This window comes from Vombatus ursinus, unplaced genomic scaffold (genome assembly GCF_900497805.2).
Source record: "Vombatus ursinus unplaced genomic scaffold, bare-nosed wombat genome assembly UNPS02014803.1, whole genome shotgun sequence".
In the NCBI taxonomy this organism is placed as follows: domain Eukaryota; kingdom Metazoa; phylum Chordata; class Mammalia; order Diprotodontia; family Vombatidae; genus Vombatus; species Vombatus ursinus.
In genome coordinates this window covers 8,944,740-9,009,645 of record NW_020954581.1, presented here as the reverse complement: position 1 = coordinate 9,009,645, position 64,906 = coordinate 8,944,740, and the positions used below count along the sequence as shown (strand labels likewise).

At 36.7% G+C, this 64,906-nt stretch overlaps 1 long non-coding RNA gene across 2 annotated transcripts; it reads left to right on the top strand.

Annotated features, from left to right (window-relative positions):
* Nucleotides 1-6,439: 6,439 nt before the first annotated feature.
* On the top strand, nt 6,440-40,114 carry LOC114051562. 2 transcript variants are annotated; one of them, XR_003570174.1, is made up of 4 exons: nt 6,440-6,770; nt 9,516-9,703; nt 26,945-27,017; nt 40,028-40,114. It is a non-coding gene; the product is annotated as an uncharacterized LOC114051562 (long non-coding RNA). The 2 variants fall into 2 exon arrangements; XR_003570175.1 differs by lacking the exon at nt 26,945-27,017.
* Nucleotides 40,115-64,906: the final 24,792 nt, after the last annotated feature.

Sequence of the window (64,906 nt, the reverse complement as noted above, 5' to 3'; positions counted from 1 at the left end):
AGATAGATAGATAGATAGATAGATAGATAGATAGATAGATAGATAGAAGGCACAGGGAGAGTTGAAGATGAAGGGGTCATATCTGGAGAATAAAATTAAGGGGTGAGAGAGGATTATACTAGGAGAAGGAGAAAGGGAGAGGTAGAATGGGGTAAATTGTCTCACAAAAAAAAAACAGAAAAGAAAAGGCTCTTACAGTGGAGGGGAAATGAGGGAAGGTGAGAGGGAATGAGTGAATCTTATTCTCATAGGATTTGACTTAAAGAGGAAATAACATACACTCAATTGGGTATGGAAATCTGTCTTACCCTACAGGAAAATAGGAGGGGAGGTGACAAGAGAGTAGGGGGATGATAGAGAGGAGGGCAGATTGGGAAAGGGAGTAATCAGAAGCAAATACTTCTGAGGAGGGACAGGGTCAAAAGAAAGAATAGAATAAATGGGGGGGCAGGATAGGATTAAGGGAAAATAGTTTTTCACAGCATGTCTACTATGGAAGTGTTTTGCATAACTGCACATGTATAACCTATATTGAGTTGCTTGCCTTTTCAATGAGGGTGGGTGGGGAGGGTGGAAGGGAGAAAATTTGGAACCCAGTTTTAAAAACACATGTTTAAAAAAATGTTTTCACATGCAACTGGGAAATAAGAAATACAGGAAATGGGGTAGGAAAGTGAATAAGAGAATGGGGGGGAGAGATAGAAGGGAAGGCAGACTAGGAGAAGGGGTATTCAGAATGCATGCCATCTTGGGGTGGGGAGAGGGGCAAGATGGGGTGAAAATTTGGAACTCAAAATCTTGTGGAAGTAAATGTTGAAAACTAAAAACAAATAAATTTATTAATAAAAATAAATAAATAAATAAACAAATCATTACTCAAAAAAAAAGTTTGGTTTATTTCACTCGGAAATCCATCTGGTCCTCAGGATTTTTTCTTAGGGAGATAATTTGTGGCATGTTCAATTTCTTTTTCTAAGATAGCATTGTTTAGTTATCCTTTTTTCCCTCTTCAGTTAATCTGAGTAATTTATATTTTTGTACATATTCATTGATTTCACTAGAATTGTTAGTTTTACTGGCATGTAAGTGGGCAAAATACCTCCTAATAATTGATTTTATTTCATCTTCATTGGTGGTACATTCACCCTCTTTGTTTTTGATAGTGGTAATTTGGCTTTCTTCTTTAAAAAAAATCAATTTAAGCAATTGTTTATCTATTTTATTGTTTTTCTTCAAAAAAACAGCTCCTGATTTTATTTATTAGTTCATTGATTTCTTTATACTTTCAATTTTATTAATCCCTCCTTTGATTTTCAAGATTTGCATGTTGTATTTATGTATTTTTGATTTGTTGTCTTTTATAATTTCTATTTTAAGTTTGCATGTCCAGTTCATTGATTTGATATTTCTCTCTTTTATTGATATGTACATTTAGAAATATAAATTTTCCCTTAAGTACTACTTTGCTGCATCTCACACATTTTAGTATGTTGTCTCATTGTTGTCATTCACTTTAATGAAATTATTGATTGTTTCTATGACTTGTTCTTTGACTCACTCATTCTTTAATATTAGATTATTTAGTTTCCAATTAATTTTTAATATCTGCTTTCAAGGCCATTTACTGAATATAATTTTTATTGCACTACAGTCTAAGAAGGGTATATTTAACAATTCTGCTTTTCTGCTTTTTGTGAGGTTTTTATGCTCCACTGCATGGTTTGGTTTTTTTTTTTTTGTGAAGGTGCCACATATGGATGAGAAAAAGGTACACTCCTTTCTATTCCCAGTTTTCTCCAGAAATCTAGCATATCTAACATTTTTTTCCCTAAACTACCATTTATCTTCTTAACTGCCTTTTTTATTTATTTTATGGTTAACTTTGTGTGGGGAAAGTTGAGGTTCCTCACTAGCATATTTTTACTGTATATTTCTTCCTGTAAATCATTTAATTTTCCCATTAAGAATTTGGGTGTTATGTTATTTGGTGCATATATTTAGTATTGATATTACTTCACTGTCTATGGTGCCTTTTATCAAGATGTAGTTTCCCTTCTCATCTCTTTTAATTAAGTCTATTTTTCCTTTTGCTTTGTCTGAGATCATGATTTTGACCCCTGCCTTTTTTGTTTTTGCTGAAGCAAGATAGATTCTGCTCCAGTCCCTTATTTTAATTTTGTGTGTATCTTTCTCCTTCAAGTGTATTTCTTGTAAACACTGTATTTTTGGATTCTGGTCTCTAATCCATTCTAATATCTATTTTGTTTTATGGGTGAATTCACTCCATCTACATTCACAGTTATGATTACTACTGTGAATTTCCCTCAAACTTACTTTCTTCTGTTTATTTGTTTGTCTCTCTTTTCTACTATGTCCCTCCTCAAAAGTTTGCTTTGCTTCTGACCACTGACTCCCTTAATCTGCTGTCTCTTTTAGCACCAGCCCCTTCTTTTACTCCTTCCCCTTTTATTTCCTTGTTGGATAAGACAGTTTTCTATGCCCAATTGAATGTGTATAAATACATTCCTCCTCTTGTTCAAATTCTAATAACAATGAGGTTCAAGTGTTGCCCACTTCCTGCTCATTTTCCTCTCTACCATAAAAGCTCTTCCTTATGCACCTCTTTTATGTGAGATAATGTTCCCTATTTTTCCTCTCCTTTCTCCCATTGCATACCTCCTTCTCACCCATTCTTTTTTAGATCATCCCAACATAATTAAATATCTCCCATGTGCTCTATGTAGAGTCCTTCCAATTGCCCTAATAATGATAAAGTTCTTAGGAGTTACATGTATTTTATTCCCATGTATGAGTTTAAACAGTTTACCTTGCTGAGTCCCTTATGCTTCCTCTCACGTTTATATTTTTATGCTTTTCTTGATCTTATATTTGATTGTCAAATTTTCTTTTTGGCTATGCTCTTTTCATCAGGAATGCTCAAAAGTCTCCCATTTTATTAAGTGTTCATTTTCTTCCCTCAAGGTTTATACTCACTTTTTCTTGGTAGGTTATTCTTGGATCTAATCCTAGCTCCTTTGCTTTCCAGAATATCATATTAACAGCCCATTGCTTCTTTACCATGGAAGCTGCTAAATCTGTATGATCATGACTATGGATTCACAATATTTGAAAGATTTCTTTCTGTTTCCTTGAAGCATTTCTCCTTGGCCTGGGACCTCTGGAATTTGGCTAAAATATTCCCAGGAGTTTTCATTTTGGAATGTCTTTCAGGTGGTGACCACTGGATTTTTTTTCAATTTCTATTTTACCCTCCAGTTCTAGGATATCGGGGTAGTTTTCCTTGATAATTTCTTGAAATCTGATTTCTCAGCTCTTTTTTTATCATGACTTTCAGGTAGTTCAATAATTCTTAAATTACCTCTTCTCAATCTATTTTCCAGGTTAGTTGTTTTTTTCCAATGAGATATTTCACATTTTCTTCTTTTTAATTATTTTTACTTTGCTTTATTATTTCTTGATATCTCATGGAATTATTAGCTTTCATTCACTCAGTTTTAATTTTTAAGGAATTATTTTCATTAAACTTTCTATCTCTTTTTTCCATTTGGCCAATTCTATTTTAAGGTGTTATTTTATTCCATATTTTTGAACCTATTTCACCCAGCTTCAAAATGTGTTTTCATAATTTTCTTGCATTGCTCTCATTTCTTTCCCTAGTTTTCCTCCACCACTCTTATTTGATTTAAATTTTTTTTTTTTACCTCTTCCTGGAATTCTCATTTAGTTTATAGCTTATAGGTGTTTTGAAGTAGTTTTCTTCTGAGTTTGTCTTCATCTTTTCTGTCACCATAGTAGATTTTAATGGTTGTGTTCTTTTTCTTTTTTGCTCATTTCCTGGTCTGTTTCTTGACTTTGAACATTATTTTAAAGTTGGAAAGTTGGGATCTATTCCTGGGGCAAGGGTTGGGGAGCACTGTCTCAAGTTTTATCTCACTAATGATTTCAGAGCTAGCTCTGGGGGTTGGGGGTGGTGTTGGTCTGTAAGGTGTTTTTTTTTTGGTTTGTTTGTTTGTTTGTTTTTTTTTTTGTTCCAAGGTAGTGTAATCCAGGGAGTGGTATGGTTATTGCTTTCCTGGTCTTCACTCTGGTCCTTACCCATTTCTTAAAACCAGAAGCTATACTGCTCTTCAGAGCCTCACGTCTCTTGGGACTAAAAGCAATAGTGATTCTCAATGCCCCTGATCCTTTGGGACTTCAAACTTCCTTCTCCATCTTGAAATGATGACCTGGAAGTAGGTATAGATAATAGAGTTTCCAAACTGACCTGTTCTTTGTCTAGTGCTACTGCAAGGGTCCCTTGTAATCTTTTTTTGACCAGCTGCCCGATTTCATTACTGTCTCTGACTTTAGAGCTCCCAGCGGAGCTGCTGCTGATACTATTGTCATTACTAAGTCCCCCAATTGATGTTGCTGCCACATGGGCTCTTGGCCAGCCCCTACCCCAGTGTCACAGACCTCTCCTTTTAACCTTGTAAGTTGTCTTGGACTGAAAAATAATTTCTCACCCCAACCTTTTATTGGTGCTGATGCTTCAAAATAAATTTGAGGTATTATTTAAAGTTGTCTGAAGGGGAAGCTTGGCTGTTGCCTGCACTCCATCATATTGGCTCTGCCCCTGGAATTCCCCAATTTCTCTGATAGTGTGGTCTATAAGCTGGGAAAGGGAGGGAAGAGAAAGAAAGAAAGAGAGAGAGACAGAGAGAGACACAGACACGTACACAGACATGTACACAGAGACAGATAGACAGACACATAGACAGTGACAACAGAGGCAGAGAGAGAGAAAGAGAGAGGGAGGGAGAGAGAGAGACAGAGACAGAGACAGAAAGACACCAAGAAAGTGACAGAGAGAGCCAGAAATTCTTCCCCCAAGGGATTGCCCCTCAGGGATTTGGGTGAAAATCTTCAATAAGTAAGCAAATCCATAGTTTGATCAGGTTAACTATTAAACTTAATAGTATTTTTGTATAGAGCCTAGGAGATGTGACTTAATTTTCCCAATGAAAATCTTTTCAATTGATCAAAAATATGTTTCCTTTGAGGAATCCTCTTCCTTTCTTCCAAAGATCAAAAGTCCTCTGATCTTTTCAATTTAATTAAGGGTTTTTCTTCATAGTATTATGATTTTTATAAGAAAATTCCTTAATAGTTCACTTTGTTGGTCAATTGATTGATGCAATTAAAGTGCCTTAGCCTTCTGTGGTTATGTTAATTTGGATTGAAGTTTCATATAATTTCTGGCTACTTTTCTGTAAACCTGTTCTCCCTCTAGTATAATCTATGCTCCTTGAGAAGAGGGTCAGTTTTTTGCTTTGTTTTGTTTTTAGTTGCTATCGTTTGTTTTTTGTCTTAATATTGCCGTCACCTGACACAAAGCCTAGAATATGATAGGAATAGAAACTGGACTGATACCTTCTCTGCAAATTACAGTCTTTGAGATTTGACTAAGTCACTATGAAGCTGGGAGTTCCCTAGGATTATGCAGGCAGGATGAAGCAGCTGGTTAGCACAATACTGGACTTGAAATCCGGAAGCACTGATTTCAAAGCCCATCTTAGACACTTACTAGCCATATGTCCCTAGGCAAGTCACTTAACCTCTCTTAGTCTTAGTTTCTTTATCTGCAAATGGGGATAATAACAGCATCTGCTTCCCAGAGTTGTGAGGATCAAATGAGACATAAATATAGGGCCTTGCAAACCTCAAAGTTCTATGTGAATACTAGTTATTATTATGTATCAGAAGCAGGATTTGAATTCAAGTTTTCCTGGATTCAAGGTTGGCTATCTATCTACTTCATCAACTTCCCTGACCTGGATCATTATTAAATAAATGTTTGCTCAATGAATAAAAGAATGGATTACTTTTGTGAAATGTACAAATAAACTGTCAGCAGAGTGCCTCTTCTGAACATATACACATTAAGAGACCTCAGTGATTCAGTCCCAATTATGATTCCCTTAAGTATGCATGTTTTTCTCTTGGATGTAAATTTTTCTATTTCATAATCCTAATAGATGCTAAGTATGCCAAATAGGAATTTTCTTTTATATGGACATATTTATCTAATGAATTGGCATTGCATTTGCTGGCAAACAAAATAATGGTGAAGTTACTGGCTCTCCTCTCCTCCCATCTCTCACCCACCCAAGAGCTAAAGGCTGATCTAGATACTTTGGTGTGAGTTAAGATGCCAGAAAAGCTGAGGGAAATGCCTTGTCTCATAAATCATTTGAGGAATAATGGCAAGGAAACCAACAGAAGGGGGATAAGGACAGGAAATGCGCTAGAAATCATCACAGTGTTCCATAGATTAATCCAAACAGGCTTCCTTAATAAAGTCTTCAGATGGAGATAAGATCAACAGCATTATTTACTATCAATTTCAAAATGATTTAGGACCAGAGAGGAGGAAAAGCAAATGCTCAGGATTCACACCCTGCTGGGAGGCAGGTTATCATGTAAATAAATTGAATGGAGTCAAATGGAGCCACAGTACAATTTACTTCCAAGAGACCTAATGATTCCTGAATGTCTTTATTTCGTTACATGGTATTTAAGGCAGTCATACGGTTACTTGTCCATGTGTTCTGGGCCAATAACTATTCATGGCAGCAGAGTAGGAAGCAGAGCTTCTTTGATAGACTTTAATGAAAGATGAGAAATGGAATTCCATTTTAATGGAAGATGAAGCATGATACAGTGGATGGTTTAATCCCACCTCTGACACTTACCTTCAATAACCTCAGGTAAGTCACTTAACTTTCATAAGCCTCAGTTTCTTCATCTATAAAATGAGGGAGTTGGCAGGGTGAAGACTAAAGTGAAACAGTCCTTCTCATGAACAAATTTACATGATGATGGGGGAGAGAACCTGTATGTATGTAGGTATTAGTGAGACATTTAGAAATAATATACAAGGCTATTTTGGAAGAAAAGGCACTAGCAGGTGAAGGAACTAGGAATGACCTCCTGAAAGAAATGAGGTAAATCTTGAAAAAAAAAGGGTTCTAGGAGGTTGAAGTAAGGAAAGAAAGAATTTAGGGCATGAGGAAAGCTAGGGTAAAGGCATGGGGTTAGGAGATGGAGTTTTGTTTTTGATGAGTAGCAAGTTGGTCAGAATAACTGGACCATAGAGGGCATAGAATAAAGTGACATGTAAGTAGATTAAGGGGTAAGAAGGGTCTAGCTTTAAATACCAGAGGAGTTTATATTTGATCCTGGAGGCAAAAGGGAGATCTTGTAGTTTATTGGGTGGGGGGGGATATATTTAGAGCCTCACTTTCGGGGAAAAATCAACCTCATCACTTTGGCAGGTGTGTGGATGCTGGATTGGAGGGGGAAACATAAGGTAAGGGGATAAATTAGGAGGCTGTTGCAATAGTCCAGATAAGAGACAATGTAGGCCTGATCTGGGGACATGGCTGTATGAGGGAAGAGAAGAAGACATTTCTGAGAGGTGTTGTAAAGGTAAAATTAAGATTTGGCATTTTGTTAGATATGTGGGCTGAGATAAAGGGAAAAATTGCAGATCATCAGCAGTCAGTCCTATAAGACATCCATGTTCACCATGAAGGTGGTTGAAGGAGGTGCTGTGGAGAGCTTAGAGCTTGGTCAGACATCAAAGACACCAAGTTCATCCACTGCATCCCCAGTCAATCATCTTGACTTTTGACTTGCACTGGATTTTGATGACTCAGGAAGAGAGAGTAAGGCTGACGACTTTGTATAACTCTGTCGCCCTTAAATCTAATTCACACATAAGTCAAGACATCATTTGTGATGTCATTGGTCCTCTTCGAAAACAAAGATGAACAACAACATGTTCAAACATAGCTTCCAGATCCCCATTATATCATTATGGGAAACAGCAAACTTGACATGATTTGAAAACCACAGAAAGGAAAAAAAAATAATTAATGGCCCTTTCAAATATTAAACATAATGAATTGTCTGATAGATAACAGAAAAGATATGCTAAAATTGTACATCTAATTACATGGTTTTCTGGGTGAGCTGCCTCAGTTGAGAACATTGTGTAAATGAGCTGGCATGGATTTACCTGGCACTAGGTGAATAACAAGAATTGATTTCAAAATTGGCATTTAAACTGTTAGCTGTTCCTTACCACAATTTGCTGCCAATAATACTTTAAATTGAGCCCATTGTACAAATTAGCATGAGCCTGTGGACCCAGCAAAATTAAGTGGATCAAAAGGAAATGAGGTTTCAGGCAAGAATTTTTAATATTCTCCCACTGGGAACACTGTGTCTTCTTTTGGGTATAGGTATGCCCTTCATCGGCTGCGAGGTGACATTGGAATCAGAAGTAACTGAGTTCTTATCTTGTCTCAGACACTTATTACCTTTGTGACCCTGGTCAAATCACTCAACCTGTATTTGCCTCAGTTTCCTCATTTATAAAATGGGGCTAAAAATAGAACCGACCTCCTAGGGTCGTTGTGAAGATCAGAAGAGATAATAATTATAAAGCACTTAGCACAGTGTTTAGCACAGAGTAAGTGCATTATGAGTGTTAGCTATTATTATTTATGAACATGGGCAAGTCACTTCACTTCTCTTAGCCTTTCTTCCCTCACAGGGTTTTTGGATTCAGTCGAAGGGCCACACTTGAGGACCTAGAGGGCCACATGTAGCCCTGAGGCTGCAGGTTCCCCACCCCTGACCTAGAATATAATAAATGCAGTGACATTCCATTCACTTTCATGGTAATAATAATAATAATAATAATAATAATGATAATAATAATAATGATAATGATAATAATGATAAGGAATAACACATAAATATATATATATATACATATATATATATCATTCTAAGGTTTTCAAAGTCTTTTACATAAATTATCTTCATTTAATACACACCAGGCTTCTTAGGACTCATGAACATTCTTCTCGGTAGTATGAGAATGAGTGTAAAATATTTGGAGATGGGGGGACTTGACAACATTTTAGTGGATATTTCCCCATTTTTGACATTCAACTATGGGTCCAGATAAAGAATGGTGATTTTCCATCCTCTATTCAAATCTCTAAAGGGGATAAAGAACATAAAAGAAACCCAAAAGATAAATGCCAGAGGAAGGTTATTATTCTCATAAAAAAAGCTTTTTGAGAGAGGTGTGTGTGCAGCCTAATCCTAAACAGTGAGCACGGAACCACAAAAGTAAATTAGAAAGGAAAAGCTGCTTCATCCAAGCCCTTCTCATTCTATTCAGGGCCTACTCTGGAAAGGGTCATTTGATAATTTTCACAAAAATTGGGGTTTATAAGATTTTATGATCGTAGCTTTAGAGATAGAAGAAGTGTTAAACACTTTTCTAAATTCACATGGATAATAACTGTAACAATAACAACAATAATCACTATAATGATAACAATAATAATAATAACAAACTACCCTTTTTGCTATATTCTTCATAATAATCTACAAAGGACAAAAGGTAAATAATTATTATTTCCATTTTTTAGAGGTGGAAACTCAGAAAGATTATGCCCTTGTCCCAGGCCTTCCAACTCAAAATGAGGTCTACTCGCACCATAAAGCAATAGAGCAACACTGAAGAAGCAGTTCTAGAAGCCACGGAAGGGGACACTTCTTTGGATGCATTACTGAATGACCATTTGTTAGATATGCTTTATCAGAGGTTCCAATTCAGGTATGATTTGGAATGGATTGAGGTCCTTTTCAATTCTGGGATTCTGGGATTCTATGATTTTGTAATGGAAATTCTAGAGCCTCTATATGTTTCTCTGTAATTAAGAGAAAGCACAGTGTGGTGTATGGTGGTGGATAATAGTCAAGAAAACCTGCTGTATTCTAATCTGGGCTCTACCCCTCTGTGACCTCTGGGGAACCATTTAATCTATATGAGCCTTAGTTTTTGCATTTATAAAATAGGGTTAATACTGCTTGTAATTATTACTTGTAATTATTACTTCATAGGGTTGTTGGGAGGAATCAAATTCAATTCAATTCACTTCAGCTAGCATTTATCATGTACCTGCTATATGCCAAGCTCTATGCTGGGTGTTTGGAGATACAAAGACAAAAAACAAACAAATTGTCCCTGACCTCCAGTAGTTTGATTTTTCTTTTCTGGATAATGGAGGTAAATGAAAATGACTTTTGTTGTCGATATTTTTAGAAGATTTTTCTGGGGCAAAGGTCAGGTAGATTTCAGGAATCTGAATGGTTCTTCTATGTATAGCTGGATTTGAAAATACCTTTCCTTAACACCTTCTAAGTAATGACAAGTTAACTTCAGAAATATAGGCTAATCCAGAGGTGTGCAGTTAAAGTTTTCAACAACTGGCTCTCTGAAAATAAATGTACAGCAAGACACTTTCAAGTTTCATCTTCAGTACTAACATTTACTCCATCACTTTAAGTCTAGACAGTCAATAAAACAGTAAATCAAACCCTAATGTATATAGCATTTACCAATTCCCGAGGTGTGGATGCTCACACTGCACATTTAACAATGGGCTGGATTTGAGCTGACTCTAGCACAAGATCCCTTCTTCTTTAGGAAACTCTGAAATGATTGTGTGAAATCACTACTTTGTGTGATTTCAAAGTGAATTCAGGGACATACATCCCAGGGATGAAATATGGAATATGAAAAAGCATTTCCTTACCCCAGCATTAGGCTCCAATGGAGTCTCTCTTACAGGCTCTTGAACTTAGAATATCCTAGTTGTTTTCATGTTGTAACTGCTAGAATGTATTCTTCTTGAGGGCAGGAACTGTTTTTGCCTTTCTTTATATCCTCAGAGCTTTGCCAGTGCCTGGAACACAGTAAGAGCTTATAAAAAGACTTGACTGAATGATTGCCTTTGGTTTCAATCTTTCCTCTTCACCTATGTGACTTCCAGCATGTCTCTTCACCTGTCTGACATACCCTAGCTGTGTGCCCATGGATGAGTCTTTTAATATCTCAGTTTACCAGGCAACTCTATATTTAGAACATTTCTCCTTGACGATAAGGACTATTTCTATTTCATCTTCATATTTCCAACTCCCAAAGTAATGTTAACATGTTATAGGTGTTCAATAAAGACTTGTTGAATTGGATTAGATTGAATTGAATCAAGACTATAAAATGGAGGCCATAGATGAGTTATGTGAGTAGAAGAAGTTTCTATATTCATTGTTTCCTACGCAGATCAGTACTAGACAGAATAAAAAGACTTAGCTGTTACTCCTAGTTTTGTTAGTTACTATCTGTACAATTCAGGAGTCCCTTAATTTTGTAAATCTAATACCTTCATCTACCAAATGACAATAATAATACCAAAGCCTTTTGTCTCATAGGGTTATTGTGAAGCTCAGATGAGATAGATGTTTGAGTCTGTAATATATAATAGAAAGAATATTGGCTCTGATTTCAAAAGAATTTGGTTCCAATCCTTTTTCTGAGAGGTTAGTACCTATGTGATCTTGGGCACAAGTCACTTAACCTCTCTTGGCCTCAATTTTCCCAGCTTTCAAATTAGGGTGTTGGACAAGCTGAAGTCTGAGAACTAGACCCAGGATCCTCAGATCACACCTTTCTGCCCTTGGAAAACTATTTTTTTCCTGTAAAGACACAGAAGGCCTCTGATAACATTAATTGCAGGAAGCTCACAACACACAGAGGTGGGACTGTTTTGTAAGCAAGAGCTGTTATTTTAATGGGGGAAAACTAAAGCTAAGAAAGCCCAAGCAGCTGCCTGGAAGGATGCTGTCTGGTGAGTCAGAGGCTGAAGCATAAACAAGTCTTTTAAACTTTGTAGTCTTGTGATCCCAGAGTGAATGACAACTATTATCTCAGTTACTGTTATGTTCAGGCTTCACTTCCTGTCACAAAGTCAACAAACAGGACTGCTTGACTCTGAACTAGCCTCAGGACCATGCAAATCTCCAGTGTCTTTTATGAAGAGCAAAATGAGACCTTGCTTAATCTTCATTTTTCAAAAGTTTATGTTTTTAAATGAATCTTAAGAACTAGTAATGAGCATGAAAGCATTAAATCCCAGCTCCGTTGGCTTGGAGGACAGAAAAAGACTTCTGGCCTGAAAACACTGCCTGAAACTTCCTCTGATGGCAGCCACTTGCAGGGCAAGGCTGGAGGGCAGTGGCATTTCCTTAGGTGGATTCCTTGCCTGTCCCAAATGCTGAGTGGTAACAAAAGCATTTAAGAAAGAGGAAGAGAATTGCTGACATTTTGCCCAGATGTTGATTAACAGCTAGAGACAGGACAAATAAAAATGTTTAATCTCAACTTTAAAGAAGGAAAGTAAATAGAAAGTAATGTGACCTTTGGGAGAGAAAAGGAAAAAAAAAAGAATTTTGACCTTTGTATACAGGAACACTCACCTTTATTGAAAACTAACACTTCTTCAAGGTATTCTCTTATGACTTTCATTGTAAGCAGATTTTTTAGGGTGGTTTTTCAAGATAACTTTCTTTTGACATATCTTTATAGAAAATGTTAAGATGTGATTTTTTTAAATAAAATCCAAATTAGAAATTATAAGTAGCAGCGAAGTGACTATTATTATTACTTTTAAAATAGTGATATTTGAAACACTTTGGGTTTAATAATAGCTATCATTTATACTCTATAGTGTTGTAAGGTTTGCAAAACACTTTGCATATATTATCTCATTTGATTCTCTTAAGAACCCTATGAGGCAGGTTCTATTATTATCCTCATTTTACAGGTGAGGAAAGAGGCAGAAAGAGGTTAAGTGTATTGCCTAGGGTCAAGGAATCCCTGGCTGCATTGAACTCCTCTCCCCAGTGTAGATGCCTATAGACTGGGAAATGGTGAAACTAATTTTGGTTCATGAATATAAAGAATATCACTGTGTTATAAGGGATGAAGAACATGATGAGTATAAGCAAGTATGGCAAGACATGAGCTGATGCAAAGCAAACAGAGGCAGAAAAAAATTGTGCAATTATTATAAAATATAAACAGAGTTACAACCATAAAATAATCGAAACTGAATACTGCAAGATTGTAAAGAAGAGCTTCATCCCAAAGAAGATATTAGGAGAATCCTCCCCCTCCCCCTCTAATTCCTTTGTAATATCCATAAGTTTGGAGGTCTGGAACATTGCATGTGATGTGAGATTTTTTTTTTCTTGCAGTGTGTTGATTAATTTGCTACCTTTTTTTTTTTTTAAGTTTACCTCTTTTACTTTTGCTCTTTGAAAATTATTTATTTTAATGTATGGCTTTCTGGCAAGGGGGAAGTAGAAGAATATAGGGGAAAATGTCAGTGATATAAAAACAAAATAACACTAACATCTATTTTAAAAATAGCAATGTGACTATAGGCAGGTCACAACCTGAATAAGCCTCAGTTTCTAATTGTCAAAATAAGAATAATACTGGCTTTAGGGTCTACATCAAAGAGTTATTTTGGGAGTTTTAATAAATAAAAAATGAATGTAAAGGCAAATAATTTTGAAAAAAAATTAAGAAAAGAAACACAGATTACCTACTCCACCCACCATTCTTCAGTGCCTACAATTAATGACTTCCCCAATCCTGCTTAATGTCCTCCTATAACCTGCAGTAAATAAAAATAGAAAATTTAATCATTATTCATTGCTCTACCTTTTTTCACTCAAAAAATGATCCTTCAGAATGTGCACTAAAAAGCTAATGTCTATTTCCCACCTGGAGAGTCAATAGATTTTTTTTTAGCATAAAAAAAAGAAAACTGTCTGTGCATTATTATTGTCCCCAAATCCACATCCTTCAACCCTATCTTTTCCCACCTATTTTTTTTTCCATGAAGCAGATTTTCAAAGCAATGCTAATGGGTTGCAAATTTGAAATGTTATACACTTCACTTCACTTTGTTTCCCCTTAGAGTAAACAGCTCTCTCTTTCTCTCTCTGTCCATCTCTCTCTCTCTGTCCATCTCTCTCTCTCTCTCTCTCTCTCTCACACACACACACACACACACACACACACACACACAATGCCTAGATGTATTTTTTAACATACACCAGTGACCCTAGGTTCTCTGACCTTTAGGATTTCAGTATCAGAGCCTATGGTAGGTTAATTCTGATATACCTAAGTCATCTGTGATGGCATAACCAAGGCATTTTATGACCATACTTAAGAAACACATGAACAGCAAAGTATGATGACACATGCCTGTAACCTCTGCTACTAAGGAGGAAAAGACTGGTGAATCACTTGAGTTAGGAAGTTCTGAACTACAGTAAGTCTGAAACTGGGCTAAATCGGGCACCATTATTGTGAAATATCAAGCCTTCAGAGGTGAAGGGGGTGGGAAGGCATGTGTGTGTGTAGGGGGGAACCAAGCTGTCTAAGGAGGGGTAAACTGGCCCAGGTTAGAAACAGAGAAGGTTGACGCTTCTATGCCAATCACCAATTGGACCATAAGTAGCCCTTCCACTTTCTGCCTGGGCCAGGTAAGGGAGATCCAGTCTCAAAAACTAAAACAAAACAAAACAAAAATGCAACACCTAAACAAAAAACAAAGAAACACATAAACAAGGCATCTAGTTATGAATGAATCAAAGCAGATACCAGCAAAATGATGACTTTGTCACAAAGCCTGACTGAAGAGAAAACAAAATTATTTTGCGATAAAACCAACAATCATTTATAAAGGCTCAAATAATTGCATGGCACAGTGCTTGGGGCCGGCGATCAAAAGATGAAAAAAGAGAACAGTGACTTACCTGCAGGGATTTCCCTCTCATTCAGTCCTTTATCTCTTCTTGCCTCAGCAATTGCAGTAGCCTCTTCCAGCATCCTACTTCTCTCTTGTCCAGTCCATCTTCCATACAGTTGCCAAACTGAAATTCCCAAAGCTCACATCTCACCGAGTCACTCACCTTTTCAAGAAGCTCCATTGATGTCCTTTTACTTCTGGGATAAAATTCCAAAAGTCCTGTTTGGTTTTTAAAGACTTTCCCAGTGGGGTCCAGACTCTACTTCTATGCTTATTGTATACCCTGCTCCTTTGGTCGCCAGTTTGGCCTATTTGCTATTTCCAACACGGTATTAGGTCTCCCAACTCTGTGCCGTAGCATAAACTGTCTACTCTACCAGGAATGTTTTACCTCCTCAGCTCTACCTCATTGAAACTGGCTTTCTTCAATGTTTAGCTCGGGAGTCAGTTCCTACAAGAAGCTGATCCTTATCCCCCAAGTTGCTAGTAACTTTCCCTGAGAAATTACTATGTATCTACTCTGTGAACGTTTTATGTTTAATTCTGTTGCATGTTATTTTCCCTCTGGGGAACAGAAGCTCCTTGAGGGCAGGGACAGTTTAAATTTTGTCTCTAAATCCCCAGTGTCTGGTGACTGTCATATAACTGGCTCTTAATAATGCTTGTTGAATGAATGAGTGAATGAATGACAGGTTTGGACCCCTACTAATTCAAGTCAATGAATTCATCACCAACAGAAAGAGCTCTGAATTTGGAGTCAGAGAGTCAAGACTCTCACCCCAATTTTGATGCTGATGACTTGGGTGACCTTGGGAATGCTCTGGCTTATGTTCCTCCTCTACAAAAGGAGAGGATTGAATTTCACTAAATGGTTTCTAAAGTCCCTCTTAATTCCAGATCTTGGGAACTATTCTAATAATAGGTAATATTTAGATAGAGCTTTAGGATTTGCAAGACACTTTATACATATTATCATTAGTAAACTCCTTAAGAATGGGGGTTCTTTCATTCTTTATATTTGCAGCCCCAGCACCTGGCACATAACTAATTATTTCATTTGATCCTCACTACAATCCTGTGAAAAAGGTACTATTAATATCTCTGTTTTACAGATAAGAATTGAGGAAAGTTGAGAGACTTACCTTCTCTCAGGATGCCCAACATCACATGGCTAGTGGGAATATGAAGTAAGATTTGAACTTTGGATTTCCTGGTTACAAGTCCATAACTCTATCTCTCTACCCTAGTGAGTTCTCTCTGAGATTTCTTTCATTCTTATTTGCTTATTCTTGTTGTCTGGATTTGAATGTGAATTCTCTGAGGGCAGGGAATATGTTTTTTGTCTTTGTGTCTCCAGTTCTTAACACAGCACTTGGCATATAGTAGGTGCTTTAAAAATTCTTGACTATCTACTGTACCAACCAGTTGCCTCAGCTATATCTACTTCTTTGACAAATGAAAATAGCTACAGTTTCCATTGGGAGAAATAATCAAAGGCTTAGAGACCTATAATCTCATAAATTTGAGCAGGAAGATCTTCTGCCCTGATCAGTCAGCCAGCAAGCATTTATTAAGCACCTACTATGGGTCAGATACTGAGTGCTAAGCATTCTAATATACAGAGACATGAATGCAAAATCATTTGAGCAGGGAAGGCATGCTAACTAGGCAAGTCTACAAGGAAGAAATAACACATGAGCTAGACTTTGAAGAAGGCAAAGGCAGATTCTGAGAAGGGAATGTAAGGAGAGTGAAAGAGACGGAAAGAGACAGAGACAGAGAGATGGAATATAAATCCCATCTGGGGTTGCACATACAAACAAGCTAAGTGCTACTTGTCTTCAAAGACCGCAGCAGAAGGCAACACATTAAGTGAGTTTAGAAAAAGGAGGAAGAAGTATGATAGCAGTGACTTGCTTTGGAAATGTACAAGAAGTGACATGGAGGCCTGGTTCAATTCAACATAGAGCCTAATTGCTCATCCATGAGGACCCCTAGGTTCCTGAAGGAGAGGCCAAGTTTCTGCTCAGAGAGAGGTGAAAATGAAGAAGCTATCTGGACTGCAGATGTAACAGTATGAAAGTGGCCTTGATTTTTAAAACTCAATCAACAGGGGCAGCTACATGGTGCAGTGGATAGAACACTGGCCCTGGATTCAGGAATACCTGGGTTCAAATCTGACCTCAGACACTTGACACTTACTAGCTGTGTGACTCTGGCCAAGTCACTTGACCCCATTGCCTTGCCAAAAAAAAAAAAAAATCAATCAACAAAGATTTGTTAAGTACCTACTACGTACCAGGTACTGCAGTAGATGTTGGAGATACAATGACAAAAAGGAAATGGTCCTAGCTTTCAAAGAGCTTTTATTTATTTTTTTAATACAATTTTATTTTCAGGTTCAAATTCTCTTCTTCCCATCTCCCTCCCCCCATCAGTTGAGAAAGGAAGAAAAACATAGCAAATATGTGTTGTCAAATGAAACAAATTCCCACATTGGAATGGGCAGGATTTGTAGGCCTACAATCCATTCCAATGAGGGAATCATCCCTCCAAGGAGTGTCACCTTTACCATTAGCCTGGCCCCTTTTTCTAGCACAGGAATTTGTGTTAGCTCACTCAATATATTCCTGGGTCCCCAAGAATATACCTGAAGGTGGCTTTTTGTACTCCTGAAGGTTAAAAAGTTTAGAATTATTCATCTGCCCATGAGGGTGAGTTATATATCATTCTCATTTCCTTTTTTTCTCTCTTAGTTTCCCTATTTCTCTCCAGCCTCTGCCTAAATCCTGCTCTTCTCTTGGACTTGTCTCTCAGCAGGGAGGGCTTTACATGTGAGGCTGCGCTTCTTGCTGGGCTAACATTGTTCTCCCCCTGCCCCCAAACCGGCCAACTCTTCTGTTCTAATTTGTGCATTTTAGCTGCCATACCAACAAATGGACCATCTGTGCTATTGGATTAAAGAAGAAGAGAGAAACATGGGTCTTGAGGATAAACTTTGTTTTGAAAGCCTGAGGGGGAGAGAAGAAAGTCTAAGGAAATATAAAATCAATATATGACTTACACTTGAGAGGATTTGATGGGGGAAGGTAGGAGAGAAAAAGGTGAATGTGGGCAATTTTATTTTTGTTTCTTTAGGAGAAATATTGATCCTCCAGTTCTTAAACTTCCACTTGATTTTGATTTTTTTATCACAACCCAAAGCGTTCTACTTAATCTTTAGAATTTAAATCCCACAAACAATTGTTAAATGGCTGTTTAGAATATAGTGTTGGGCTTGATGCAGGGAAGTTGAGATTCAGATGTTGATTCCAATATTTACTAGCTGTGTTACCATAAGCAGCCTTTCTGTGCCTGTTTCCTTATCTGTGAAATGAAAGTAACAATTTCTATATAGAGAGGATAGTATAGTGGATAGCATGTAAGTAGAATAAGGAACATTAAGGTTCAAATCCCATCTCTGACGCATACCACATATATGATCCTGTGCAATTCAGTTTTTCTTTTTTACAATTATATTTTTTTAATTGATAAGCATTCATTTTGTTCCTCCCCTCCCTCCTTCCTCTTCATTCCCCACTGGAAAAACAAAAATTAAAACTTTTATAATAAATATACAGAGTTAAGCAAAATAAATTCCCACATTGTCCATGTCCTTAAAGTGGGATTCATTCTTCATGTTTGCTCCATCATTTCTCTTTTATGAGGTAGCTAGATGAGGCCTTCATCATCAGTCCTCTGGAATCCTAATTGAAATCATTCAGAATGTTTCCCTTTCAAAGCTTTTCATTTTTACTATGCTGTTCTCCTGGTACTTCTCACTTAACTGCATCAGTTCATAGATGTCTTCCTAGATTTCTCTTTCTTCATTTCTTATAGTACAATTCACTCAACCTTTCTAAGACCATGTAACAAAGGCATTCCAAAGAGCATGCACAGAGCTAGTCTTTCTTTCTTCTAGTCGACTACATGAGAACTTTAGGACTTGCTCCTGGGCAAGAGAGGCTTGTGGAGCAGGTGAAAGAGTCCCCTAATTGACTGTTGAGTTGGAGGAGCTGGTGACAGTGGATGTGCAAAAGGGATTGATCCCTCCCTCCATCACTGACTTTCATTCTGATTTCCAGCCATGCAAAACAATTTTCAAACTGTTCTTGAGGATAAAAAAAGGGTATAGGAGTGGGAGATGGGCCCATTCCATCTCCCTGACCTTCATTTAACTATAAGCACATTGCATCTAAAATACATGTCCCACTTAGGCAAGACTCAGCTTTTGCATCACCCTTTTGTGTTTTTTTTTCTTGAGAAGAAAAAGATGTTCAAAAGGTCCAGAGGTTTGCTGCATCAACGTCTATCAGAATGGCAGTGGCAGCATCTTCTGGAGTGCTTTGTTTCAGCAACCGCAAAAGCAGTCGATTGCAAAGAAAGCTAATACAGAGTTCAAAGGAGGCTCAGGTTTGGAGTAGATTGATAATGCAGAGCTAAGAGAAAAAAAATGCACAATTAACAGTTGGGCAACCTGCTTTAAGTTCTGATGAAATGTAAGTATAGTAGATTGTAACATGGATTACAATTTAAGTTACTGAATCCTGTTTTAAGTTTGTGATTTTTTAAAGCACAATTGGGTGCCCTGTGTTTGGTTCATACTAAACCTTAAGTGCTTCTTTTGCTCTCCACTTTAGGGAGATTTTGATATAATAATTTTACGACTTAATTTTTTCTAGGGCATGGAGGCAGGGAAACTCCTGAGTCAGAGGGAGAAAGGAGAGTCTAGTGGCCTGAAGTACAGGCAGGATCCCCCAAGGACCAAGCTGCTTCCTGCCACATTTCTGAGTTCAGAACAGGGAATGGGGCACTCGGTGTCTTTTTATTTTCTTGGAGATCCAGCTGTGGTTCTGTAATGGCACAACTAGACAATGTTAGAATAGCAGAGGAGGAACTAGAGGAAGTTCCTCAGGAGGACTTCCCTACATTTGTGAATTCACACGTCCTAGGTTTGTTTTTATAAGGCTTTATACCAGAAGAGGAGTCAGAGGATATCTAGTCCAACTCTCTCATTTTAAAGATGAGGCAACTGAGGCAAGGGGAGGTTAACTGATTTGCCTGAGGTCACTTCAGTAGTAAATATCAAAGGTGCAATTTGAACTCAGACCTTCTGACCACGAAACAATGGGAACAAAAGGAGGTCCTTTATCATTGCAGTCTGCCACAGAGTGAACACTTAACAAATATTTATTGACTGAATGATTGATTAGTGTGGAGAAATCCTGGAAAGGTAGGTTGAGTACATATTATAGAGGACCTACAGGGTTAAGCCAAGGGATTTGAATTTTATCCTGTAGGGGTCATTCAAGATTTTGGAACAAAGGGAGTGATAGGATCAGAACTGTGCCTAAGCAAGATTAATTTGGCACCAATCTAAAAGATAGATTGAAGTGGGGGAAAGAGGGGGGAGAGAGAGAGAGAGACAGAGAGAATGAGACAGAGAGAGAGAGACAGAGACAGAGACATAGAGACAGAGAGAGACAGAGACAGAGAAATCAGTTTGAAGGTCATTACAATATTCAGATAATCAGGTTTTTTTTTTGTTTTTAACATGTAAGGCTTTCTCATCACCACCTTTGTTTTAATTGCATTAACAGTCTATTTTCTTCACTCTCAGTGTCTTTCTCTGATGATTGTTTCTTTCAAGAGCAGGCTGAAGATTTGCCTTATTTGTGAAGTCTTTCTTGACTATTCCTATCCTATTCTGGTCCTTGACTTGTACATGGTTACAACAGCACCTTTTCCTTAATGTTCACTTGGGAAATGTCTGGATAATGACCACTGGGAAATGGAACAAAGTGGAATCACATGACCTCACTGCACTGAAGTATATGGCAAACACACATAGGTTGATAGATTCCACCTTTGCTTTGCTTTAGCCTTGTCGATATTGTTGTTTCTAGTATGAATGCACTGCATATTTTCCTAGTGCTTGAAAATTTATGCAGCATGTCACATATAGGATAGCAACATCACTCTAGAGTGAGAAGGGACTCCAGAGGCAATTGAGTCCAAGCCCTTTGTTTTACATAGGATGACACAGGAAAGCTAAGTAACTTAGAAGCTCATAGGTCTAGAACTGCAAAGTCTCCCCTCCCCCCAACTTAGGGCAGTTCTAAGCACATAATATGAACCCCACAAGGAATTATTTAATAAATGTTGTATAAATAACCAAAATTGATGGAGAATTCTGTATCAAAGGAATATAGAATAATTCTATAGTATAGCACAGAATTCCAGTCTGACAGAAGCTAGTTTTCCCAGGTAGGAATTTTTATAAAAATTGGAATTGAGTCTAAAGAATTCATGTGGCTTAAGGTTTTACATATCCCATTAGTCTGTGAGCTCTTTGAAAGCAGGGACTATTTTTAAAGTTTTCTTTTTATTCCCAGCACTTAGCAAAGTGTCTGTCACATAGGAGATGTTTAATAAATGCTAGCTGACTGACTAGTAGTCATGATTTTTCCAAGGATCCAATCCATCAAGAATGCACTGAGCATCTGCTGTTATCATTGCCCTATGTTAAGGGCTTAAAATATAAGGGAAACATGCTGTCTCTTCTCCAGAAATAAATTGCTGCTTTCAAAGAGGGATTTAAAAAAAACCTACTTTATTCATCATTATTGTGAGAAATGGATGGGCAGATAACATCTTTTGTTGGAATAAGCAGGTGAAAGGAGACCACCTCTGCCTTTTAGAATCCCTACCTTCTTTCAGAACTCAGATCAAAGGCTGCCTCTTATAGGAGGGATTTCTCAGTCTCCCCTATAGCAACTGCCCCCTTTTATACCCATTATTTGTATTGACTTAGTGTATATTTTATAGTTACTTCTATCTTCATGCTGTTTTCCTGTTTCATTATATAAATTGCAAGTTTCTTGAGGGTAGGACTTTTCTCATCTCTATTTTTGTTTTCCTAGGGTCTTGTACAGTGTCTGGCATGTGGTCATATTGTTTTCTGCTTTCTAGGCACATCTAAGTGCATATGCACGAGTGTGTTCAAATGCACACACACATACTATCTCCCCTAATAGAATATAAACCCCTTGAGGGCAGGGGTTGTGTCACATTTGTATCACTAACATTTGTCATATAGTTAGTTCATTTCTACGTTACACATTCATGTCTCTTATATAGACATACAAACATAAATAGACACAAGCACACACAGTTAATTCTCATCAGTTGATTGAAAGTAAAAGTATACCACAATGTAAATGGAAAGAACAAAATTAACAAAACAATGGAAACTAGATGTTACCAAAGTTGAAACTTGACCTTGGAAAAGACATGGAAAAAGGAATGTCCTTCCACTTTTCCTCTCTGTTACTCCCAACCCCCCTACGCAGTTCCTTTGCTCCTTTGCAGATTTTTGGGACTGGATATGGAATACTACATCTAATGTCAGAATTTTTCTGTATGTTGGTTAGTTTAGCTAAACTACCTTTTACCCCCCACCTTTTATTTTATTATGGTATCAAGTATTGTTTTCCTACATTGGGAAAGTAGATGATGTGAATGTTGCTTAAAAAAAAAAAAAACACATAACAACAACAAAAGAAAGCAAGTTAAAAGGACTGGAAAAATATTTCCTGGAGTTTCCTTAAGTGGAGGAACCCAAGGATAGACATGGTTACCATTGGTCTAAGACTCAGGGTAGGAAATAGGAAGGAAGGATTCTGGAGGTCGAGAACAGTGGTAACCCCTTAATCCTAGATAAAATCCATGTGTCCTGAGCAGTATTATTGCCTGGCTGTGAGTGAGGCTATTCGTTTTCCACTAAGCTGGCACCAGAAAGGACAGAAATCTTTGAACCTCCCAAGGTCTGCATTCTTGATTTTGCAGATTCAGGACTGAAGTTAAGCACACTTAATGAAATCACATTTCTTTGGTTTTCTTATGGCTACAAATGGCACAACATCCGCTTTTATATCAAATATCAAGAAACATTCCTTTATCCACCAGTTCCTGATCTTGCAGTTAGCAATAGCTGGAACATTGATATATCTATTCAGCCTCCATTTCACATGGTTTCTTTCTCCTAAGAAAAGTCATCCAAATATATAAGCACGTCAAGATTTAATTTTCACACTTGGAAAAATGACTTCCCTCCGCTTCTTTTCTTCCCATTCATTCTTCTTTGCCTTCTAGCCCATGTGTAGCCTGACTGCTACTTGACAAGGGGCCTCTTTCTCTATCAAAGTGCCAGTAAGCTGCAGAAAACCGAATTGGAGCTTGTCAATGTGTAGCCTCAGGAAACAGTGGCATGTACTAGTTGACATTGGACCTTGAGTCACATTGCTCTATGCATTTGATCTCATCTGAGGCACAGAAAGTCACATCTGGCATTGTAGAAGACAGGAAGCATAGTAGAGATGGTGGCAACTACCAATAGAAACAAATTAATGTATTTGGAAGAAGAATTAAAAATAACAACCTCTGATCTTATTTGGAGTTGTATTTATCTTTATTTCACATACTCTTGCAAAGGGCTTCTTAACACTAAGGGATGCATGGATAGGTTTCAGGTGTTCTATAAACATGGGATGGGGAAGAAGTCCTTATTTTCACTAACCTTTAACTGAAATTTATCAATTCCTCCAATTATTTTTTAAAATATATTATTTTGAGGGGCAGCTAGGTGGCGCAGTGGATAGAGCACCAGCCCTGGACTCAGGAGGACCTGAGTTCAAATCCGGCCTTAGACACATAACACTTACTAGCTGTGTGACCCTGGGCAAGTCACTTAACCCCATTGCCTAAACAGAAAAAAAGCAAACACAAAATATATTATTTTGACAACAAGTCCATAGGCTTCACCAGTCTGCCAAAAGGGTATGAGACATGAAAATGATTAAGGACCCATGCTAAAGGGCATAGTTTCAGTCCCAAAATATCATTTTATCATGAAAATATGAGAAACTTTTTATCTAAGTCAAAATAATTCTCTGTTGGTGGTGGCAGGGTGGTGGAGAAGGGAGAGGATCCTATAGAATAGATATAGATTCATAGTAGATAGAGCATCAGACTTGGAATCAGGAAGACATGAGTTTGAAATCTGCTCTAGATATTTGCTAGCTGGGTGACCCTTGTCAATCTCCATCAGCCTCAGTTTCCTCTTCTGTTATAAGAGCATAATAATAATATTTACCTCACATAGAGTTGTTTTGAGGATCAAGTGGTATAGTATATGTGAAGTCCTTTGCAAAACTTCAAAGTACCATGTAAGTGCCATTATTATAATATTGTTATATCAAAATTATATCAATAATAATCATTTTGTAAACTTGCAAGCATTATATGAGACATATTATTATAATATAATAATTTTTATATCAACACAACAATAATTATAATACTATGTTAATATCTATTAGTACATAATATACAATGTTATATAATACATGGATAATAAATTAATAATTAATGTTATTTTAAGAATGATTATTATTAATCTAACAACATAATAATTTCCTTTTATACTTCTCAAAGTTGAGAAATAAAACTCTAATATTACATTGATATTATTAATATAATAATAACTTATTATAATTATTTCCTTTTAATCATCTACTTTTAGAAAATATCAGTAGTAATTCCTCTTAACTATCTAGGTACTGGTGATCCAAGGCACATTTCTTTTGATAGGAGTCTTCTCAGTCAACCAAACATACTGAGTTCACACTGCCACATGCCTTTCTTCAGTGCTAATTTCACTGTAAGCTACTTGTAAATTGTCCAGGAATGTTTCACATAAAGGCTGCCACAGGGCTATATAATCAAATTGTATTATCTTAACTGACTGCTTACCATGGGACTACCTCTCAGTCAGTTAAGGAAATGTCTTGAAAATGTCAAGTACTAAAAGAAAACTTCTTGTCACAAACACATTCTATTAAAAAGTAACATGTGCCAGCTCCACTTAGACAGAGGGAGCAATGAGACTTCTTTTCATTTTTTTTCTTCTCTAGATCATTTTAGACAAGTCTCTAAAACAACATGACTAGAGCTAAGTTTTCACTCTGACAGGTCCAATCAAAAATGGTTTGAAGTGAATAGCAAATAGCGAGTAAATAATGAAAGCTAGTATCCTTATCTAAATGTACATCACAATGTTTTTCTGTGCAGCAATGGGGTGATTAGGAAAGTGAACATGAGATGGTTACTCTTCCCGATTCTTTAACTTGACTCAGAATGGGCCATCCTTTTCAGTACATGCCCTTTGGAAAGTATAATGAATTAGACATGTGTTGTAGTTAACTGTTAGATATCTCTTAATATGTGCATAGAGTTCCCATCTGGCATTTCAGTTGATCTGTGTTATTGTAACTGAGATTCCAGAATTGACTGTTTTCACAAATAGGAAATCTCTTGAGCAAACTCAAATGGCCGTTTTCATGGCTTAGGCCTATATATTGCTCTGTTAGTTAGATTTTACTCGCAGATACTCATCAGATAGAATCATAGGTTTTAGAGCTCAAAAGACTATTAGAATTGTCTAATAAAACCCCCTCAATTTACAGAGGACTAAAGAAAAGATATGTCTTTTCCAGGGTTACCGCTAGTAAAGAGCTGAGTTAATTTTTGAACCCAGATGTAAACCTCAAAGCACTATTAAAAGCAAGTTAGTATCATTCTTGGATTCTAAACTCAGTGCTATTTATACTACTGAATATTGCCTTTAATGTTCTTTCACTGCTTATTATACCTCTGTTTAATCTTATGCAAAAGGATTAAAAAATTGAAATAAAAGATAAGTATAAGAAAGTGATATTACAATGTACTCTGCCCTGGTATTTAGTCTGATACATCATATTTTTGAGTGGAAATTGACAAACAGGTGAAAATCTAAGGGAGCACTCAATAAATATTAAGAACCTTTAAGTTATACTATATTAATGGGAGCACTTGAATACTACCCTTGGTTCAAGGCACCTTGTGGATTCGGGACAGTAATCATACAAAACCATAGCTAATGAGCCCCCATAAGTGTGCTTTTCATAAGCTAAAGGGGTGGGATTTTTTTCCAATGAGAAATATATTTAATTAATTAGGTCAGATTTGACCTGACTCCAGGCCTGGTGCTCTATCCACCTACTTGCCCCATATTTAATTAAGCAGCACAGCAAAATTAGTAACAAATAGTATATCTCACACATATAAGAAGGTCTACTCTCCCACAGGTTATCACAGCACCAGTGGAGGAGGCGACATACCCACAAGGAACACGTGATTAGGAAATACACATGGCAGAACATATACATTGTAAATGCATGTAGCCAGGTCATATATATGAGAGGCAGGGGCAGTTTATATCTCTACTCTAACATTATAAAAATTCCCATATCTTCTAGTGATACACTTGTGGTCAAACAATTTTCTCTAATGAGAGAAAACTCTCTGCTGCATTGCCCTCTGCTGGGGATTTCTAATGTTCTTTGTTGCTGCATTGCTGGGTATCTCTACTGAGAACCTCTGATGATTTTTTTTTTTTTTTTGGTGAGGCAGTTGGGGTTAAGTGACTTGCCCAGAGTCACACAACTAATGAGTGTTATGAGTCTGAGGTCGGATTTGAACTCAGGTCCTCCTGACTCCAGGGCTGGTGCTCTATCCACTGCACCATCTAGCTGGCCCACCTCTGCTGATTTCTGCTCCCATCTTTTGTTCTTCCTTTAGATATAAAGTCTTAGCTGGATTTCAACTATTAGGCTGTCAGTCCTGAAAAATCTATAGGCTAAACTATGTCTTTCAGATTCAGACTCTAGCCAACAACACTCAGCCAGCTATCTAAGAAAATCAACTAGGCAATTTGAGTCTATCTTTTGGATGGACTCTTCTACTCTCCATTTATTTGAATTATGGTTATTTAATTATTATAATTTCTATCATATTCCTAGTCCTGGCAAATAATTTTCCAAAGTTTCACTTGGCAAACCACAAAGAGGCTACATGGGGAGATTAGTTCTCCATCTTCTACCTCCCCTTACCATCCATGTCATTCTTCAAGGTATCCATGCAAATCTTAAGGGTTGGATGAGGCGGGAAGGGTTGGCAACCATTGTCCCCACTTCCTACTAGCAAGGATCATACGTATAGAATTTGAAGGGCCATCAGAAGTCATCTAATTAAACCTTCTTATCTTATAGATGAGGAAACTGAAGCCCAGGGAGACAAAACCAATTGATCATGGAAAATGTACATGGGAAAAATGTATCAAAGGTATAATTTGAACCCAGTATTTTTTTACTTTACAGCTAACAGTTTTTCTGTTGTATCACACTGTTTTTCAAAGAATGTAATGGACTTTTCTTGTGTATTCTAGTTAGCATGAAAGGCTAGTATTTCTACGTGAGGATTGAGAAAAGGAATCAGGATTTCATTTCAAAGAAGAGTAGTTTAGGGTGGGGTGAGGGAAACATGATACCCATTTAGATTTGTGAAAGGTTGTCATATGGAACAGAGTCTTATTCTACTTGTTGTCTTTGGGAAGAACTAGAAGAATAGGAAAATTATGAAGATACGACACATAGGAGATGCTTAATGAATAACCATTGTATTGAATTGAATTGAATTGGAAAATTTAAGCTATATATAAAGAAAAAAAAACTTCTGCAGAATGGGATCTCTAGGAAAAATGAAATCAGATGCCTCAAAGGAGTAATGGACTCCCACTCACTTGAGGTCTATCAGGAAAGTTTTTATATGGACTTACTCCATATGCTTTAGAGGAGACTTAGATTTAAGTAGGTTGGACTAAGTGGGCTTAGAAATTTTGTGATTGAGCTAGCCTGATACAATGAATTGTAAGAAGTTGCCAGTTATTTGTTCATTCTCCCTGCATAATTAATTCCTTTGACATGCAAAAATATATTCTTTTCAAGGTTACTTTTCATCTTTGTTACCAGGAATGGCTTGTTTCGTGAGAAAGTGGACATGAGGATGGGAGGGAACATTATGTAATGAATGTGAAGTTTTAAAAAGCCACAAAGTTGTACATTGAAAAATTCAGTGCACATAAACCTTAACTCATCAAAAATAACTATGATAACACAAAACACAGTCATTTTATTGCAACTAAATAATTTGTAAACCAATCTCTTAATGATTTGGCTCTTAATATTGCTCTTTATTTAGAAAATCTGAAATTATCACAAATGTTTATTTCCCTAATTATCTGGATTTTCAGGATAGGAAGTTTATTATCTGTTGACCAACTGGCTTGTAATTCAGTCCACAGAAATTTAGCAAAAGTGTTTGCCATTTTTTCCCCAATAACCTGGGAGAACATACGTAGGAGGCAAATGACTCCCAAGGTTTGCAATTTTTTTTCTAATCAATTATCTCTGCTATTTGAACTACCCTTGCACAGGAAACATAATTGTGGAATCATACATATAGAACTGAATGGGATTGTAGCAGCTAGGTGGTACAATGGATAGAGTGCCAGGCTCGGAGTCAGGAAGACTCATCTTCCTGAGTTCATTTCCAGCCTCAGACACTTACTAGGTGTGTGACTCTAAGCAAGTCACTTAACCCTGTTTGCCTTAATTTTCTCATCTGTCAAAGGAGCTGGAGAAGTAAATGGGAAACCATTCCAGTATCTTTGTCAATAAAACCCCAGATAGGGTCACAAAGACTTGCATCATTTAAAAACAACTGAAAAATGTCATGGAACCTAGGGTCACACAGTTAGTAAGTATCTGAGGTAGAATCTAAACTCAGCTCTTCCCTACTCCAAATCCAGTTCCCTAGCTATCATACTGTACTGCCTTGTTCGAGATCAATATAATGCTTTTGATATTAGCCAAATTTCCTCAAAATTAAATCTGTCCATTTAAAAAGGTTATAACATTCACAGAATCCCAGATGCACAGAATTTAGAACTAGAATTTAGCAGCCATATAGTCCAATCCATATGCCAAAGCAATCCCCATTATAATGTAATTTAAATGCAATCATATAGGTTCTACTTGAAGACCTCCAAAGAGGGGAAACAAACCATCTATGTTCAGAGAAGAACAACCAGCATGATTATTCTGGGCCTTGAATCCATGTCAGATAGTTATTGCTTGAAGAAATGGGGGAAATGTTTAGCCTAAAGAAGAGTAAACTTGGTACTGAGCATGACACAAGACAGCATTCTTCAAGTATTTGAAGAGCTTGCTCATAGACATTCTGTACATACAAAGCAGTCCTAGAAGCAGCACTGTAAGTTGTGTTAAAAAAAGTTAAAAAACAAACAAACAAACGAAATAATGGCCTAAAAAAAGAAGATTTTGATGAAGCAAATTGAGGCTGAATTTCAAGAAAAGTTTTCTAATCTAAACTGTAATGGGCTACTTTGAGAATCATAACCTCTTTGCACTCCATTTCTCCTGCTTTTACCATACAGGGTCAAAAAGAACAAGTCTAATACTTTCATTAAATGACAGCCCTTAATATCTTTGAAGATTTGTCTTGTCTTCCCTGATCTTTCTATTCTTCAGGCTAAATATCCCTACTTATTTCATTGGATCCTCATGTCATAAAGACTTGGGGTCCTTCACCATGTGGGCTGACCCTCTCTAGGCACTTTCTAGCTTATCAACTCCCTTCATAAACTCACAGGTTTAGAGCTGGAAGAGACCTTGGAGCCAATCTAATCCAACCCTCTCATTTTATTGATAAGGAAACTGATGCTGAGAAAAGCTAAATGATTTGTCCAGGGTCGCTCAGGTAGTGTCTGAGGCAGACTTTTAATTCAAGTCTTCCTGATTCCAAATCTGCCTTCTATCTACTATGACACTTAGATTCTTCCTTCCCAAATAGTGGGATCCAGAACTTGAACTCATTATACCAAATGTGTCCTAACTAGGGAAGAGTACAGACAGATTTCAAGAGATAGAGAAAGTAATTCTGGGCACATACTATCACCTGCTACTTTCCAGCAATACGATGTTTTGACTTATTTCATGTTCATCAGGTTTGTTGGATCCATTGATCTTATTTCTCCTGGGTATTTTTTTAGGGGGAAGGAGGAAGGTGGAAGGTTTGACAACAGAAAAACTCTTGAGTGTATGAAAAGTCAGCCTCTCTCTTGCTGAACTGAGCTCTACTTGTCTCAGCTGCAAGTTTCTCTTTCTGTCTCTTATATACTGCAATTATAAAAGATGGATGCTTGGGATGATAAAATGAAAACACACACACACACTTGGATAACAATGTGAATAAAAGCATCTCCTTTCCCATTTCAGCCCATATATCTTGAAAAAGGATGAGAAAGAACAATGAAAATCATTACCTCACCTTCAACATTCTCAGAGACAAAGAGTAACAGAAGACAAACTTAATGACTTCTCTGTACAGTGCTTTGCATTACTACCTCTTTGCTCCTGCTTCTCAGACTAACTAGATAATTCTCTTGAGCTAATTCTTTCTCAGGTCCTGCTGAAAGAGGTCCTCCCCATTTTGTACTGTAAGTGATTCCAATCTATCCATATTCCATAGGCTTCAGAGTTCTTTTCCTCATTCTTTTTTTTTCATTTCTCATATCCCCTACTTTTTATTAGTTAATTTATTTTTAGTTTTAAACATTCACTTCTATAAGATTTTGAGTTCTAAATTTTATCCTCCTTCCTCTCCTCCTTCCCTCTCCAAGATGGTGTGCAATCTGATATAGTCTCTATATATACACTCATATTAAACACATTTTCACATTAGTCATGTTCTAAAGAAGAATTAGAACCAATGGAAAGAACCACAACAAAGAAGAAACAAAACAAAGCAACAACAAAAAAGAGAGCAAATTGTATGCTTCCATCTGCATTCAGACTCCATTATTCTTTTTCTGGATGTGGATAGCATTTTCCATCATGAGTCTTTTGGAGTTGTCTTAGATCCTTGCATTGCTGAGAAAACTAAGTCTATCAGAGTTAGTCATCAGTCCTCCCATTTTTTTCGTTACTGACAGAATAGCATGTCACTAATTTAAAGACTATTATCTAGAATATGAGTTCTTTATCTTTTTTGTGTCATGGGACCTTTGGCACTCTGGTGAATCTCATAGACTTCTTCTAAAAATACTGTTCTTAAATGCATACATATAGTAAAATGCATAGGATTGCAAAGGAAATCAATTATGTCAAAATATAGTCATTTAAAATAATAAAACATGGGATATAGTAATATTTGTACTTCTTTAATAATGCATAAAATAAGATAATGAATTTAAAATGTAGATAAGTTAAAGTTAAAATTCATTTTATAAAGACATATGTAAGCATGAAGGCTGTTTTTGCTTGGCTTGAATAAAATCATTGAATTGCGGGTTTATCTTTGATAAGGCAACATGCATGTCATCTTGGACATCCAATTGATGTCAATTTTTTTTTGATGGCTCAAGTGCTGAAAATTTAGATGTGCAAAGATATGTTGTTGCACATGGAATTAAAAGCTCAGTTTACAACAACTATAGAATTTTGGAGTCATGATGAGTATAAATGATATTTAAGATGTCTACCACAGTGGTTATGCTATATAAGCAGGGAAGTTTTAAATACTTAATTGCAGTTATTTATCCCTTCTGATTTCTTTACAATGTGTGAACATCTTACATTATTTTAAGTAGGTGATAGCTGATTTATTGACTAAAGAGACTGTACCTTTCAGTCTTTGAATATCTGGAGGAATTTTAATAGATAGAAAATCAGGAAGGAAATGGTTCAGGCTTATTTTGAGGAGGCAGATCCTTACATTTGTAACAGAAGGATAAAATTGGGGAAAGAGAAGAATGCAGAGGGGTGTTAGACTATGCCTGCTTGCTTTCAATGATGGTATTTGACTTAAAATCATGAAGTACTACAGTTTCTAATGAATCAAAATTGAATATCATCTAAAATCTATTTCAGAGATTTTGACATATATGTATATATATACACATATATATGTATATATATGCATGTATATACATATATATGTATATATGTGTGCGTGTATATATATATATATATACGTATATATATATGTATATATATACACACGCATCTTCTTATTACTAACAATAAATTATTCCCAAGGAACCTGGGAATGTAGGTGGATTGACTTGTCAGTAGCAAATATAAACCCATTTGCTGGGCTGCTACCCGTGACATACTAAGAGACTCTTCTGGGTAAGATATCTAGCAAATGAGATAACTCCTATCTCCCTGGGAAGAACTTATTAGTCAACAGGCATTTATTAGGCACCCACTATACAGAGAACATGGATAATGGGTCAAAGAAGAGAAATGTGGATAAGCTACAATGTATATTCTTTGAGTGAATATTTATATCAATAATAGCACAAATCCATAAAAATTCTAGAGAATTTTATGCAAAAATGAATTTTAAGTGCCAGTCTTCCAAATTAAAAATAATCTTGGAATATAGCATTTTCATAATAGTACTAATGAGAGCTACTATAGCATCTTAAGGTTTACAAAGTGTTTTATAAATATTATCTAACTTTATCCTTACAACAACCCTGAACTATAAGTTTATTATCATCCTCATTATACAGATAAGTAAACAGGCATGCAGAAGTTAAGTGAGTTGCCCAAGGTCACACAGTTTATAAGTATCTAAGTCTGAATTTGAATTCAAGTATTCTTGACTCTAGCTATAGTGCTAAATCTATTGTTCCACCTAGTTGTGTTGAGAACTATCTTTATACATAATATAGCATGGAATAGAAAATTATTTATGATGTGTTCACCTTTGATTGTCAAGCACTGTGTTATACACTGCAGATACAAATGTGGATACAAATAGAAGACTCTCTGCTCTCAAGATGCTCACATTTGAATCAGAGGAAATGAAACATAGAGTTAGTTTCATGTTCATATTCATTTAATGGCAAATGGAAAGACCAAGTAGTAGTTAGGCAAGCAGAATAGCAGATGAGCAGTTCCTGAGGACCTGGGAAACTGATAATAAGCCAAATGGCTCCTTACTATTAGATCAAAGAATTATTTCATCAAGCTAGGAAAAAAAAACTATTTAAGAGCAAGAGTAAGAATTATATGTGATGGGGATAAACTTGAAACCTTCCCAATAAGATCAAGGGTAAAGCAAAGACATCCATTAACACCACTATTATTCACACTATTATAGTACTAGAAATGTACTATAATAATTAGAGAAGAAAAAGAAATTGGAGGACTAAAAATAGGCAATGAGGAAACAAAACTATTACTCCTTGCGGATGATATGATGATATATGTAGAGAATCCTAGAGAATCAAATAACAGTCTAGTTGAAATAGTTAACAACTTTAGCAAAGTTGCAGGATATAAAAGAAATCCACATAAATCATCATCATTTCTATATATTTCTATATACTATCCACACAACTCAGTAGGAAGAGATAGAGAAATTTCATTTAAAACAATTGCAGACAATATTAAATACTTGGGAGCCTATCTGCCAAGACAAACTCAGGGCCTATATGAACAAAATTACAAAATACTTTTCAAGCAAATAAAGACAGATCTAAACAATTGGAGAAATATTAATTTTTCATGGCTAGGCTGAGCCAACATAATAAACATGACAAGGCTACTCAAGTTAATTAATTTAGTGCCATACCAGTAAAACTACCAAAGAAATTATTCTGTAGAGCTAGAAAAATTATTAACAAAATTCATTTGGAAGGATAAAAGGTCAAGACTATCAAGGGAATCAATGAAAAAAGTATGAAGAAAGGAGGCATAGCAGTACCAGATTTCAAACTATGTTACAAAGTGGTGATCATCAGAACAGTCTGGTACTGGATAAGGAATAGATTAGGTACACCATACACAGTAGTAAATGACTATAGTAATCTAGTGTTTTATAGAACCAAAGATCTAACCTTTGGGGATAAAAGCTCACCATTTGATAAAAATTGCTGGGAAAACTGGAAAGAAATATGGACAAAACTAGGCATAAGCCAACACTACACACTGTATAGCAAGATAAAGTCAAATTAATAAAAGGTTTAGACATAAAGGGTGATATTATAAATAAATTAGGGAGCATGGAAAAATGTACCTGTCAGTTCTATGGATAAGAGACTATGACCAAACAAGAAATAGAGAAGAACATGGGAAGTAGAATGCATAATTTTGATTACATGAAACTTAAAAACTTTCATGGAAATACAACCAATGCAACGAAAATTTGAAGGAAAACAGGAAACTGGGGGAAATTTTACAGCAAGTTTCTCAGGAATCAAAGTTATTGACAGTTACATGAAAAAATGTCCTAAGTCACTAGTGATGACAGAAATGCAAATTAAAACAACCCTGAAATACTACCTCACAGCTATTAGATTGGATAATATGACAGGAAAGGAAAATGACAAATGCTAGAAGGATGTAGAAAAATCAGCACACTAATGCATTGTTGGTGAAGTTGAAAATTAGTCCATTCATTTAGAAAAACAATTTGGAAACACTCTCAGAGGGCTATAAAATTGTGCACGCCCTTTGACCCAGCAATAACATGGTCTTTGTCCCAGAGATCAAAGAAAAGGGAAAAAGGACCTATTTGACAAAAAATATTTATAGCAGCTTTTTTAGTGGTGGCAAAGAATTGGAAATTGAAGGAATACCCATGGATTGGAGAATGGCTGAACAAGTTGGGCTATATGATTGTGATGGAATACTGTTGTGCTAAAAGAAATGATGAGCAGTATGCTTTCTGAAAAACATGGAAAGATTTACATGAACTGATACAAAGTGAAGTGAGCAGAACCAGGAGAATATTGTACATAGTAACAGAAATATTGTAAGGATGATCAACTGTGAAAGCCTTAGGTATTCTGATCAAGACAATGATCCAAGATAATTCCAAAGGACCCATAATGAAAAATGCCATCCACCTCCAGAGAGAAAAGTGATGAATTCTGAACATGGTGTGAAGCATACTTTATTTTTATTTTCCTTGTATTGTTTGTTTTATTTTACAATATGAACAATATGAAATATGTTTCTCATGTATATTAAATATCAATTTGCCTTCTCTTAGGGGGGAGAGGGAGGGAGAGAATTTGGAACTCAAAATTTAAAAAAAATGTTAAAATCATTTTACATGTAATTGGGAAATATTTAATAAGATAAAACTATATTAATCATGGGAAAATAAATCCTTGAACTTTGATGGATCCAAGGGTCAGAGTGGAGTGAAGCTCTTGAATTAGTCCAGCAGAGGTGGGAATGTGGAACAATCCACTACAAGTGGATCTTTTGTACCTAATAGGGTGAGAAATGTGTAACAAATCAGGGTGGGTTGGGTTGCGGAAGGGAAATATCCATGTCTCCTTTCAGTGAAGGTAATGCTGGTCTGTGTTTTAGTCAAAGTAGAGAAGAGGAAAGTTGACTCCCAACCTGGGAATCGAGTGGTGGTATTTGGGTTGTCTCTGGATAACAGGTGGTGGGGGAGAAGAATGTGTGTGTGTGTGTGTGTGTGTGTGCGCGCGCGCGCAATCCAATAGTCGAAAAGCATTGAGTGCCTACTATTATCTAAGCGACAGGGAGACAGAGATAAGTGAAACTGTCTTTGTCATCAAGGAGATTACATTCTATTGGAGGACATAAGGTATGCAAAACAGTTTCAAGATATGGTAATTACCAAGAGAGTTGGGAAGTTTCCATGTAGAGGGTGGTGTTTGAATTGAGTCTTGAAATCAACAAGGGATTTGAAGTAGTGGAAGGATGCATTTCTGGCATGGAGGAGAGCCTTTGCCAAGATACAGAGCCCCAAAATGAAGAGTCAGGTGTAAGGAACAGCACGTACAGCTTATGTAGAGGAGTGATACAGTATGCAATTAGACTGAAAAGGGGGGTTGAAACCAGACAGTGAAGGTTTTTAGTGGCAAATAGCAGAATTTGTATTTGTTCCCAAATGGAGCCGCTGAAGTATATTGGGACAAGGGAGAGAGGGAAGGGACACATGGTGTAAGGAGTAAGAAAAATAGAAAGGTAGCAGGTGCAGGTTATGAAGGACTTTGAATGCCAAACAGAGGATTTTTCTATTTGATTATGGAGATGATAGGGAGTTACTCAAGTTTATTGAGTGAGGGAGTGACATGATCAGACCAGAACTTTAGAAGGACTATTTTGACAGCTGAGTGGAGGATGGACTGCAGTGGGGAGAGACTTGTGGCAGACACACTAACCAACAGGCTATTGCATTGATGAGGGCCTGCACCAGGGTTGTGGCAGTGTCAGAGAAGAGTGCACTTTTGAAATATTTTATTTCTTTGTATTTCATTTGGTTCACTTAAAATACATTATGAAAAGGGGTCCATAGACTCCACCAGACTGCTCCAGGGGCTCATGACACAGAAAAAGGTTAAGAACCCATTCTGTAGAATGTAAGGTCAAAGAAACCGAGGGAGAGACTCACTTTCCTTCTTAGAAGTGAAGAAGGAGTTTTTTTCTCCCTTGGGTTTGGTCCAAGCCCTGGAGGGAACGTTTCTCTCAGTAGATTGGTTATGCAAGCCAAGGACCTATGAGTATTAGAATTAGGCTGACAATGTTCATTTACCTCAAATGAATCATCATTTTCACTGGTAACTAAGTTTACAGTGCCGAGCTTTTACTCCAAAATGTTTTCAAGTAGGTGCCATCATGTTGGGTATTGACTATTTTTAACTTTCCTGTATGTCTTTGTTCCCTAGTCTCACTGGAGCGTGTTTTGCAGGCACAGTAGCTTGTAAGCAAGTCTGATTGAACTTTTGATCTCACTTCCTGTACCTTCACCACATAGGCCTAATGTTGGAACTCTAGCTCCAGTCCTCATCACCTCAATGTGAAATTGTCAGACAGGGAAGTAGACCAGAGATATCACAGGAGCCAAGGGTTCCAGCGATGACTTAAAGACCTTTGATTCACTGTGGAGGTTAACTCTGTCTTTCATCTGCAGATGGCTCACCCATTGATAGGTTAGTGAAGACAGAATGTAGCCTCTCAGTGATTTTTGCCACAAGGTCTGTAAAAGTCTCAGAACAAAGGCAGTTGTAATAAGACACTTAACCAAAACGTTCCAAAGTGAAATGTATTAAAATTTAATTTTCTGACTTTCATTGTATTTGCCCTGTTAGCTTTCTGCATTATTTCATTTTCCCTCTGCTATAAAATTCATTAATTTTAATCCAGGATTAACACAATAAGAGGGAGAGAATTGGTTTTCTGTAGCATCTTTCCTACTCAAAGGGTCCCAAAGTGGTTTATAAATAATGAATGAGCCTCTGTTAGAGTAGTGACTCATGGGCAAACAGAATAGCCATGAGCAAACTAGGGATAACTCTCATAAAAAGACAAACACTAAAATTAGGCCTTTTTGATGTCTGTCATTTTGCCTGAGTTCGGAAGAAACTTTCAAGTAAGTTTTCATCTAGGTGTGAGTAAGCCTGGTGACTACAGAGAGACAATAGGGAAAAGCTATTAGCAGATTCATTAATTGGGGTCTTATTTGTAGATCCATTGTGCAGCATAACCATTTATTAACTCAAATAAAACCTTGTGCCTTTCTTTTCAGGAGAGTTGTCCTCTTGTGAAAATATTGACTGATGGTGGGGCGCTAGTAGGCAGTTTATAATTCCCCAAGGACTTGTGAAATTCAAACGCATTATCTTTTGCTGACCAGCAGTAATGATCAGAGTCAAGAAAAAAGGTCTGACTTTAAAAAAACCAAAATTTTAGTTGGCAACAGAGGCTTAAAAATGACCCTTGTTAATGTTGTGAGGCATTATTTTTTCTTCTGAAATATATATTTTTTTTAAAATTTCCATACTGTCCTTCATATTGTGCTTATTTACATACTTCTCTTAGCTCATGTACTCTATTGTAAGCTCTCTGAGGGCAGGCCATGTTTTATTCATCCATCTTTATGTCTCCTTCAGAAGCCCAAAGCAGCCATATTAATATAGCAAGTCAACAACAAATGTTTGTGGAAGGAAATGATCATTTAGTAAAATGCTTGTTCAATGTTTACAGGCATTAGTTTAAATGACACTTTAACTACAAAATAAACACACATACATCTTTGGAAAGTGGAAACAGTTTAAGGGTTTAGTTGAAAGGGAAGTCATATAGTTATTTTTGCCTTTAAAGGGTCATGCCTTTCCACATCCCTGAAACGCTTTGTCTCTCCCTCTTTGCATCTATTTCTTAGAGACCAATTCATCCTCCTGCACTTGGTCTGCTTGTCAAAGGTCAGAAAGTTATGTTAGTAAGTTATAGACAGGATTGGAACTTAATTCCTCTTACTATAAAACCAGTTCTCTTTCCATTACATTGCCCTGTCTGGTGAGAGCTCTCTCCTTCTCTCTCTCTTTTTTGATGGTTTTTAAAATTAAGATGAAAACCCTTATAGGGAGGTAGAGGTATGAATGAAATTACTTTGGAAGTCTTCCCCTGGATTTGATACCATGACATTAGGAAAAGGAATATTAGTACTCCAGGTGTTTCAAAAAAAGGGAAGGGAAGGGGCAGCTAGGTGGCACAGTGGATAGAGTGCCGGCCCTGGAGTCAGGAGGACCTGAGTTCAAATCTGGTCTTAGACATATAATATTTCCTAGCTGGGTGACTCTGGGCAAGTCACTTAACCCCAATTGCCTCACCAAAAAAAAAAAAGGGAAAGGAAGACACAACCAAACAGATAAAAAGCCGAAGAGGTATTCAACATTTCTCAAAATAAATATATACACATGTGCTTACATGCATGAAATACATACACACATGCAACTTAGTTCTGTCAAACTGAACCCACCACTTAAAAGATTTTATTAGATAAGACACCCTTCTCATCACCATTGATCCCAGATCCTATTCTATCAAGTCTTTTGTGACAGATTATCCCCATAACTATTCCATCTATTCAATCTTCAATCTCTCCCTATCTCATGGGTCCTCACTAGCTTCTTAAAATGCCTACAAATAGCTTAGATTTCCCTTGTCCTTATCCTTTACAACAAAGCAATGGAATACAAGAAAACAAACTCAAATGACTTTACTAGGCCCTCAAGATATTCTCCTATAACTCTACTCCTTTTCACATCCAAAACTATCCACACTGAGTGCCAACATTTCTTCTATTTTGATTCATTTCTTAAATACTTGTAGTATGACTTTTGATTTCAGCAATTCCACTGTGCCTGTTCTCTTCAAAGTTAACACTGATCTCTTAATTGACAAATCAAATGACTTTTTCTCAGTATTCATGTTTCTTGACCTGTCTGCAGCATTGAAATGATTTCTTCTCTCTGAGTTTTCATGACACTACTTTCTGTTGGTTCTACCACCTATCTCACAGCAATACTCCACTAGATCATCATTCATATCCTGCCTCCTAATTGTGGGTGTACCCTAAGGCCTTCTCTTAAGCCTTTTTTTTCTTCTCTTTCTATACTCTCTTTGTGTGACATAATCAATTCCCATAAGTTCAATCTAAGTTTGCAATCAATTCCATCTTCTGAATTCCAATCCCAGATCATCTCTACCTATTGGACATATCCAAATGGATGTCCTGTATGCATCTCATATTCTACTTGTATAAAACAGAAGTCTATCTTTTATTCCCAGACCTTCCCCTCTTTTGAACTTCCTTATTTTTGTCAAGGTCATCACCATCTCCCAAGTTTTCCAGGCTTTCAATTCAATTCCTTACCCTCCCTTGCTACATATACCCAGTTGATTGATATCTTGTCAATTTTGCCTTCATGGTATCTCTTCCATTAACCCCCCTTTTTCCATATCACCATCACCTTAGTTCAGGTCCTCTCAACTGAACTTTTACAAGAACCTCCAGATTGATCTCCTTGATTTAGGTCTCTTCCCTTTCCCATCCATCCTTCATACAGCTGGCAATGCCACTCTTCTATTTGGCAAAAAACTGTGGCTCCCTATTATCTACAGCATATCTTTTAACTAACAAGAACTGCCCTAATGTGGTGCTCCACCTAGTACTATCTTAACCAGACAAGTGATACTCCTAAAGCACAGGTCTGATCATGTCAGTACCTTCCTTAAAGGCATGAATGGCTGGCTCCCTATTGCATCTAGAAAAAAAAAAACAATAAAACACAAACTCTTCTGTGTGGCATTTAAAGTCCTTCAGCCTACCTCTACAGACATTTTTCCTCTCCAGGAACACTACATTTCCACCAGACAAGTTTCCTTTCTGTCTATCATACATGATATTTCATCTTCTCTCATATATTTCCACAGATCACTGTTCCTGTTCTTAGAATGCACTCCAGGGGCGGAGCCAAGATGGCAGAGGGAAAGCAGTGACTTGCTTGAGCTCTCCCCCAAACCCCTCCAAATACCTATAAAAAATGACTCTAAACAAATTATAAAGCAGCAGAACCCACAAAAAGACAGAGTGAAACAAATTTCCAGCCCAAGACAGCCTGGATGGTTGATCGGAAAGGTATATTGTGCCGGGCAGGGAAAGGAGTGCAGTTCAGTGTGGGCACGCAGGCTGCAGCGATCCTGGAGCAGGCCTCAGAGGACTGAATCGCACGCAGCTGTGGCGGTTTCCAGACTTCTCAACCCACTAATGCCAAACACAACTTAGAAGGTCAGTGGGAAAAGTCTGTGACTGCGGTGAGAGAAGAAGCTAGGTCTCAGCCTCAAGTCTGGAGTGCAGCCCGGGGCTGTGTCTATTTCCTGAGCTTCTGGTCCATATACTGAGAGGGAATCAAATTGCTGATCAGAGGGGGATTGCAGGGATCTCTGTCAGTGCTGAAACAGTAATCTCTTGCTTTGCCTGTGCTTGGATCTGGGTCACAGTTCTGAGGGGTGGTCCTGGGGCTAGGAGGAATGAGGGTGTGGTGAAGCTTGTTGTGGTGGTGGAGAGAAAACACCTTGTCCCTTATCATAGCACCTTGGGAGAACTGAAAATTTTCAGGTCCCTAGAAGTATCTCTGAAAACAGCTGTATAAAACCCCGAAGCTGGGACAGTACATTCTTTATATTGGAAGCAGATTTTTACCTTAATGAAGAGTTTAAAACTGAAGTAATTGTCTGGGATCATGAGTAAGCAGAGCAAAAAGAGTCAGACTATATTATCTTACTTTGGTGACAAAGAAGATCAAAACATACCGCCAGAAGAAGACAACAAAGTCAAAGCTCCCATATCCAAAGCCTCCAAGAAAAATATGAATCAGTCCTAGGCCTTAGAAGAGCTTAAAAGGGATTTTGAGAAGCAAGTAAGAGAAGTAGAGGAAAAACTGAGAGTGATGCAAGAAAATCATGAAAAACAAGTCAACAGCTTGCTAAAGGAGACCCCAAAAAATACTGAAGAAAATAACACCTTAAAAAATAGCCTAACCCAAATGGCAAAAGAGGTCCAAAAAGACAATGAGGAGAAGAGTGCCCTAAAAAGCAAAATTGGGCAAATGGAAAAGGAAGTTCAAAAGGTTACTGAAGACAATACTTCCTTAAAAATTAGAATAGAGCAATTGGAAGCTAGTGACTTTATGGGAAATTAAGACACAGTAAAAAAAATCCAAAAGAATGAAAAATTAGAAAACAATGTGAATATCTCATTGGAAAGACAACTGACCTGGAAAATAGATCCAGGAGAGAGAATTTTAAAATTATTGGACTATCTGAAAGCCATGATCAAAAAAAGAGCCTAGACATCATCTTTCAAGAAATTATCCAGAAAAACTGCCCTGATATTTTAGAACCAGAGGGCAAAATAGAAATTGAAAGTATCCATCAATCTCCTCCTGAAAGAGATCCCCAAAGGAATACTCCTAGTAATATTGTAGCCAAATTCCAGAGTTCCCAGGTCAAGGAGAAAATATTACAAGCAGCCAGAAAGAAACAATTCACGTATTGTGGAAATAGAATCAGGACAACACAAGATTTAGCAGCTTCTACACTAAGGGACTGAAGGGCATGGAATATAATATTCCGAAGGGCAAAGGAGATAGGATTACAACCAAGAATCACCTACCCAGCCAAACTGAGTATAATTCTTCAGGGGAACAAATGGTCATTCAGTGAAATAGAGGACTTTCAAGTATTCTTGATGAAAAGACCCGAGCTGAATAGAAAATTTGACTTTCCAATACAAGACTCAAGTGGAACATGAAGACATAAACAGGAAAGAGAAATCATAAAAGACTTATTTTGGTTGAACTGTTTACATTCCTGCATGGAAAGATGATATTTGTAACTCATAAGACCTTTGTCAATATTAGGGGAGTTGGAGGGAAAAAATTATATGTATGTATGTATGTATATATATAAATATATATATATGTATATAGATAGACAGACAGACAGATAAATAGATAGATAGAGGGCACAGGGTGAGTTGAAGATGAAGAGGTCATATCTGGAGAATAACATTAAGGGGTGAGAGAGGATTATACTAGGAGAAGGAGAAAGGGAGAGGTAGAACAGGGTAAATTATCTCACAAAAAAAAATAGAAAAGAAAAGGCTCCTACAATGGAGGGGAAATGGAAGAAGGTGAGAGGGAATGAGTGAATCTTATTCTCACAGGATTTGACTTAAGGAGGGAATAACATACACACTCAATTGGGTATGGAAATCTGTCTTACCCTATAGGAAAATGGGGGGGAGGGGACAAGAGAATAGGGGGATGATAGAAAGGAGGGCAGATTGGGAAAGAGGGTAATCAGAAGCAAATACTTCTGAGAAGGGACAGGGTCAAAAGAAAGAGTAGAATAAATGGGGGGACGGGATAGGATTAAGGGAAATAGAGTTAGTTTTTCACTGCATCTCTATTATGGAAGTGTTTTGTATAACTGCACATATATAACCTATATTTAGTTGCTTGCCTTTTCAATGAGGGTGGGTGGGGAGGGAGGAAAGGAGAAAATTTGGAACCCAAAGTTTTAAAAACACATTTAAAAAAATGTTTTCACATGCAACTGGGAAATAAGAAATACAGGAAATGGGGTACAGAAATCCATCCTGCCCTACAGGAAAATTGAAGGGGAAGGGGATAAGAGAAGGGGGGAGAGATAGAAGGGAAGACAGACTAGGAGAAGGGGTATTCAGAACATATGCCATCTTGGGGTGGGGGAAGGGGCGAGATGGGGTGAAAATTTGGAATTCAAAATCTTGTTGAAGTAAATGTTGAAAACAAAAAAGAAATAAATAAAAATTACCATAATAAAAAATAAATTAATTAATTAAAAAAATTAATGCACTCCATCCCCACCTCTGCCTTTTAGAATCCCTAGTTTCCTTTAAAGCTCAGCTAAGCTCCCACCTCTTTTGAGAGGCCTCTCTTGTATCCTCAGTTACTAGTGCTCAGCCAAATTATGGTGTGTGTATGCATGTATGTTTATACATACATACGTACATATATTTCTCTGTGTGTATATATGTATATTTTTATTTGTGTGTAAATATATATATAATATGTATACATATACATATATATATATACACATATACATATAACTTATTTATGTGTGTACATTTCCTCCAATACTATATAAACTCTTTGAGGCCAGAGACTTTTTTCATTTTGGTATCCTTGGCATCAGGCACAATTCTTGGAATGTAGTTGCTTAAAAAGTGCTTGCTAATTGAATGAATGAATGAATGAATGAATGAATGAAGGCAACCAATGAGGGAAAAGGTTTAGAGAAAGAGTTCTTGAACTGGATTCATAACTTAAAAAATGTATACACATGTATATATATATATATATATATATACACACACACACACACACACACATATACATATATTTATGTAAAATTATATTATAATCACTTCCCTTTGTAACACATTGGATTTTATGTACTTAGATATATTCTTTTAAGAAGGGGTTCATAGGTTTCAGCAGTCTTCAATCATACTCCTTCTCATTGCCCTCACCTCCCCATGCTTATTATATCACAGGTGGTAAATTGACCAGGTGCAGAGAGAGAGCACAACAAGAAGTGGGGAAGGATTTCTCTGAAACAGGCCTCTGGATAATTAGGTGGCTGGGCATAATTCTGTTTTACCAAGTGACAGGCCTACATCGTTATGCTTGGTTCTCAAAGCTGCCTTTGGAAGTGACACCGGGCATTATATCCATTCACTCTGCTTTAAAAATGCAGGCAGAGTATCACCTTGGCAGGGTCCCTTCTGCCCCTCTTTGTTTGGTTTCCCAGGCAGCTGAGAGGGACTTACTCTTTGAGACTCAGAGAACCTCATTAGCTAGAAGCTTTGCTCTCCATTCTGTGTGCAGAATGACAATCACCCTTGACATCCTGCCTCACAAGAAGAGGGCATGTTAATGACTCCTGTGCCCCAGTCCTACACAAGAACTCTTGGCAGACTCTTCTGAGGGCAAGATCCCTTCCTCCTTACTTTCCCCTCTGTCCTCCCCAGGGGCTGGGGTGTTTCTTGGGACCTAGCCAAAGTACGAGTCATACCAGTCATGGCCTGATTCTCCATTCTGTTAAGAGTGGGGTTCTTATCCAATAGACAAGCCTAGAGCTGTTTATATACAAAGTGCTACCTGTAGGAACAAATTCAATTAGCCTGTAGGGTGCTCTGAGTAAAATGGTTCAAAAATGAGGCCCAGGTCCCTGCTGGTCATCAGGAAAAAATAGTTGTAACCAGCTCAGTGGAAAAGACATTTTAAATAACTTTTAAGATCCATTTTAAAAATAAGGCAGCCAGGTCCTTATGTTCACCCACCCATGCAACATGTCAGAGATAACCTATGCTTCCATCTTTTGGAGCTCTTTCTGGTGAAGCGAAAAATACTCTTTTCCGTTTGTGTATTTTGGTGTCTGGGTATGGTGTATGTGTGGATATTCCTCTCCAGCTGGAAGGCAGGCTTGGCCCTACATACAGGAGGGAATAGTAATATTGTTTTAAGGTTATTGATTTTAAAGATGGCAAGGGAGACATTCTGGGTCATTATGTGCCTGGGACCTAAAAGTGAGAAACCTGTCACTGGGAAACCTGATTCGATAATATCTGAAAAAGGTTCTGGAGATTGATGGGGAAATGCTGAGGGAACTGGGAAGAGTTGAGCATGTATGTACACCAGCAACCCTGACCAGGGATGCAGTGTGAATGGTATCATTAAAGTGCAGTAATGTATGCGCTCAGGTCCAACATTAGCCTTAATGGTTAACAGATCCATGCCCAGGTGTAAAATCAAAATTCCTTAAAAAATCTGTTGAGTAATTCCAGATGGGTGTGTTGTTTGTCTCTTATAATTCATAAAACTCTTCCAGCTTTTCCAAAGGCTTTGTATCTTGCACAGCCCCCATTTATAATATTGTGGAGGTTTTCTTTTTCTTCTTTTTGGAAAGGACTAGGTTCTTTTGTCTACATTTCCATAAATTTTAACAAGTGACAGGAGAGATGGTTTTCTGGGATTGTAATTAGCTAAAACTTTGTGGGTGCTCTTTTTTTCTGCAAAACTGGGGTGTGAATTAATTTGCATTCAGAAAAAATACAGCTTCCGATTTCTTAGAATAAAGGAAGAATGGGCTTTTAAAATATTCAAAGTGGCTATGGATTTCTAAAAAGCACTAATTTGGGGAAAATGAGCATGAAATCAATTTTCTTTCATATATAGTGTTTTAAAATTAAAGAAAATCATTAAACCCCAAATTTGTGGGGGGTGGGGGAAAGTAAATGTGATAAAAACAGATTCTTTTGTCCATGTTTTGAATATTGTTCCATGGAGATTTGGCTGATCTTTTGCAGATACAAAATACAGACAAGCCAAGAACTTCCAGGGGGCTGGAAATGTTTTTGTAAACTACAAAATAGAGGTAAGGCTCATAGGAATGGGGCATTCTTGATATATTAAAATTGTAGCATCAAATATGTATATATCTATAGTCCATATATATATATATATATGCACACATATATATATGTGTTTATGTATATAACATTTTATTTTAGGCTTAAGGAGCTGGGAACCTACAACTTCTTGGGACAACACTGATAGGAGATCTAATGAATCAACCCTCAGGCTTTTCATGAATCCCTGAAACACAGAAGATGTTTTACAAAGCCCTGAGAGCCTCTAAAATCTTTGAAAACTCTCCTCAAAGCTAGAACAAAGGAAACAAAGCAACAACAAACCATATTAATGGCATGATTTTGAGAACTCTTCAAGCATTTTGTTGGGACCTCACTTAAGCACTTACCACATACTATGAATTTATACTATACACATTTATATACTGATCTTACTAGGTGGTGAGCTTCTTGAAGAAGGGAGAGTATGTGACAGAATCACAGATTATCTGTCTTGAAAGGGACTTCAGAGATTATCTAGTGTAATCCATATGTGAAGAAGGAACCTCTCTATGATGGTCTCCATCCTCAATCAGCGACCATCCAGCCTTGTTGGAAGACCTCAGGGCACAGAAATCCATTCCATACCAAGGAAGATCATTCTGTTTTTGAGCATTTCTAATGGTTGGGAAGTTCTTCCTAACATCAAAACCAAGTTTGCCTCACTACTCCTAATTCTGCTCTTTGGGGCCAAGTAGAACAAAGCTAATTCCTCTTTCACAATGGAGCCTTTCAGATATTGAAAATTAGCTAGTATGTAACCTCTTGAACCTTTCCTTCTTTAGGCTGAACATTTCCAGTTCCTTCAATGGACCCTTTTAGGATAGTATTTGTACTCAGGCGCTGGACTCCAAAGTTTCTTTCTGCAATGCTATACTCTCTATATAGGGATACATTTTCTGTTATTTTTCACAATAGAAAGGTTCTATACAAATAAAAGAAAAAAAACTACTGAGGATCTTTCTTTTTCATTATTTTAAGAAATGTTTATTGATTTATTTTACAACATGTAGAATCCCCTATGTAAACCTCTCCCTTTCAGAGGTATCTCATAGAACAGATTTTTTTTTCAAAGATAAAAAAGAAAGTGAAGAAGAAGAGAAGAAAAAAAGCAAAACTGACCAATATATAAAAATATGATATATACAAACATGTCCCATATCTCTGTACCCTCTGCTTCTGAAAAATGTATATGTGTATATTGTGTGTGTGTGTATACACACACACATGCACACATGTATATGTTTTTTCCTATGTCTTCTTTGGGACTCTGCTTGTTCTGTAATTTCACAATATTCATCTTCAGTTGCGTTGTTTGGTTGTGCTTTCCATTTGCATTGATGTCATTATTGTGTATATTGTTTTTTTCCTGGCCCAAATCACTTCATTTTGCAGCATTTTACACAAGTCTTTCCATGCTTTTCTGTATTTATCATTTATTATGGTAAAACCATTAAATTACCGCAATTTGTTTAGCCATTCCCCCTAATGATGGGTATCTACTTTATTTCCAATTCTTTGCTGTCTACGAAAAATGCTGCTATGAAATTTTGGTGTATATGGAGCCTTTTATTTTCTCAGCATCGTATTTGGGCCATATGCCTAACAGTTGGAATCTCTAGATCACTAGGTATAGCCATTTTAGCAACTATATTTGCATAATTCCAAATTGCTTTCCAGAAAAAGCTGTAGTAATTCACAGCTCAGCCAAAAAGGAATTAGTATTTCCCCATGAAATATTGACTCTTCTCATCTTTTGTTGCTTTTGCCCATTTGCTGGGTCTTATGTGAAACCTTAAGACTGTTTTGATTTGTATTTTTCTTATTTGTGATTTGGAACATTCTTTTGGTTATTGTTGTTGTTGTTTAGTTATTCCAGTCACATCCAACTCTTCATGACCCCACCTAGGGTTTTCTTGGCAAAGATGTGGTTTGCCACTTCTTTCTCCAGCTCATTTGAAAGATGAGGGACTGAGGCAAATAGGGTTAAGTGACTTGCCCAGGGTCAGAGTTAGGAAGCATCTAAAGCCAGATTTTAACTCAGGAAGAGTCTTCCTGAATGCAAACCCAACACTCTATCCACTACACCACCTAATTCCCCCCTTGTGGTTATTTGTAGTCTACAATCATTGCTTTGATAGTTATTGATCTCCTTTAACCACTTATTTATTATTGAGGATGGCTTTTAGTCATATATTTCCATCATTTGCCTATATGTCTTGGATACCAAACACTTAGCTGAAATATTTGAAGCAAAAGTATTTTCCCCCAGTCAACCATTTTCCATTTTCCCCCTAAATACATTTATTTTACTTGTGCAAAAGTTTTTTCAATTTTATCTAATCAAAAGGATGTTTTATCTTTTTTTTAATTGCTTCTCTCCCATGTTTGAAGAAGAATTCATCTCCTGCTCATAACCTTAATTCTGAGGTTATTTCTAACTGCTTATTCTAATCTACCATTACTACTTATTCAAATACCCTGTTCTCTAAGATGGCAAAGTTATTTATTTTGGAAAAACCCCCTTATGACCTAGCATACAGTTATCTCTCTCATAATAGATACTCAATAAATGTTTGTTGAACTGAAGTGGATTGAATTAGACAAGGTATGAATAGCGTAACCACTGGGAATGCAGAACATGATCAGCTTTCATTTTTTTTTTCCGACAAAGAAAATGTTTGTTCACAAAAAATTCAAACTCAAAGGAGCCAACTGAATTGTGTTAATGTAAAAAGGACCTTACAGATTCTGAGTATTTATCCTAGTCAAAAGGTTATTACAAAAGTCTATAGAGATAGGTTCTTTATTTACTTACTTTCAATTCCTCATTGCTATTTCTTTGGAAGGGGAGAGGGAGAATGGGGATTGGCCCTGCCTTTGATGTTACTGTTACAAGAATCTCTGGGTCAGGAAACTCACTCTACAATGCAGCTTAGAGCAACTTAGTGTCTTAAAGAGTTGTCTACATTCTTCATTTTAAATGGCGTATATAGAAGATGGAAACAAATGCAGGTAGCAGAAGATGGATAGCATGGCATGGTCTTATATGTAATACTCATGATCACAATTCATATAGTCTTTTAAGTTTTGTAAAGAGCGCCATAAAAATTATACAATTTTATTCTCACAATCAACATGAAAGATTGGTGCTATCATTATCCTAATTTTACAGATGAGGAAACTGAAGCAAGCAGAAGTGAAGTGATTTGCCCAAGATTGCACTACTAAGTGTCTGAAGCTGTAGTTGGACTCAGGTCTTCACTATTCTAGGTCCCAGAGCCTTAACCACTCTGCCACCTAGGGGCTTCTAGAAGAATAGCTACAAGGGGACTAAAGCTCAAACCCAAGGTACTGCTGAGAACTGCATAATAGAAATAGTAACGATAAATAAACAAGTTGGGGTTGGGGAGGGTTTAACAAGTTGTAAAATAAGACTTTATGAAGTAACCAAAGGTACTAAGAAACTGTTTATAATTCCTTACAAAAAAAAGACTTTCATAGAATTTATCTACTTGTTCATCCTCTTTAGCACATGTAGGTGCATAAGCTACAATTGTCTTTATTCCACAACTTGTTTACCTTCAACCTCACCCCATTCTACTTCAAGGATTTGTACTCAGTTGTCTGCATGTTGTCATCCCCATTAAATTGTGAACTCCTTGAGAGCAGAACTGATTTGGTCTTAGTTTATATTGCTGGCACTTAGCACGTGCCTGACCTATGGTGATTGGTTAATAAATTAACTAAGTAGTGAGATATCTTTCTATGTAACTGAAACAAATAATAAAGCAACCTAATAGTAACCAAAATAAAATGTAATCCCCCTGTGTCTTCTGTTTTCTTTATAGTGAGAATGCTAAGATTGATCTGACTCTGTTCCCACATCAGTGTGTCCATTTTTTTGGTCAAAGGATAAAAAAAAAAAATCTCACATTTGAATTAAGCTAGTGTTTGTCCATGATTTCAAAACTATGCGTCCCCTCTTTAGAATTTTCTACTACTTTGTCCCCATCATTGGTGAAGAAAAGTTTCCTTCACTTGGTTAATAAGAATTCAATAAGAATTTTGCATTTTTCTCTGTTTCATGAAAGAATTTTTTGCCAATTAGACAACCTACTTTACATCTGGGATATCATATTTCAATTTTTTCTTTATATCTTCATGTTGAGTAGTCCTGAGTGATTTCAAATGTAGTTCCTTAGTAAGTGAACTATCTCTCCCTGGACAAGCATAGTGCTTTCTTTTTGACATTTGATTCACATCTCCCTCTGACTCTTCATCACAGCACTGAGGTAACCTTGAATTTTTAAAGGACATGCCACTGAAACTCAAACTTGACAGGTCTTGGAATGGGGAAGATCTGAATTCAAAATTCATCCTTAGAAACTTCCAAGCTTCATGGTCCTGGACATGCTACTCAGCCCCAGTTTAAAGACAAGCAACTTTGAAAGGTACAAGAACTGTGGTCAATAAAATGACCATCCATGATTCCAAAGGACAAAGAATGAAATATATGATATACCCCTAAGAGAAAGGTGATGGATTTAGAGTACAGAGTTCTTTTTATATCTATATCTACCCATATCTATTTATATCTATCTTCATTCTTATCTATATCCACATCAATCTATATACCTATGTGTTGTTGTTTAGTTGTATCCAACTCTTAGTGACCCCATGGACAACATTGTCTGTGGGGTTTTCTTGGCAAAGACACTGGAGTGGTTTGCCATTTCCTTTTCCAGTGAATTAAGGCAAACAGAGGTTAAGTGATTTGCCCAGGGTCACACAGTAAGTGTCTGAGGTCAGATTGGAATTCAGGTCTTTCTCATTCCAGTCCCAGAGCTCAATCCACTGAGCCACTTATCTGCTTCCATGTACCTATATATTTATCTCTATCTCTACAATAGACACACAAACACACATACATACATTTGTATATAGCCAATGAGGAAATTTATTTTGCCTAACCATGCCTATTTTTTACAAGGATCTCTTTTTTTTTCCAATTGGGTGGAGGGTACAAGAAAAAATACATTTCTATTATTTAAACAAACAGAAATGGGTGGTGCTACACATGTGGAATGTTGCCTGCCTTTTTCAGATGAGGTCATTATATTGTTAACTTTGCTTTAGCATTTTACTTGTTGCAAGAAGCGCTCATGGAGTGGAAGTAATCTGGAAAAGTTTATAAAGTGAAAAACAAAAAAAAATGCCATTGTGATATTGTTATTGGAGGATGTTCTTTAAGAGCAAAAGAAAAGTGTGTGTATGCCCATTATTCCTATTTACTGTTGAGACCAGATTTAATTGATTAGTTTCTGACCCTTAGCTTTAGGAACCTAAATCCTGGATACCTTGAGAATTGAGAGAGACTTTGATCATATCCCACCATGATGTCCTTTAATGTCCTTTCCACCTCTTGGTCTATGATCCTATTATCTCATGACCTTGGCTCATGCCTCATATTAAATTTTTTGTCTCTGGACTTAAGGTTGAATAAAATAAAATGCAGAACTTTCTTAACTAGGATCTTTAAATGGTATAATTTACTTCTCTGTGGGATTCACCTCACTTCAATTATCACATAGAGAAGAAGATAAAAGACTCACCTGTTTACTTATCTTCTAACACTTCAACAGGGTTATTTATACCCACTAGTTTAGGGTTACTTTGGTACTTGAACACGTACCTTCGAAAGTCCCAAGTGAATAAGAACTGGTATGAAGGGTGATTTGTTCATGTCTGTGTTTATAATGAAATCCACATCTATCCTCAAATAGTCACAGTGATTTTTTGACAAGAAAGTAGAAATGGTTGGTCTGAAAGACATAAAAGCAAATGGCAGTTAAAGGTACATATGTATCTAAGACACATCTCAGTTACTGCATATCTAAAGTCATAATTATCTATTACAATTACACATTGTCAAGACCATCCCAGAGCAGCTCTTGTAAGGAGAAAAGAAAAACAAGTTCCTTGTAACAGATATGCACAGTAAAGCAAAACAAATTCCCTTATTGGCTATACACAAATATATGTATATACATATATGTACAGGCTTATACATATATATTATTTTGTACCCTAAGTCCATCACCTTTCTCTCATAGTTTGTTTCATGATTGGTCCTTTGGTATCATGGATGATCATTGTTTTGATCATAGTTCTTACAGTTTTCAAAGTTGCTTATCTTTATAGTGTTGTTATTCTATAAATTGTTCTGTTATTTTACTCATCAGTTTATATGTTTTTACATGAATCATCAAAATAATCTATATCCTCATTTCTTATAGCACAATACCTTATCACATTCATGTTGTTGTTCAGTCGTTTCAGTCATGTCTGACTCTTCATGACCCCATTTGGGGTTTTCTTGCCAAAGATACTGAGGTGGTTTATCATTTCCTTCTCCAGCTCATTTTATAGGTGAGGAACCGAGACAAACAGGGGTAAGTGACTTGCCCAGGGTCACATAACTAGTAAGTTTCTGAGGCCAGATTTGAACTCAGGAAGATGAGTCCCCCTTATTTCAGGACTGTCACTCTTATCTATTGCACCACCCAATATATTCATCTGTTCCTCAAATGATGGAGATCCTTTAGGTTTTTCTTTTTTTTTTGTCACCACAAAAAACAGCTATGATAAATATTTGTACACAAATGATTTTTTTCTATTTCTTTGATCTCTTTGAGGTGTAGCTAAACCTAACATTTTTTCTCAGCTGAGAATCTTGCCTCATATTTTACAGAAAAATTGAAGCCATTTGTTGTGAACTCCCTCTTCCTCATCTCCTATGCCTCAGATGCCTTCTGTCACTTTCTTCTCCTTCACCTTTGTCTCACTTGATGAAACGACCTTACTCCTTACCAAGGCTAATGCCTTCCCTTGTTAAAGTGACCCTATTTTATCCCTTCTCCTCCAATAGATTGTGCCCTCCATCATCCCCACTCTTCCACTTACTTTCATTCTCTCCTTGTGCCTACAAATGCCTTCATCCAGAAAAAAAAAAAAACAAAAAAACAAGAAACCTCATTTGATCCTTCCATCCCTAATGATCATCCTATATCTCTTCTGTCCTTTGTAGCTAAACTCTACAGAAAGGCCATCTACATCAGGTGTGTCCATTTTCTTTTTTCTTATTTTCTTCTTAACCACTTACTATCTAGCTTCTGACTTTATCTTTCCACCATACTACTCTCTTTAAAGTTACTAATGACCCCTTAGTTGACAAATCCAATGGCCTTTTCTCAATTCTCATTGTCCTTTACCTCTCTGCAGCCTTTGACACTATTAATCACTCCCTCCTCCTTGATACTCTCCTCTCTAGGTTTATAGAGTGTCACTTTATCATGGCTTTCCTTCTACTGATTTGACCACTTCTTTGTCTCCTTTGCTACACTCTCTAACCACCCTCATGGTTCTGTCCTTGGCCCCCTTATCTCCTCTCTCTATACTACTTGATAATCTCATCAGCTCTCATGGATTTGATTATTATTTCTATACTGATGATTCTCCAATCTACCCAAACTGTCCTAAACTCTACATTGTCCTCCAGTCTTCTATGTCCAGCTACTTTTGAGACATCTCAAATCGGATGACCAGTAGATATCTTGAACTCAACATGTACAAAACAGAACTCATTATCTTTTCCCCTAAACCCTCCACCTTGTCCCTTCTATTACTGTGGAGGCAATACCATCCTTATAATCCCTCAGTCTTGCAACCTAGGAGCCAGCCTGGATTCCTCATTGTCTCTTACCTCTATACCCAATCTGTTGCCACGGTCTGTTAATTTCATCTTTACAACATCACTTATATACCCTCTTCCCCCACCTCTTCCCCCTCCTTATATACCAATACCACTAGTCTAGTGTTAGCCTTAATTACCTTAATTACTGTGATAGCCTCCAGGTGAGTCTGCTTGACTCTTGTCTTCACCAACTCTAATCCACCCTCCCTTAAACCACTAAAGTATTTTCCCTAAAGCACAGGTCTGATCATGTTAACTTCCCACTCAACAAACTTTAGTGGCATTCTATTACTTCTAGGGTCAAATATAGAATGCTCTTTTTGGCATTCAAATCTCTTCAAAACCTTTCCTACCTTTTCTGTCTTTTTATACCTAACACATACTCTTTGATCCAGTGACACCAGCATCCTGGCTGTTCTATGGAACAACACACTCTATCTCTTGGCTCCAGGTATTTTGTCTAGCTGCCCTTTCATGTCTAGAATGTTCTCCCTCTTCTGCTCTAAGTACTGACCTCCATGGCTTTGTTTAAGTCTCAGTTAAAATCCCAACTTCTATAAAACCTTACCCAACTCCTCTTAATTTCAGTAACTTCCCCTCTGTTAATTATCTCCTATTTCTCTTGTATATAGTTTGCTTTGTAGATAATTATTTGAATGACATTTCCCTGATTAGATTGTAAAGTCCTTGAAGGCAGGAATTTTTTTTGGGGGGAGGGTGCTTCTTTTTGTATCCCTAGAACTTAGCCCAGTACCTGAAACATAGTAGGTGATTAATAAATGTTTATTGATTGATACAGCTAGTTCAAGGATATACACTGTTTAGTAACTTTGTGTGTATAATTCCAAGTGGCTTTCTTGAATGGTTGTACTCATTCACAGGTACATCAACAGTGAATCAATAGGCCTGTTTTTTTCCCCCATATCCCCTCCAGAATTTGTCAGTTTCCTCTTTTTTTTCTTTGTCATCTTTGTCAATCTGATGAGTGAGAAGTGGAATCTCAGAATTGCTTTAATCTGCATTTCTCTAGTAGTCATTTCAAGAATTTTCTTCACATACTTGCAGATATTTTGGGGTTCTACCCTGAGAACTGCCTAACAATAGCTTTAGATATTTGTCAATAGGGGAACGGTTCCTTTTCTTATACATTTAAATCAGTTCCTTTTTTAGCTTGCAAATGAAATCTTTCTTGGAGAAGTGTGCTGCATTGCTTCCCCGCTCACTTCCTCAATTGTTTCCCTTTTAATCTTAGATTTATTGTACTTTTTTGTTCTCCATCAGGAATATATAAAATTCTTTTTTAAATTACTATAGCATGTATGAGATATTTGGGAGTTTACTTACCAAGACACACATAAGAACATTGTAATAACTACAATTACAAAGAATACTGTGCAGAAATAGAGACTGAAATAATTGGAAAAAAATAATTTCCCATGGGCAAGATGAGTCAATATGATAAAATGACAATACTACCTAAATTAATTTACTTATTCAATGCTATGAAAACCAAACTACTGAAAGATTATTTTATATAACTAGAAACAAATAATAACAAAATTAATGGAGTAAATAACTTTAAGAATCCCAGTGGACTTTTTTTTTTTAAAGTAGCAATGAAAAGGGGTATAACAGTGCCAAATATCAAGCTGCAGTAGTAATTCTACTACAGTAGTAGTAAGCAGTAATTCTCAACATAATTTGGTACTAAATAAAACAAAACAAAACAGAAATTGATCAGTGGAACAGACTAGGTATATAACATATACCAAGTATATCTCATAGCCTAGTACTCAATAAACACAAAGATCCCCATCTACTGGGATAAGTATTCACTGTCTGACAAAAAAGAATAGTAGGAAAATTGAAGAGAAGAAATTGGATTTAAACCAACAACTTATACCATACACCAAGATAAACTCCAAAAAGATATGTGACCTAGCTATAAAAGATCACATCATAAACTAATTAGAGAAATAGGAAGGAAAAATAGCCATTAGTTCTCTGGATAGGAGAAAATTTCATGATCAAACAAGAGATAGAGAGGATCAAAGAAGACAAAATGAATCATTTTAATTATATACCACTGAAAAAGTTTATGCACAGACAAATATACCTAGTTTTTTAAGGTTTCCAAAATTCCTCTATACAGTATAACATTTGATTCTCACAACTACTCTGTGAAGTCTTCCAGATTAGTTGTGTTTGCTTGTTTCTTCTTGGTCTATAACTGAGATTTCATTGCTGTAGGGAAATGGCAGGTGAAGAAGATTACTCTACCAAAACAGATCAATAAGTGTTCTTGAACTTAGTCTTAGAGAGTTGCCTGAATCAGAAAAGGTCAAATGACTTGGACAGAGTCAAAGAGACAGTAAATGTCAGAGAAAGACTTGGATCTGTGTCTTTTTTATTCCAACACTGAAGGATAATTTTGCACGTGTGTGTTAGATTTATATTGTATGGCAGAGGTGACTGAAGCTGAGCAAGGTGAAATGATTTGTCCATTGTCATATGATAGCTATATCCACTACGTCCACCACTGACAGCTCTTGCACTTTATCAGCAGTCAGGGAAAACAAGAAACAGAACATAAACAACTGAGCTTAGCACTTAGTTAGCAAGAATATTTAAATAAAATAGGAAGCCATCAGATGATAAGTGATCTCCTTCCTGGTCCATTCTCAACCTGCTCCTACCCCTTCCAATAACTTCCCCAGAAGGAGCTTTAACTTGTTCTAGAAGTAGTCTGTTGAAGTGTTTTCTTCAAAGATACCTTTCATTATAAGGTTTGTGGTCCCTCCCCAAAAGCTACTCTCTCTTCAATGAATTTTTCCTAAAAAGTTGACTTGAGGGCATAGTTTTTATTGCTTGCCATGGGAGTATTTTATGGTGGGTACTCCAGCTAGTAGGAATACTACTTGTGCCTCTGTCCTTTGGAATACATTGCCAACTAAGTTGCTTGCATGTTTATGTTAAAAATACTATTTGGAATCTAATGTTCTATGCAACTGACTGCTGTTGTCTTCTGTATCATGGCAAGAGAATGTTGATTAAATCTGGGAAGATGAAAAATTGTGAATATATTTGTATTATAGGTGATTCATAAAGGTGGAGGCAGGAGACCTATAAGATGATAGTTATAAGCACTATTTTGGTCACCTTTTGTGGAGTACTAATATGATTTGAGTTTTTATCCCACACCTTTGGCTGCTTTCCCTCATCCAGATACTTTCTATGCTATTCCTGTGACACACTCAAATTGTATCACTGCCAGCACAGTTTTCCTCTCTATATACTAGGTGCAGTCTGATTTCTCCCATCTTTTTCCACTTTATTATCTTCCTATATCTCCATACTCATATCTGGGACTGTCCTGTTAGGGTCCAAATGTGCTAGCTCTATCATCCTTGATAGAGAAAACAATTTGTTTCAGTGATGCTTATAACTGTTTTCTATTTTTCTTGACTTGTTCTACTCTTCCCATTTTCATTCTTAAATGCCCTTGAAGTAACTTTGCCTATTTGGCTATCTTACCAAGTGCTCTTTCCTTAACTATCACTTTCTGCTTTGTAAGATGATAATTCTTATAATCACTCATCATTATTACTTGTAAAATCTTACAAATGAATTTATAATCTAAACTGGTAATGCTTAGGCATCCTTAATAAGGGCATTCATAGGGAATAAACAGGTTGTTACAAACAAAATTCAACAATAGGCCAAATCCCTACCAATTTATAATTTACTAAAATACGTAGTGAATATAAGATCTCACTTTGATTATTGTTTGCTGAATAATTCATAGAACAAAATGCCATCTTACAGGCTCTTTTGCAACAGTGTTTCCCATCCATATATCAAAATCATTAAAGATATTTGAAACATATCAAAACAGAAATAACCTTGCTCATTAGCCATCTTATCATAAAATCAGGTGAGGCATTAAAAATAATGGAGAAATATATGCTCACCACAGGTGTTCATCATGGTTGTGGAGTAGATCCAATATAGAATTCAAATCAAAGATAAATCCCTTAGGGATGGTGAGGTCCTCTAGATGCTCATATTTCTTGCTGACATGCCAATTGCATCAAGTCCTTTAACATTGTAGGGACTCATGGAAGAGATCTGTGATAAATCAGAGAAGTTTGGCCTGGCAATTCACATAGGAAAGACAGAATAGATGAAGAAAGTCTATTCAACAGATTATAGCATGCATATGAAAGGAAAATCTGTAGAGTTTATCTGTAATTTCTGTCTCTGTATATATATATATATTATATGTGTATGTATGTATGCATGTATAGATGCATGTATGTATATGTGTGTGTATCTGTACAGATGGAAGAATGGGGCCCAGAACTGAACAGGAGAAGAGCAGGTTGAATTGTCTTTAGGAAATTAAGCTTCTTTTAATGACCCCAGCTTCTCATAAAAGTGAAAGTGCATCTTTGTAAAACCAAAATTCTACTGGCATTGGTGTATTGATGTGAGCTATTGAACACAATGATCCCTGAATTACAGGGGCATAACAGAAGAATGAAGTAAATAATAAAAAGTATGAGCAGTTTATAACATATAACCACTGAGGAACTCTGAAGAACAGGTCATATGATAGGAGGAAAAGGCAGGTCTGGTCAGATGGAGAGGACAAAGGATGATAGGTAGATAGTCAGTGTGTTTCACTGGTACCCTCTTAATGTTGGCAAATGATGAGGAAGGACTCTAACATGTTTGATTAACTATTATAGCTAGCTTATGCTAGAAAATGAATGAGTCATATAGGATAGGTATTCACTGTTTCCCATCTGGATCATTGAAAGGCACTTATAAATCAAAGGAATCAAAGACCTATTTGAATATTTGGGAATGGTCATATTTCTTCCTTTGCTCTTAAGTCCAACTGATATTTTAAAATGGCCATTACTGTAATGACAGTCAAAAAAAGAGCAGTTAAATAAACTGTTCTTTGTTTGACAACACATGTCCAACTCCATGCACTAGGATCTTAATCTTTGCCCAACTGCTAGTTACCTGAAAGGATTTCTTTCTTCCATATAGATTAAAGTATATTTACTAAGCAAAATTAAGAGGTAAAAAGTAGAGTGTTCCTGTCTACTATGACTTAAGTAAGTGATAGTCATTGGTCTTAGGGTTTAAACTTTCCAATTCTACCCACCCAATATTTTATATTTCATTTTTCATAAGATTTCCAAAAGACTGAATTGATAGGGCATAATCAACTCATTCATTTATTCATCTTTCTATCTACCTATCAAAGGAAAAAGGTACCATTTGGATATTTCAGCTTACAACATTCCCTTCATATATTTTGGCCACTCCTATAAAGATTGTCCCTCAAACTCTTGTTTGCCTTCTAGAAAACTGGGCCATCAACTTCACCAGCTGTACCATAGAGAATTTGCTGGACATCTTTCTCTATATTTCATCATGGAATATCTTATTCCCTATTGTTCTTCCCCCACAAAGTCCAATTAAGTCAGCAACCATTTATTAAGCTCCTACTATTTGCTAGCCACTGTGATAAATGTTGAGGATACAAAGAAAGGCAAAACTAGTCCCTACTGTCAGGAAGCTCACAGTAATGGTGGAGATAGTAAGCAAATAACTATGTGCGTACTAGATTTGTACAGGATGTTTGGAGATAATCATCAGAGAGAAGGTACTAGAACTAAGGGGGATTGGGAAATACTTCTTGTAGAATGTGGAATTTTAGTTGGGACTTGAAGGAAGCCAGGGAAGCCAGGATGTTGACACAAGGAGAGTGGGAATTATAGGCACGGATGACAGTTAATGAAAATGCCCACAGTTGGGATATGAAGTTTCTTGTTTGAGTAATAGCAAGGAAGCCAGTGTCATTGGATTGGTAAGTACATGGTGGTTATGATGGTGGTTGGGGGACTTAAAGTGTAAGAAAACTGGAAATTCAGGAGAGAAGGTTATGATGGGCTTTGGATGCCAAACAGAAGATTTGATATTTGATCTTGGAAGTAATAGAGAGCCATTGGAGTTTAATGAATGGGTGGTGGGGAGTGACATGGTTAGACCTATATCTTAGGAAGATCAGTTTGACAGCATAGTGGATGATTAACTTAAGTTGGGAAATATGTGAGCCAGGTTGGCCAACCAGAAGGTGATTGCAATAGTTCAAGCATGAGGTGAAAGGGCCTGACCCAAGGTGGTAGCTAAGTCAGAAGAGAGAGGGAGTATATCTGAGGGATATTAGAAAGTTGAATCTACAGGAATTGACAACAAATTGGATGTAGGGAGTGAAAGAGATTTAGGAGTCAGAGATAACACCTGGATTGCAAACCTGAGTGATAGTGAGGGGAAGGATAGTGGTACTTTCAATAGTAATAGAGAAGTTAGAAAGAGAATAGGGTTTGAGGTGGAAAAAAAATGAATTCTGTTTTGGACATGTTGAGTTTAAAATGTCTACAGGACATCCACTTTGAGATATCCTGTAGGCGGTTGGGGATAAGAGACTGGAGGTCAGCAAAGGGTTAGTTAGAGCTTGAAAAATAAATCTGAGAATCATCTTCCTGGCATACAGTCGGTGAATAATAAATGTTAGTTAACTAATTGCATAGATGTCATTGAGTATAAACATTGATTTTACTGGTTAGTCAGTTTTCTTCTCACTGTTTGATAGGACACCCACTCACTCCCACAAAGTCAGACCTCCCAAAGAATGCTCCAAGCAAAAGTGTGAGCACCTTCATAGGTAGAGAAAAAGAGACAGAAAGTGCCACCTCATCATACTAGCATTTCTACAGGAGCTTGTGATTGCTCTCAAATCTCTGTCTCTTTTCCATTACCTGAGTATTTTCTTTACCCTCATTTCCATCTTTTCTTGATGTTATTTAACACCAAGAATTTATTTATCTTCTATTTAGAAAATAAAGCTGGCATGATGGAGAAGGGGAAGACACTTGCATCTGAAGAAGTGTTGCTGCACAGGTATTATGATTTAAGTAGGATGTAAGTTGCTTGAGGCAGGGACCATCCTTTTGAAAAATATGCATGATTCCTAGTACTATTCTTTATACTTAGAAGTGGAATAATAAATCTTTGGTGAAATGAATTCAACTGAATTGAGTAAAGAATTGGAAGTGTTCTTAAATTTTACAAAAGACATTTGGTACATTCTTAAGTTTGGGGCTGTTTTCAATCAGAAGGAGGTGAAAGTTTATTTTAAAAAACCACTGCTATAAAAAAAACCAACAAAAAAACAAAACAAATAAACAAACAAAAAAACACTGCTATGTTGCCATTCTGTCCAAGCCATTTTTGGCCTATGTCATAAAAGACTTTGTTGGTCCAGCTGAGAGTAAGGTGCACTAACTGATGAGCATGAAATCTTACCTTAGAGATTTATTATATGTACATTGAACTGTTTTTGCCATAATTATAGGATGTTAGGAAATAGAGATGAAAAAAGTGATTTCACAATAATCCTGTTATTCAATGCCATCACCAGAATAGTTTCCTGGAATATACTGGTTCACTTTTTGACCTGGTCACTTTTTTTTTTTTAGACTAAGTCTTCTTATCTTACCCTGACTGGAAATTCAATAGCCATTCATCCACCTGATTTCCCTATTTATTGAAAGGGAAGCTTTGCCCTGCTCCATTTCTGGAGCAGTTTTCCCTTTCTTAGGCAACCTGGTGACCTTCCATTCCCTCAGGCTTACCATATTAATGTTGGACTTTTTGTGAACACCCGACTAACCTTCACCCTACTGAAACTCAGAGTTTCCCAGCTCAGGTACTTCACTGGCTTAAGTCTCCTGGTATATCAGTTTGCAAAATCACACCCTGTTTTTTGCCACATTCACTTTTTAAAGGTATGCCAATCCTACTAGTTTCATTTATGATTCTCCCTAAGGTTTAGGGACAATTCTTGTGTATTACCTCTTATGTTATTTTTAATGTTTAACTTCTAATAAAGTTTGCTTTCTAAATTCAACACTATTCCTACTTAAGCAGTGTCTCTATATTCCAATAGAATGTGAATTCCTTGAAGGTAGAGAATATTGAATTTTCATCTCTGTATCCCCAGTACCTGGCACATAGTAGGTACTTAAAAATACTTACTAATTGACTGTTACATACGTAAAACTGAGTAGAGAATTCAGCTAATGACTAACCATTTCAAATAAAATACATATTCACTTGGATGAGTTTATTCATGATTTGTAAAAGGCAAAATGATATGTCAATCAAATTTAAAGATGACAAAATGCCAGAAGAGTTAACTAATATACTGAATAGATTCAGGATCCAAAAGAATCTTGACAGATCAGAGAGGAAGAAAACAAGCATTTATTAAGCACCTACTATGTGCCAGGCATCGTGCTAAGTGCTTTACAAATATCATCTCATTTGATCTTTGTAACACCCTGAGGGTATAGTTGCTGTTATGATCCCCATTTTATAGTTGAGGAAACTGAGGTAAATAGAAGTTTAACGATTTGCTCGGAGTCACAAAACTACTAAGTGTGTTACTGAGACACTTACTAAGAGTTCAGGTTTTAAATCAAGTATTCCTGACTCCAGGTCTTGCACTCTATACACCCCTCCTCTTAGCTTGACTTAATCTAATAAGAGGAAATTCAATAGGAATAAATGTAAAATCGTGTACGAGGTACAAAAAAGATTCGGTTCATAAATATAGTGGGGGAGAAGGCACGGATAGATAGCATTCATTCTGAAAAGAATCTGGAGGTTTTAATGGCCACTAAGCTCAATCAGATTCAGAAGTCAAAAAAGCTAATATTATCTTTGGGTTACATTAAGAGGAGTATAGCTTCCGAGAATAGGAAGGTGATAGTCCCACTAGATTCTGCTTTTGTCAGACCTCATCTGTAGCCTCATGTTCATTTCCAGCTGCCACAATTTAAGAAATCTGAAATGTTGTCCAAGTTTGCAGAAGTATTTTTGCATCTAACCCTTCCCTACTTTGCTTAGCAATGCTATTTCTTCTTTCTACCTTTATCATGATATAGTGGAAAGAACATTGGCCTTAGAGTAAGAAGCTATAATTTTGTGTCCTGCTGTTAACCCTTACCACCTGCCTAAACTTAGGTAGTGACTTAGGCACTCTGATCCTGCAATGTCTGAATTAAAAAGTGGAGATTAAAATAAGTTAATAAATGCATAAATAAAATAAAAAGTAGAGATGAAGATCAACTATGCCAAAACCACTTCTTTGTAAACCCTAAACCTCCTTATAAATTTGTTATTGTTGTTATTAACAATTCATTCCCCCAAAAGAATGAGGCAGTATAAAATAGGGACTAGTGGCCCAAAGTTAATCAGGGATCAAGACCTGCCTGTGACATAGTCAGGTAAATTACTTAACATCTCAGTGTCCCACACAACAGTCTATGACTTTATATTACAGAGAAAATACTCAACTGCATTGATGGATAGCCTTAATCACATCAATGTTTTCACAGGTTCAGGCCAACCCTCCTCTTCATCCCAAAGATACATCAACTCTGATGAATGACATTTATGCTTGGCAATGTATTTAAAATAGAAATGATTGGAGCCACTTCATGTAATTAGAGCTGGAAGGGACCTGGTCTAGCTCTTCATTTTCCAAAAGAGGAAATGGATCAGAGAGGTCATGTGACTCGCTGGAGGCCACATAGGTAGCAAAAGATAGAGCTGAACCGTGAACTGAAATTCCCTGGTTTCAAATTCATAGGTGTTTTCTACTGCATCATGAGACATTCCAGGCAAAGTAAAATAGAAATTTCTATTGTAATGGCCAACAAATTAGTTGGCAACATTTTTGACATCTCTATCTTCCATGTTGTTTGCAAAATAGTCTTAATATACAACCTAACTTATAATTTTGGTATCATGCTCAATGACTCCCTATTTCCTTTAGGATAAATGTAGGCATCTTAGCCATTGAAGACTGATTCAAGATCTCAAAGATATCAAACTCTTTCCAGCCTTCTTTCTCATTTGCCCTCATATTCTGATACAAGTTCCAGACAAATGCTTGAGGTCCTTGACTCCCACATTTCATCTCCTGTGTCCTGTGCTTTTGAACAAAGTACCTGCCATTCCTAGAAGGCACGGATTAAGAGATGCCCTTTCTGATAATAAGAGCTAGCCTTTTACATGGTGATTTAAAGTTTGCAAAGCATTTTATGTATGCTAACTCATTTGATTTTCATAAAGTTACTTGTACAGGCTCATATAGTCAGTAAATACCTCAGACAAGATTCGATCTCATGCCCTCCTGGCTCCAAGTACAACATTTTGAGCACTGGGCCATCCATCCAAATACTTCTGATGCAATCTTCCTTGGATTGACCACTGTAAGTGTTCTTTGCAATTTCGGTTTCCTGGAGCATTTTGTCTGATCTCTCTGGGCCCCTTTTATTCCCTGACTCATTATTTATGTTGATGACCATTGTATTCCCTAAGGAGAGAGTAGGTTCTTTTAAAACAGGGTCTTGGTTTTATGAATAGTACCTTTTCCTTAGCAGGCAATTAACAAGTCTGCTGCAGAATCGCATTGAGTTTTAGCAATAATGTATGAAGCTATTTGGCTTAATCCTTAGCAAAGAGAGGTTATTCAGTCCTCCCCCATCTCTTCTTCCCACAATTGATTTGATTTTTTTTTTGTCTTACTTTTCCAGTTAATTGAACTGTCCATCTCGCTTTTTCACCCTGTGTTCATATCACCTTTGAAACATCTTTCTTGCAAAGTTTTTCATCACAGAATGAATCCCCTACCCCCCCAATCACTATGATTGGCAGGCAGTTTCATATATGATTGAAAAATGCCTTTTCTCAGTATCCCTAAATACTTCCCTGGTCCCCTGGGCTTGGAAACCAGATGACTTTTTTTTTTTTTTTTTAGTAATATGGCATTGTAAATTTCCCCAGTTTTCCTTCCATCACAAATATCCAGTGATAATTAATAAATACAAATCTCGAAGTTTCCTCCGGTCTGATCTGTTTCCTGCTAAATTGCTGAGAGGTCATGGTACCCAATGATAGTAATTGAAAGCCAACCTTTGTATTTATTGGCAGATATTGAACCTACTCAGTGGAACATTTCAAAGAGCTTTCTGAACACATTGAAGATTTCTAACACCTCCAGGAAGAACATATTAAAATATTCTTTTTGTAGAAGGGCTAAGTGAAGCCTGGAAAGGCTCAATTACATTTCCAAGGTCACTCAGGGAAGCTGCGACAGATCCTTGTTCTTCGGAATCTTCACTCCCTGGGTCTCGTTCAACTGTTTACTGTGACAGCTTTGAGTTTCGGAGGACTAACTGACAGGTATATAATTGTCTTGAGCTTACCACCAAAATAATAGAATACTTTATATTTAGATGGATGAAATTATTATGTGACTACTAGTGGAATTTTTGCCAGTGGCAAAATTAAAAAAAAATCAACAACCAATTCTATTCTTTTTGCAGTGTTTCCTCCTCTTTCCCCACCTGTTTCATTAACTGTGACCTTATACTCAGAGATACTA